This window comes from Lineus longissimus, chromosome 6, assembly GCF_910592395.1.
Source record: "Lineus longissimus chromosome 6, tnLinLong1.2, whole genome shotgun sequence".
Classification (NCBI taxonomy): Eukaryota; Metazoa; Nemertea; class Pilidiophora; order Heteronemertea; family Lineidae; genus Lineus; species Lineus longissimus.
Genome location: NC_088313.1, coordinates 3279308 through 3351396, shown reverse-complemented (window position 1 = coordinate 3351396; position 72089 = coordinate 3279308). Strand labels below are relative to the sequence as shown.

General features: G+C 39.3%; 1 protein-coding gene across 1 annotated transcript; it reads right to left on the bottom strand.

Annotated features, from left to right (window-relative positions):
• Window positions 1-38918: 38918 nt before the first annotated feature.
• Window positions 38919-60680, bottom strand: LOC135489752 (leucine-rich repeat-containing protein 24-like). The gene has a single exon (XM_064775249.1). The coding sequence runs from the start codon at window positions 60351-60353 to the stop codon at window positions 58902-58904; it is 1452 nt and encodes a 483-aa protein (XP_064631319.1). The 5' UTR covers window positions 60354-60680; the 3' UTR covers window positions 38919-58901.
• Window positions 60681-72089: the final 11409 nt, after the last annotated feature.

The window sequence follows — 72089 nt, the reverse complement described above, 5'->3', positions numbered from 1 at the left end:
GTCTGTTGACTTGATTTAACAAATTGGCTTGATGTAACATGTCACAGGGGCAGCGGTAGCGCAGTGGAAGAGAGTCGGCCTCATGATCAGGAGTTCGTGGGTTCGACTCCTGGCCGAGTCACTGCTTAGTTCCCCTACTGGTCGAGTTAAAGTGAGCGCCTTGTGGTTGCTCCTTGAAACCCCTGATTGATTTCTGTGGAGACCGGGGTAATAATATGATATCCCAAAGCGTTTTGAGCGAGAACTATAGTGTCACGGAATTGCGCTATATAAAAGACTCATTATTATTATTATTATTAACATCTGGAATCAACTCAGTCGTCGTTTTCTGCTACTTTTTCTTCGAAGTCAGTGAACTCATATCTAGTTACGAGAGCAAGTTTTTAGTAAAAGTTGTATCATGATCTATCTACTTCTCCCACTGATTGCCGAGAAAAAAGTAATACATGGTTTGAACCAAACACAACAGATTCTCCACACTAACCTCAAGTAAGTGTTTTATATGAATCATTGCAAATATTTGAATTGTTACCAGCTACAGACCCGAGAGATCTACAGGGTGTCGAACGTGAGGTAAAGTGTACGGAAGAACCATCTGCATGCTTACATAGTGCGCGTGCATGTCAAAGTCCCCTTTGACATGTTGGGATGCATGCTTCAGTGGTCTAGACACGATTTGTATTGGACAATATTGGAATGCTATCTTTCAAGGGTAGCCTCTCATTTTTCTATTTAGTTTTGCTTAGTGATGTCATCTTGAAGTCAAATGAAGACGCCAAGTAAGGTTTCATCCATGTAGTCATGAGCGGTGTATCATTTCTATCTGAACATGTTAGTATACGAAACATTTTCACAATCTTTCTGTAATAACGATATCCAACTACATTTCAAAAGCGTCAAATTTAATGTGTAACTCACTGGTATTAGTTTCATCAACAGTCTAATTGTGTTCAAGGTCGAATTAGGATTCATTTCATAACACCTCTTGGAAGTTCCTTGAAATAATCCCAAGATAATATCTTCATTCGAAATTCCTTGGCAAAATCCCCATGGAATCGGCCCAACATCAAGGTATATTAACACGTATAGTCTTCCCGCTAAAGAGATCAATAGTTAACTGTGATTACGCACCATCCCCGAGCCGACTTTAGTTATTACATTTAAATTAAGCTTAGATCATAACGATTTTTTCGTCATTATTGTGTCCCTTGATAATGTGTGTAAGGATATGAAGAGCGGGTTCAAAGGAGGTGCATCGCGGAGTTTGATTGAGATAAGGTTGGATGAGGTGTCGGATAGCATCGGTGGTGGAGGATAGGCAGATAGTGTTTCTTACCTTGACTCAAACTGGTGGTTTTATTGCACATAATCTCCTCTAAACTAAGGAAAAATCAACTCCTTTATGCTTTCGAGTGAGAATGATGATGCCTACGGGATCGGCTTATAAGGTGTATACGGAGTTGTGGCTCCGGTTGGAAGTAGGTGGATGATGCATCGTGCGCATCTCGGCTATGTTGTGACATTCGCAAGGCACTCAAAGATTATCATTAAGATCAGTACGCTACGTCTGCAAACCCCTCAATCGAAGAGAGCAGATTTGATATAATACTCTTGAGAAAGCGAGTTCTGGAAAGGAAAAAAGCTATGCGCTGGTACCGGTATGCAGGAACACTCCCAAAGAGGGAGAAAGGACACAATCAAACGCTCTAGATATCTGAATCTGGTCGATGAAACCAAGCTGTCAAAATCAAGATTAAAGACGCTTATAATCGAAACGTGAAACACGCTAAAACATGCTTAGACTATCACCACCGTACGTGACTTGCACGTTTTGTAGAGCACAGAAAGACTCCGGTCTAGCTTCTCAATACTCAACTATTTTGAGATCCATCACAATCAAAATGTACTCTCATAACTTCAATGCGCCAATGGCCTTGAAAGCAATATGTCTTCACCATTCTAATATCCATAACAAGTGATAAGTTAATTAAAAACCTTCTTTTGAGTTACAGCACATTTCCGCCTACATTATATGACGCGTATCTATGATGGATGCTCGCGTGGCGTGCTCCTGTAATGGAATACCAGTCCATTAAGCTTATATTGTGCAAGAACTGTTCAAAGTATGAAATATGTATGTATTTGAAAGAATTGAGAAAAAAGTTATATCTATTTAAAAACTGATGTTCTTACACTTTACATTCTCATATGTCTACATGGTACATGTATGAAAGAGGTCTTGTACAAAGTACATGTATGTAATACGTGTATACCTATTTCATTCGATTGGTTTTAAAAATCTGTGATCTTGTACTCTGTGTTCAACTTGATGAGATTAACGGTTTTTCAGGCATCTACATCATTTGTACAAATATGCACTTAATTGGACATTGTCTTATTTTCAGAGGGTTAATTTTAGTCAATGACAAGGTGAATTGACAGTACTCTTTTATTCAGTTAACCAACAGTTGTTCGTTAGTAAAATTGCTGTATGCTGTTGTTAAGAGCACAATTTATGCACATTATCATTAATAAAACATGATTTTCACAAGCACTAAATATTTTAACAGGTTTTTATATTAAACAGGTACCGGAACAATGAAATCATCTCGAATTAAACAATTATTACACCTGAAACTACCAAACGAAAAAATAACTGCGGTACGAATTCCTAGGCAGATTTACGTTGTTTATATATTCATTGCTATATTGTGTCAAAAACCGTCTTCATGATCAACAGACTAAACAACAAACACACCCTTTTGTAGTGTCGTCTGCTGATAATAAAGTAGACAATGGTATATGCCTTGGAGCAATTGATGCAAAAGAATGCTTGCTAAACGGCACTTACCATTGGACTTTTTTTTCAATCAAGTGATATATTCTTTATTCTTCAATAGGTTAGATTGAGAATAACTTCCTTTTTTCAAAAATGCTGAAAAATATCGAAAAGAAATCGCTTTATAACTCAAAGCACTTAACGCATTAATCTGTTACCCTTTCAACACTCCCTTTAAAACCCCGGAATCTGCTGATAATAGTTTTATACTCAGATTGTAGCTATTCAATCCCGGGGGTTTTGACGGTATTCTATTGTGTTCTTTGTTTGCATTTCACGCGAAATCGACTTGGATTTGCTCGTTTGAAAGCTGCAACATATATTCGATATTGACAACATTTTTCTTAATACTTATATGGATGTATCGGTATTTTAAATACTACGACAAGGATTCATAGCAGCATGCTGCCAATATTTTTAGCCATTAAATAAAGCTGCCCGAAGCCAAATCGTAAAAATGTCTGTTGTGTCATATGGAAATCCATTATAAGCACAAAGATAAAAAGCTTATTTCCTCCAAATTGTCACTACTCCGTAGCATAATGTAATGATTAACAGCTTACCATAAATAAGTATACATGTCATTTTTTAACTTTTTATCTAATCTTTCTCATGTGTATAAAGGCTGAATTGGAAGTTGGAAGAGTCTAATTGTTTTTTGTCTCATAGTTAAAAGATAAAAAGTGGACTTTAACTTTGAACGTTTTTTTAACGAATTAAGGCATAGCACTTACTTTACAAGGATATAACCGGGAATTCTGTCAGACAAGATTTTCTCTCATCATAACATTGCTTAACACTCTTTAAACAGTCTTTAATGACAAAACATCCATGATCCTCGGCGTGTATGACCTTCAGAATGTTCAAGGTCACACTTAACGAGTTCTAAATGAAATTCTATACACTCTACAAGAAAATGAAATTCCTCTCTTAGAGTCTGAATATAAGCAGGAGTGAAATTATTATTAGGTGATCAATCAATCAGGCTTCGGTCCCATGCTGACTGGATGTATTTCTTACGCACGCAAATATCCATTTTGCGCTATACATGTATGTCATGTGACGCTAACGGCTATACGGTTTGTATACAGAACTATATAACATCGCATCAAGGGAAATCTTCATGGTAACAATACGTTGTTTATTGTCGGAATAGAAGAGAACTACACTCATTGTCAGTTACAGCCACAGTGTTGACCCTTCCAATGAAGAATACATGTATTAGGGAGACAATGTGCACACGTCGAGGTATCATTTCCCCGTCAATCAAATATTCAAAAAGTCAATCTTGGGATGTGATAACAAATATTAACTCATTAGTTCCTATTTCATCAATAGCGTAGAGGGCCAACGAAACCCAAATCAGTTGCTTGGGGACAGAGTCACATTTAGAATGCCAGTGTGATATCGTGGGATTTCTCACTGGTTCCCCTCGATCATTTTTTTACGAATCGTTAGAAAACAAGAATAACACGATTTTCTTGTCTATTGTAAGAAACGTTTACAAATGAAGATATGGGGAACATTGAAAAAGCGTAACACTGGAAAACTTAATCTTTCTGGACCCTTCCTAGATATATTTTGCATTATTCAGTTGATATGACCAACGAGATAGGACTCGTCAAGGTATACAACATCGAATTACGAATACAGGTATGTAACTTCATCTTCTGACATCCATCCATAGCATGGTGACAATCTCTAGCCTTTAGCCTCAATCGGCCTAACCACCGCGTCAAAGTCGGTGTACGGTTCCAATCAAGCCTGGAATATACCACGGCAATTAATTGGGTCGTTTGATCAACCCGATTCTGTTCCCAAACAGGGAATATTACATATTGTGCAAATATTGATGGCTGGAGTAAATTAGCAATATGTGTTAGAGTTTGTTTGATCATCTTCCTTCAAGGGACCGATTTTGAAAACAACAATTTAATTTGTCCTGCACCGCATAGACATTTATAAACTGCTTAACAGAGGCGGGAAGGTCAGATTTAAAGACATATTCGAGTTTTTGAGCGTCTTTTGTGAACTCATTCTAAATTACATTTTGTTTGATTCCATGTGAAATATAATACGCTGAGTTTTGCTGCATCGATTCTGGTGTCGACAACATAACCGGTTTGGTTGGTAAAAAGGAAAGAATCGATTGGAAAAGCAATCAACAATACAGAATTATGTTTAGTTTGAGGTGCTTTAAAACAGAAATATATCACTATCGGTGTAATAATTGTTCACCAAGCATCACCACCGTGACACCCGCGATCGGATCCTGTCATTTTGCGCAGAACCGAGGTGCCAATACCTAAAACATGTAGCTGCTAGGTCGCGGTGTTTATGAGACAACAAACACCTCCTTGTCTAATTCCAACACAATGTCCTAAAGCAAATAGTTATTGGCCCTGCCCATTCGGTTAACTCTAAATTCATCCTTTTAGTAGTGTCACTGTAAGTTCGTTTGTCTTCATTACCCATAACAGTGGGTTAATAGCCAATCTCGTGGTGTCAGTCAAATACCATCATCCACTCCGACACAGACTTAATTAGAAGCTTGGTTGGACATTTCGAGATTCTCCTCGTGCAACAAGTATGTATTAGTCCGCCGTATTGACACTGGCTTTCAGACCCATTAGTCTGTTTACTCCGAATAATGAAAGCCTTTGTAGGATACTCTGGGAGGTGAAACCGGAATGCCACTCTCTTAAATTAATCTACGTGCTCCTTTGAAAGTTGCATCGCGCTGATAATTCTGCTTTGAATAAATGAAGCAATTTGCGGAATGGGGTGAGGTCTGTGTGCAGCATTAGCAGAAAATAAACATGCGCTGCATGAAATCACCAAGCGCCGAAAGTAAGCAAGTGCTCCTAGTAATTGTTATCTTTATAAAGGATTATTCTATATTTTTTATGCCATATAATGGCGATCAGATCAAAAGATAATAAAACCAAAAAAAGATACACGATTGGTCAATTTAACATCACGTGATCATTGTACATATACATTCAATTGGTCTGCCCGTCATGTGACTAACACTCGATATATTGCTTGCCGTTTCGACTGCAGCTAAAAACCAATTTGACAGAAAAGACAGTCAGTAGAGTGTATATGATGGTACTTTGTGTAATATTACTGGTTAAGAAAAGATACTGTATGTTAAACGTTGTAACAATATCAAAATGAATATCCAATATTACATGTAGGCTTATAGTGTATCACAATTCCAAGCCACGACTTAACCAAGCCACCTTTGAGTTGACAGAACTGATGCATCATATTGACCTTGGATGAAAAATTGACACCGGTAATTGCAGGATCAAAAGCTCCAAGATAATGACGAGCAATTTATCTAACCGGAGAAATTCATGGACTCTTTTATGACCGTCACGTGACTGCCACGACCTTAATAACAAACTGCGCAATGTCTTAATACCGTTCGTTGCTGGTCGCGTAAGACAATGTCGGAGAGGTACATGTGTATGTGGGTCGAATACTGCTAAGCTTCTCTCCGATAAATTGCTCATAACTGAGAGATGGTGTTACTGTGGAGACACGACAGAAAGAGCGGTTGAATTCCAGATACTTTCCCGACCATGTGCATGAGTATGCTACTAATTTACCCTCTAACCATCTGGACCACTCTGACCTTTTGAGCTAGAAAAAGAAAGTCATTCATCCCGTAATTCAAGACCTCCGGCCTTGTGTTTGTATCCAGATAGACATACCGTTCTGACCTAAATTTTGAAAGGGGCAGCTTATGTCGTGACACAGAGTGACGCAAAGGACCGCAGCCTGAATTCATCTGACATGTCTGATCGAGCTCAACCATCTTGGCGGGATTTCTTACTTCATAGTGCTAGCAACAGAACGCGATATTCACTGCACCCTGCACATGCTCCCGGCCTGGAGCTGTGACCAAGTGTCGGTACGAAAATACCTTTCCGTACTTAATTAGCGTTTCGTAGAAGGAATATTCAGTCTCTAAAGACACTGATGCAAACATGAACAGTACGGAACGGGCAAATTAATCGATTTTAACTCAATACTAGTATACTCGCCGGGAAAGGAACGCCAGGAACACCGCTCTCCTGTTGCCTTTCGTCGTTATCCAGATACCTTTGCGACCTCGATGTTGGCAACCTTTGAATTATTTAGCCGCTAACAATGGAGATAGCTGGCTAGGGAAATCTAGATGCTTTTCGAGTATTACCTACAACCTATTGGGTGGCTTTGTTTTCCGTGACAGATATGGGAATACTGCATTAGGAAGTCAGAAATGCGACAGCGCTCCAATGCCTTGACACGAAGATAACCAGAAATAGATGAAGAAATTGACCAGATTTAGCAGATATTGCTAAGAATTGCGGAGAATTGGGATGAGATCGGCTGAAAATATTGAACACTTGCCTCGAAAACCTTTATCTTTAGTCTGAGTTTGATTTTAAGTGTTGAGATCCTTTGTGAATTGCTTCTGAGCCTGGTCCAGCGACTGATACTAAAGTAATTCCAGTCTGTCGTGTTCCAGACAGGGTTACAAGGCACACGTTTGTAAATGTGATTTCGGATGAGATACCCACGTCAAACTGATCGGGGAGAAATGAAAATGTCTATCGAATGATTGATTACGTCGAAGGAAGGGATGCTTGTAGCGAGATGAATGGGTCCTGTCAAGTATGATGTATGAAGAGGAGACGGCGCCCACGTCATTCGCACACCACCTTCTGTGAGGCGGATTGAAATATTGTGTTACCGCGCTGTCCAAACAAGAACAGGGAGATTGCCTTGAGTGGATCTGTTGTTTGGAAACATCCTTTGATTTCACCCTGTCAGTCAGTGAGATACATACATGCTGAGATACTGCTGTTTGAGGGAATGGTTGGCCTTGGAGTTCGAACGAAAGCGCGACGGGGATCACGTCATTCGCACACAACCTTCTGCGAGGCGGATTGAAATATTGTGTTACTGCAGTGTCCAAAATGTCCAAACAAGAATGTTGGTGATTTTTTTTTGGGAGGGGGCACTTTTTACTGATATTGCTTATGTCGGTGTGATGAGAGATACAAACATGGCCGGAATAACGTGATGTGTTAGGATACATGTAGTGATGTTGTAATATAAAATGCCAAGAACAAAATCGTATCCACCCTTCAGTTACCTGCATCGTAAGTGAAAGGTGTGGGAGGGAGGAGCTTGTTTTTCTCACCAAATTGTTGTCTTTTGCTAGTGGGTTCGCGCGAACCACAAAACTATGTTCAGCCCACGTGGGTACATGTATTTAGCAATGCTACCCGCGAGCAACAACTGCAACGATGGGTAATAACCAACAACGACTTAAGTCAAGCAAAGGTTTGTCGCTGCGGAGACAGGAAACATCTATTCATACAAGTTTTTCAGAAAATGTGACCCGTTACAGCAAAACCAGGCGCATGTCGCTTTGAGCTTGGCAGGTTGAGACGGACTCTCTGTTCATTTCTCTATTGTCTGCCTTTTGTGAAATCTGAGGACATCAATTTCTTCCATTATCTCCTGGTGTCATTTAGGCTCTTCTTCTGTGCGACAAGCGCCTGGTTTTGCTGTGACGGGTCACAAATGTCTACCCTCCTTAATCTCCATTGAAATCATTTCGAGTGAAAGAAGTAGGCCTATGTTTTATTGACTGTCCAGACCTGACACCATCCAATTCGAGATACAAAAATACCTTACGGTTCTGTTCTGTACCTGTGTTAACTAGTTTGATTCGCTTCCGAGTTCAACGAGATGGTGTAACCATATGAAATCCCCTCTAGAATTTCACCTCATTATTTCAGTAATCCTTTAAAGCTAACGGAAATAGAGTTAGCTAAGCGCGCAGTGAAGAATGAGTCAAGCACACGGTTTGCTGAACGCTGAGCGAGATAGATTGCTAATCATTACCACCATTATTGTATTCTTGGTTCAAAGGGTTATCGCCATTCTTTCACCATATTTGTACAGCGTATATCAGAAAAAAAGACGAACAAGGTTAGATGATAACCCTCACCTTAGGTCATGCAAGCAAAATATGAGAATGCTCCATTCATGATTCCGATCTAGTGAGTTTTCCCGTTTTCGTTTTCGAAATTTGAAACAAGTCAAGCTTTCAACCAATGTTTCATCATGATGCAATCATCAGTTCATTCTTCTTGGATTTATCAATGCCTTTGAAGGATATAACGTTCTTAATTTTTGTATCACGTATTTTATGGCGTTCTGCTCAATGGCCTGAAGAAGGACACTGGACGACTAACCAAGCGAATAACTCGCTCTGCGATCAAACGAAATTCCGAAACAGCGGATGTATTTTCACGTTTCATGTGTCAAATGGTTCGTTTTTTGAGAAATGGAGACGTTGTCAGAAACCAAGGTATCGAGAAAAAAAAGATGCCCCTGACATCGACAATATACATGTAGCCTTCATCGTTAAGAAACGATACAAAAGATATCTGCATCGTTGAGAAAACGAACATTGAGGATAAAATTAATGGGAAACCAATGACAAATTCCTTTGCTCATGTTTATAACGTGTCTTAGTTAGTCTCTTACTTCAATTGCAAAAGCAGGTGTTCAGACATCACGTCAAAAGCGTGAATATGTGTCAATCTATTGTCAGCTATACATGCTTCCCGAAATTGGTGGCTTGCATTGGAACTAACTTTTTCCCCCTTGTCCGTCATTAAAGGCATTCAAGTGTGTTGGTCAACCATGACTATCTCCTTTGTCCCTCCACCTAAGGCCTAGTTTCCCCTTATGACATCACTATTTCGGACACTCAGCGCCCCATTTCTGGAAAGGTGTATATAGCGAAGACTCATATCTTCGACTTAATAGTTGAACTTAATCTGGCTTACCAGGCTGCTTCCAATAGTCTTCCTTTGACATAATCGGAAGGTAACATCTGTTATGCCAATCTAAAAACACTTCCTTCGTCCTTGAAGTAAAGTAACAGAAGGTAAAGATCTGACATTTGCTCTTGGGCTTGTAAGCTGATGGACGCAGCTGACACTCGTGTGTTTTATTGGAGTCTTAAAAGACATGATCGACTACAGTGTGGAAATTTAAGTAGCTTCAGGGCTTATGTTCTGTTTGCTTGAGTCAAACAATACCTTTAGTGCAACGTCCAGGGCTCCCAAACTATGAAAATGGAAACACTTATTAACGGAAACACTAAAAAAATGTTACACCAGCGTCACAAACACTAGCGTCGTTTTCTTTGTCACCAGATTCTCATCCATTTTTTTCAATTTTGTTTCACACTGACCTCCCAATTAAAATGATTAATGAATTCTTTTCTAGTTCTTTCTGCTTGTTTTTGTAATGCATTGGTAGTGTTTAATCTACCGCTACATGGGGCACTCTATCATTCGGGGTGTGCCTCTGATTACCCAATTCATTAAGAAAGATGCTTTGCCGTCAGAGTAATGTCCACTGCCCATTCGTAGCATTCTAACCGCGGCGACAAAAACTCGCAGTGGACCCATTCATCTTCCTGTTCTGTTGTGGTCAAAGCCGTCAGGAAGCAATACCGCTGTAAGCGACGTTGATAAAACATCACTGAATGAATGGCCTGTCCTCGCGGTCATCAGCTAATGGTACATGTAAATCCGCTGAAGGAATGTTGCTTTAACGAGATCCCCAATCGATAGTATTCTTACGGAGACAATTTACGAGGCCATCTCGTAAATGGGGACAGATAATGCCTTTTGCGCAAACTATATGTATTGGGCATACATCACTCGGGAAACCACTGCCTGCCGAAAATTATAAAGAAGCGACATGGTACATGTAAAACCGCTAAAGGAATGTTGCTTTAACGAGATCCCCAACCGATGTAGTATTCTTACGAAGACAATTTACGAGGCCATCTCGTAAATTGGAACAGATAATGCCTTTCGTGCATTATATGCGTTAGGCATACACAACCGTGGATACCACTGCCTGCCGTAAAGAAGCGACAATCAGAGATGTCTGATTACAGCAGTTGGCCTTACGATTTATCGACAGTTTCGTTCTTCTCATATCCTTCCCGCCTTCCTTCACATCTCGCTGTTGTTCCCTGACTCTAAAAATGCTTCCATTTACTGCAGACGACAGCTGTCTAAAACCAATCACTTGCATGACTCCAAGCAGTATATCCTGCCAATATCAATATAATTCACTCAGATAATATTTCCATATCACAGGATTGGAGGAAAAACTGATCAAGCTTTGATGATCTCGATATGTATCTACCTACTCAATAGCACCTGACGAAAAAACTCTCATCAAAAGAGTTCTTCTCACCGCCCTTCGCCGAGTGATGCTGTAATAGAATGCCGGTCACGTTGATTTTTCAACTGTATAGATACGCGTTATCGATTGATGTTACGATGATGACACCGAAACAGACATAGTCAGCATTTTTGTGGGAAGTGTTAGGAAAATACGACTGACCAATGTTTAAGGGTCAAGACGAAATATGTCTTACAGATCTTTTTAAAGCCAAGCTCGCCAAGCGGGATGGATTGACACTCTGGTCGGGCGACTAAGACACCCGGCCGCAGCAATATGCCTTTCGGCCGCAACATCAACCTCAAGTCTGTCGATTCGTGGAATATGGTATGAAAAAATGGATAGTAATTAGATTATTACAGAAGTAACGAGGGCGATGATGGATTAACTATGGGACACACTGTCGCAAATCACGTAAACACACCAATGTGCCGTTCCGTGGCACCATCAAAATCAAAATTGGCGCCCCTCTTCTTTCGAATGAATTCAATACCCGACCAACCTCCAGGTTGAAATGACACGACTGAAATTAAAACGCCCAAAGGAAACTGATCAATGGTATCGGGTTATGGTGATAGTAATGGTTAAATCGATTATTGGATGATGGATCACATGATGCAAGACATTTAACGGGAAAGATAAATGAAAATGACAAGAAATCAAAGGTGGATAGTGTTTTGTCGAAGAACTTTTCTGGGTTTGTGGTGATTTGAGATTTGATTTTCGAGGGCGCTGCGAAGATGACAGAAACAACAGTTAAAAGATGTCGGCAGAAAGATCTTAATGCCGTGGTGAAAAAAATTTGTGCTTCTAAAACGAGTCAATAAGTCCCAGCTTTTTCAACAGCAACACCCTCCTCATATGAACAATGAGAGCCTCGACCATAAACAAAGAATTGAATACGATTATTCTGGCAAAGAATCGAACCATTCCCTCGCTGAATACAATTCCATGCCAACAATGCGCCAATCACGTCACACTGACAGGACAACAAAACAAAGATGAGAAAAGAGGATATTTATGTTTTATCGCCGAGGTGATTCATCATCATTGACAGTAACAACGGTCAATAGATGACCCCAACGCACTTGGGTAATATTGTAACTATTCCTGCGCCTCATTAGCTCACTAAAACAAAGGCATTCGGTTCGATGACCGCCTATTATCTAAGCATATAGCTACATCGAATGTGTCATTGTCATCTTCTCATTACCCACATCGAAAATGACCATGAGGTTCAGGAAAGTCGCCTCATTAAGAGTCGAAAATAGCGACATATCGTTTCAGACTGTCAGAGCTCATTGTTTCTGATAATGAATAGATATTCCCGTTGTAATTGATTTAGACGTGATGATTAGTTGGGAAATGGGACAAGTCTTCAATGGTATCTGGTGACTAGTGAATGCACCGCCATGTTGCTCAGACATACTCTACAAAATTGATATTTCGTGTCTGATACTTTTTTCTAGTCGATACCAATGTTATGGTATCTCTCGATGGGAATTCGTCCAACCAAACCCAAAGTCAAGATGTGTACGTTTGCTATCAATTACATTGTAAAAACCAAAAAAGGAAAAAGTGGATCTACGAGGTCAAAACGAGAACATGAAGCAAATTGATCTTTCAATTCTGAATCAGTCGGTGTTTACTGCAGTTTCTCATGGAATGACTTTGACTCTTATATCTAAGTGAAAAATAATCCTGTATATTGAAAGCGATATGGTTCTACGCTTAAAATTCAAACATATCATTTAAAGTGAAGTCGATAGTAAATGTAAGATACCATATGGCATTCAGATAAAGATATAGAATGGTGGTTCATAGGCTCAGGTTCAACTATATCCTGTGACCTTCCAGTGTGTCTTCTTAAAATGTCCTTCGGGTGTCTGCTACCTTCTTCAAATGTTTACCATGGATCTTTTTCAAAGAAGTCTATTGTTCAATAAAAAGGCATGAGAATCCTGCCGTAGGCACATTAGTCTTATCAGTCTTATGTAAACAACATTTTCCTATTTCCCTAGTGTCTACCAACGAATCTCACATAGTAACATATTGTTTCTATCGAGTCGTCTACCGAACAAATAACACTCGAAACATCCTTCTCCACTGCCTAAGATGTTGCGCTGTTTACTCAGAAAATTATCTTCGACAAGATATGGTGTTTTCCATTGTGTTCTGCACTTGAATATTTGTTTCCGGGAAAAGTTTCTAGATGATGGCTTCTTTCACTTTGTTTACCATAGAGGATCATATTGGCATTGCGGAACCATATTTGCAAACCCCAGACTGATTTCCTCAGGATGATATTGATACTAAGTAAGCGACGTATTCAACTGTAGTTTCAGAGTTAACTCATATACACATAGAACGGACGAATTCAAGGTGGCATGAAATTCCTCTCACTGGGTTTTTTGGACGCCAAAGTTGTATCACATGTAAATTCTTGTATCACAGGCTACTGTGTTCAGAGAATAGCCACGTTTTCTACCCAATTAAGCAACCACTTGTGGACATCTAATTATATGAAACCTTCAAACAGACTCCCAGAGAATTCTCATTGCGGCGCAATGTCCCCGCATCCAGTGATGCCGTCTTAGCATAGTTTGAAACACGACCTTAATACTGGACATGCGCATAGATAATTACCTAGTAATTACCTCCTTTTGATAGGAGAGTGATAACTAATAATCGTGCCATTTTCCTCACTATCATGTATGAATGACTCTGACGACAATTAGGTATTTTTCTTCCGAACCCGTTATGATCAACTGTGTTCGTATTGGGAAAATGCTTTCATCACACGCTGTGAAAAACCTACTCGATTTACAGAATGAGCTCATAGCTTACTTATAAGGAAAATGCATTACCGATTGACAACATTCATAAGAAATCATCCATACGACGAAGTTATGTGAGCATTCTTGGACGATACATCAATATTGGAAACCTCTCTTGACCATATGCCTATCACGTCCACCTTAGCATCGCTTGTGGAAGAGATTTTATCTTCCTCTGTTGTATAAAGGTTCATCAAATTCAGATACTCTGGTTCATATCGCTATAGCCTTGCTATTAGACGCGAAGAAAATCTTCACCCTAACATAAAGACCTCTGTGGTTCAACGGTTAGAATGCTGGACTTTCGATCTGGTGGTCACGGGTTCGACTCCCCGTCTATTCCCAACATTTTTTTTCTCTTCAATTACTTTTTTTATTCATTCATGTACTGTTATTAGTATTATTGATATCATTATTATCAATATCATTTTTATCTTGAAAACCCCTGAACCTGAACTTTACAACTCAAATACACACTGATTTCAGACTGCAAAGAAGATCTCACCCAAACTGAATGCAACTGTAGACATGTCCAAAACCACCTCACAACACTTGCGGAAATCGTTATTAGTGATCAGCATTGAGTCTGTTACTAGATGTGGAGGTGCATGGAGGCGAATAGGCACATTATCCTCCTGGTCGAATAAATCCCACAACCAAGGTTTCCTCTAAATCACAGTGAGCTATATCAATACGATAAACAAAGTATGCAGACTTCACTCCAAGTGAATACTGTATACACGCACTTCACCCTTTACCCCGCCTTGCCTGAAAGCGTTCAAATCGGATGAACTGCTCAGTCGGCTCTAACCTGAGCACCTCTGACCGTTACGCCCATTATCACCAGGGTGGAGTTAAGCAAGTTAGGCAAATATGTCTTCTAACGGCCTTACGCCGACTGTGGGGTTAAACCGGGCACCCCTGGACCGTTAGCCGAGAGTCCCGGCGACATAGTCCACAAAGGCTCCTAATCGTCAGGGTAAGAACCTCTTTCAAACGGATGATATAAAGTAAGATCGCGGGGCTTGGCATTTTTAATTCATTGCCTCAATTTGCCACGGCAATTCTCAGCACATCTCCCCGCGCCAGCTTCAATTACGAGTTCTGCTTGTCCGTGTTGACCCTGACATAGTAAACATTAATTAATTCTACACAAGGTGAGAAGGTAAACCATCCTTCGTGTAGTTATTTATCAATTTGTTCCCCGGTGGACTGGAGACTGCTCCATCGGAAAACACGTCTAATTGTTACATACAAAGGTAACACGGAAGAGTAGTCGGGAACCATGGCTACATTGTTTCATATGAAAAATATAAAAAGATACATCCGCGTCGAATCCTTCCATTGTTCATTGTTGCACTCATTGAACGAGTATTGGTAAATATTTAGAGATTAAGTCAAAAAGTTCTACAAACTACATGCACCTAAAACTTTTGTCTGTAACCTGTCTGTACGCTGTCATTACAGTTCAAATGTACGTAATTTCTTTTTCTAATCAAAATGCACAAGGTTTCGCGAAATGATATGCCTGAACTGCAGGCGTTTTTTTAATGAAAATCAATATCAGTCATACAAGGTTTCATACATACGTTTGCTTGGAACCTTTATTAGCAACTCTATTTTATTCTGAAATATCAAATAGAATCCGTGTGACTCACTGTGTCCAGAAAAGTACATGTAAGTTCGGAGCCATCAAAGCCCAACGTCCTCCTGGCCCGAACAAACTACCAGTTGGTGTCAAACCTTTGACATTTGAGAAGTCGTATAGTTTCCTTTCACCCCTGCTCATGTTACGGACGCTGTTCCAATAACAACATCAGCCTCTTTGTACTGGCTTTGCTTCTTGTGCCAACGGTTTCTTAACTTACTAATGGATACTTTAAAGGAGGAAGTACGACTTTCAAAATAGCTTCGTTATAACCAATTGACAAGGCGATACCCGGTAAGCCGTGTCAGTAAGAGAAGCCTAGAAAAAAAGGTATATGATTATTTGATAGCTATTTTTAATTCTGCAGCTGATTGAAAGTTATGATGTGGACAGTTTATCGGCTATCACCATGTACATTTCTCTTTACAATGAAAATATCATCTCCAAAGAAAGTTTGTTTTGCTAACTGATAGAGTTCTGTCATTTGGTGATCAGAAGAAGGTATTCAAAGATATGATTAAATTGGTCATAAAGTTGAATTGCATCTCAAAAATTGCCGCCCGAGGTTTCATTTCAACCCAGAGATTCGGTGACAACTCATATTCAAGCGATAGCTGCCTCCTCGATCTACGGTCATAAAACCCATGACACTGAAAATACGCGCTAAGGATGGAACATGGCTCGCTTAAGCATTTATATCTGACATCTAATCCCTTTTCAACGCGTGAAATGATACACAAGAACACTGGGAATAGAGACGAATCACTTCCCTCGAGTTCGTCGCAGTTAGACCATTTGAACTAAGTTCACTTTGAACAACCCTAGCAGTGGGATTACGGTGCTCACTGTTGGGAATACTCTCTTTGCAAAAAGGGGGTTATCTGCCATCGATGCTGCATGATGATATAAGTTTTATTCTCCCTCAAGTTAGACCTGCTCAGATTTGAGCCAGTGATGACTGAATCTGTAATCTTAAACCGATAGTTTTGCTTTTGAGGAATGAGAGAAACCCTGTTTTAATCAATGCCTTACATGTATGCCTGCCCTGGACGAGCAACTGTCTCATTTTTCAAAGATAAGGGTTGTCAATAATGAAACTGTTAGTCTACAAGAATTGTTAGATAACAACATTTTCTCCATTCCATTTTACAATGTGAAGAAATTCGTTGAAGATCAGACTCGGTTAACATCAGTCGCTGCCAAATCACAAGACAACTAAGCAGAAAAAAGACAATATTTCATATTTTTAATCGTCTTCCTTTTCGCGTCATCAAAGGAACCCTTGGTCAAATGGTCGCCCTCACCAAGAATAGATTTCCATCAGATTTACCATTGGTTAGCGACGGCACGTCAGTATTTCTCAACGACTTTGTTTAAAGTTGATCCTTGACACGTTAGCAATCTACCTTGATCATAATGCATTCAGGCAATCACTCAGATTAATTGTTCTCAAGTCTTTGTTTTTGAACTCGGTATTTCTTCAAAGATAACGCTCTTCGGCATCGAATCTTGCGGTAACCTGGTAACGGCAATTTCATTTTAATTGGTTGACCTTTTTGTTCTTGCATAATGTAACGTTTTACGTTTTGATGTAAAAATGCTGTCTGGTGTTAAATGCGATGGTTTTGTGCTGTACCAGGGAGTTATCGCATTTAAGTTAAATTCATTTTCATGATATATATAATGAAGAAAATGCAGTATCTTTAAGTGATACTATGATGTGATTTACAACTTTGCGGAAATACGTCCGTTTTTAATTGTTGATCACAAATGTAAAGCTCAAATTTTCCATTTTTGATTAGATTTATTATAAAATCGCTGAATGTAAACCACCGCGACCGCGAAAATGTTCATGTTGTGACGTCATCAACGAAAACGTCGTCGAAGCGAGCCGTCCGGGCCGGATTAAACCATCAATTTCTAGAAAATGTGCATTTCGATTCGAAAACCTTACCGATTTATGAGAAAGTGACGTAGTCATTTGTCAAAAACAGCTAAAACATTATATGGTGAAATTTGACACGAGTTACCCTTTAAATTTCGGTATCAAAAGTACGATTGGGTTGATCAGGGCGTTAATTTTGTTATCAGCAAAGCTTGGTGTGCGACAATTTGGTATCTTTTACAACTGCAATACTTGAAAATCATAGCCGTTCTCTTGCTATCATCATCATCATCATCATCATCATGTCCCGCAGCTGTTAGGCCATTGGGGCGACACTGCATGCATGACTACTTGGCACCATAGGGATCGGTCCTCTGCAAGGCGGATCAGGTCCTCTGTTCTTGCTATCATACCCAGTTTATTACGTGACACACCAAAGTCATTGTCTAGCCAACGGACACGAGGTTTGAAACGCCTCGATAGATTGTTGAATGGAACAAGGAAATGCTTTATTTCCTAAGCTAGAAATCGGATGGTAGATTTCGTTTCTTAAGTTGGAAGGTCGCCTTAAATATATTCTCATCTCACTTCTAAGTCAACATCCAGTGCAAGTTTGAGCGGAACAGTCAACTATTTTCGCAGTGAAACACGCATAGATCATGCTGTTGGTAGAATAAAATTTCTCCACAAAATATATGCCTTTCCGTTCTCACTAAGAATATCGCAACTGACAAAGCATTATAAAGTCATACATCACACAGCTTACACAAAAAGAGAACAATCTGCATCCATTCATTTTACAATGCGAAGAAAACGCGTTTTCGTTTACCTGCCTCAAGAAATTCGTCTCGATCTATCAGCCGATTTTGATCTCTCACATCAAGAGACAATCAAAATAAAAGTCGTGGTGTATTGCGTATTCATTATGGGATTTAAAAAGCAGTATGAGAGCTATGATGACTTTTATCGTGTTCGTGTAAGCAAGGCGTCAGACCAGGCGTTATGAATAAGAAATTGATATTTAGACATCCATCTCTCGGAAACCACAAAGTTTCATTTCTTAACAATGGCGTATTTACCAAGTGGATTATCATCTTTATGGAGATGGTGAAGAAATGATTGAAGGATCCCCTGGGGCTGATTAAGATCGCTGCACACCTAGCTCTGATTTCTTGTTGAATTATACTAGAAACAATAGAGCTAGACTGCTTAGCCAGCGGTGATGATGCAGAGGTGAATGGCGAGGATTAAAATGACGGTGACGAAAGTTGTCAGGATTGTAACAATGGGGAAGTATTAAAAGTTGCTTTCTAAGGCAACCAACCGGTATTTCACACTGGATTAATTGAGAGTCATTCCTCGGTTTGCACAGAACAAAAGGACATTCAGTTATATGTACATGTACATGTACATATAACACAAATACCAATCCGTGAGCGTATAGTGTTCAAGACAATGCTCCTCATATACAAAGCAAGAAACGGACTTGCCCCTGCTTACATATCTGAGGTCCTCCCATCCTGTGACTCCGGGCGATCCCTGAGGTCCGAAGACAAATGTCTCCTGAGGATCCCCAGGTATCGCCTGGAGACGTACGGTGGCAGGAGCTTCCTTGTACAGGCGGCCAGACTTTGGAATCAGCATTGAGATTAAAAAGGTTAAGATTGTTGCTATTTTCAGGTGCGGGCTAAAAACCCATCTGTTCAGACGATATTTTGGAACACCGCATTAGAGCAAAATTTGGATTTTGCGGTATATAAAGGTAAATATCATTCATTCATTCATACATCTATTATGACAGCAGCGCCATATTGATGTTTTGAATTGTGTTTCAAACTTCCATTAAGTCCCTTCTACAAGTATACAAATAAGTGTTTGGTTGGTTTAGAATGATGCTCCTAGCTGCAACACCATTCAAAGGAAATGAAATGTATGTATATGTTACTAAAATGGTAGCAAAGGGTATTTACCAATCAAAGTGATAACAAAGGGTATAACTGCCGTTGAAGTGGATGAGGATGAGGATTATTATTGTTCTGTCGTTTTTGATAATTTCTCTCTTTCAGGCAAAATCTGAAGTGACGTGACATCACTGAAGGTCACAATGTACATTATAAACAAGAACAAAAACCGACAATGGAAATTTAATAGCATGGATCTTTCTGTCACGTGATCTCTTTGATCAATCACGTGGTATTGCTTGTGGTATTCGGAAATGGATGGAATTCTAAGACGAAGCACTTATTGTAAATCACTGAATTTTCTGACTTTAAATTTAGGGCTTTACGTTATACCATTACCGAAGCTAATTCTGTACAAACAGCTTGAGATCAGGAAACAGTCTGAGAATGAATAAAGCCTGCATCTTCAACTAATGCTTGTTTTCTATTAAGATAATTGGCTTCGATTTCCACATTCTACCTTTCCCTACGGGCGTCTCTAAAGCAAGAAACGAATGACACGAACGAAGTAGAAACAAATCGATTTTTGATTCTCTATAACCCAAACGAATTCATAGACTCTAGAGTAAGTTGTCGGTAATGATATTAGAAGATTTGACCTGACTTTTCTTTGTCTTCTTGACCTGCCATCCTAAATTCCGAATTTAACTGTACATGTATTTAGCCAGAAGTTGTCGAAATTGTTAATTTGCACGTGTCAACATAAACTGCCGGTCGAAATTCTCTGTCCCGCTCTTCAGACCAGAATCGTTCGCTGGACTCGTTTTTGTTTCATTTCGGTTTCGATTCGTTTCTTGTTTTACAGACACCATTTTTCACCTGCTTTCGTGGGCAATAAATCAGCATGTAGTATAGGCGCTGAAAATAACAAACATGCTTGAATTGAGTCAGGTAGAATCAACAGTCTCAACTTCTGATTTAGAGAACGTTTATTTCCCACTGCCAGTTAGTCCAGACTTATCAGACTTCAGAATATTTTCAAAGGTCAAAAGGATACAGTCAGTTGTTATCGGAATTTTTTTAACTCGAAAAGTTCTAACTGCAAATTACAAAACGGTGTTACCTTTATCCAACGAAGTCTTACAAGACTTAATATGCTCGCTTCAACATGTTACTAGGAGTAGGCGTATGTAGAATTATATAGCAATATACTTTATTTCAATCACTGCCAATACTAGGGACGTCTAAAATTATTGACATGACAGAACTTCGGTGACATTATATCAACACGTATATATAAACATATAATAAGAAGTCATTTAGCACGTTGAATAGTGAATATTGAGGGATCGTCATACCATTTTTGCATTGTTTCTCAGTGTTGCATTGTTTCGTTTTTCCTGTCAATGCTGGTACAGTATTGCATCCTGATCTCAAAGTTAGCTGCATACTCATCCTAATTTAGCAATCACACGGCAAAATATCTCTCTTACAAGCGGATCCAGCAACTGACGGCAGGTGGAATTGCAGTGTCAATGCAGAAGGTTTATTGTCGCTAATTAATCACGATGGCGTAGTACGTGATCCACTGGCAACCAATAGATGTGGGTGTTAGCCGACGCACAGGTGCACACAGCGGGGGAACACACCAGAGAATTACCATTTTAGACGTATTTACGCCAGGGATGTACAAGTGATTTGTCAGCCAATGCAATTTGCATATTCAACGGAAAAAACATTCAAGTTGGCGTGTGTTTAAATGTTCAGCGTGTTTCAGAGCATTGTACGAGAAATATTTGAGATTATGGGTTGACGATTGGCACCACCATTTGGGCTACATGTATGTAGTACTTGAAATCCTAAAGCAAATAGACCTCTCTCAAAGCGAAGTGAAAGCCAAATTCAAAGGTGGGAGTCTGTTCTTCATTTTCCAATGTTTTAAATGGGGATGCGGGACAGCATTTTGAAAGATTTCTACTTACTTTAAGAATTCAAGCTCTAGCCAAAATGGTGGAACCTTTGGTCAACCCGTAAAGAACGATGAATGTTTTGCCGACCCGATATTAGATTTAGCAATAGACATAGTAGGAAACCCAATGTAGGGTTCAGAGAAATCGCGAAAAAAAAGTTTCAGCTGAAGTATAATTTGAATGGCAGTATCCATGCCATTTACACTGTCATCATGCGTAAGAACATTGAATGTAGAGACCGTACTCGTGTACAATGTAATCTAAAATTAACTTTTAGAAAGACATAATTGCATATAATTAAACATCTTGTCATTTTGAACTCGAAAACCCACATGCGGCGGCGAATATAGAAAAATAATGAGTCACTTGTTAGGCTGCAGACAATTTCATGAAAGAACAGAATCCTTTGAGTGCGTTTTGTGGTCTCTAATTTAGGTATTATTAGGCAAAGGAGGTTCTTCCGTGCCTTTGTTTCATGAAATTATGTTAAAATCGGTCAATTTAGAATCAGCATACGCGCGATTTACTAACGTGAGTAGCCTTTAATTCATTCACCTGAACAAGAGATAGCTTTGTTTAGCATCGATTTTGGAAAGTGAAATGCCAAAGATGATAATATTGATTTCTTTATAAAAGGACGGTTTTTTTCAAAAGATACGTGGCTAAGATTTGTGTGAGTCTTTTGCAATGCCAGACACAGTGGTCGAAGGTTGCCCCAAGCGGTTTGTTTGTGTGATGAATTAAGATGAAACTACAAAGGCGTTGAACTTTATAAGAAGTATCATGATCAATATAAACGTGTGCTAAATATTGCAAAAGGTGCATGATTTCAACGCCAAACTCATGTTGAATGTACTATACTATGAATATTTGACAGGTACAAACAACATCACTTATACCTTTGCACACAATTCCCAACACATTTGAATTCGGCGGTTTAAGGATTTCCGAAAGCACACGATTGAGTTAGATCCGCTGGATTGTGGCAAATATTCTGTTTCTCTGGTTTGGTCAATTGGCGGAAATGAGCCAACTGAGAGGTTACATTTTAGGTCTAATTCTGCTTCTCGAAATGTCAATAAATGAGCGAAGACTGTACACACATCAAATTGGACAATTTAGCTAAAAGAACAACATTTTATTGGGCACATTGACGGACTTTTCAATCGAATATTGTTAAAGATTTCGAAACATTTGTGTTTCGAGTATTGCCAAACATTCAGAAATAGAAAAGCTTTTAACTCAAGTCAGCGGAAATTAGACGTGTTAAGTGATCAATCGAATCCGGCATAGCTAAATTAAAACACTCTGTTCTTCCAATAAACTGTTAAACGTCTACTTTTCGCCAGCAAAGCTTTGTTAGTCATGCAAAGCAGTTATCTCAAAAAGTTCTGTTACTCAGTATACGTTCGATGACTTAACAGAAAAATACCTGTCCGCATTTGAACCGATTGGCAAAGGAGGGATGAGTGGCTTTTTCAAACATTTGCGAGCACTTTTCACTAGCTATTCAGATATAACAAAGTTTCGTGTTTGTTGAGAATTCTTTCACACATTTCTTGACAAATAGAATTAAGTAACGCAATTTTGGTGGAATTCACTTTGTTACTATTTTACTAAAGTGTCGGACTGGCGTACTGTATTAAATAGCAGACATGGAAGACTTAGCTATACATAGAAATGCGCTTGATCGCCAAGAATACTAGTATCATTAAATACTGCAAGTATGAACACGCCATGTGGTTGTTCGCTTCATCTTGGCAGAGGAAAGCTTCAATCACTCCTTCACGTCCGTCAGTCCAATTTAATCAATACTCTGCTAGAGTGCCATTCGGTTCTCACAGTCATTTAAGTTGATAATTTTGCAGCATCATTCATTATTAGAGAGGGAACTTTCATTTTCCTTCTGTTGAGGCAATTAGTACGAATCATCAAGAGAATGGCGTCACCATTCATCATCCCTGATGGTGATACACCGGTGTCTGACAGCCTTGGAGGTGTCTTGCCGTAGGGAGGTGTGCGCGCGTGATTCACAAGTCAAGATACGAAATTACCCGACTGCAATTTGGCATCAAGGAATTGAACCCTAGGCAGAGGGTCTGTGTGGAGATGCTGACTGTTCAATATAATTCTAAAATGCTTTCTGAGCAGTTAAATAATCATATATTCAACATAGCCCCGAGTGTCTTGGTTGAGTTAGATCTGCACTCAGAACGAGACTGATGGATTTCCTTTTTGAAATAATTTGATATATCCAAGGTATTGTAGAACTATGAGAGGACGTCGTTTAGCAAGTCACGTGCTCTGATTAAGTGGAGTATGTTGAATAAAATGTGAATAGGCACTGGATTTGATTGTCAGGAGGGCAAGTGTAAGCCTGTTCTATATATAGCGCAGGACGCATCCAACAAAGCCGTCATTCAGATTGAACCAATTATAAAAGAAGCAGTTAGCATTGTATTTCTTTCGTTACAAATGATAAGCATACATAAAAAGAATGACAAACTTCGCCAGAATCCTCATCCACTCTCAAGCACGGCAAAATATGGTACATAATCTTCATATAAAAAAGGGCATTTCGATATATTTGCGAAATGACCTTTCCCACCATAGTAAAAAGGAATGAAAATAGCCTCAACTAAGTATCACCAAACTGTCCTCATGCGCCTACTTTAACCAAGGAGGATACCGCGGTGACGTCACATCACGTGATCCCGACCCATATTAGTGATCGCTATGGCCAATCAAATTCAGTCTACTGACAGCACCAGCACTGAACACATCTCCACGTCTCGCTGTCTGGTGCGCTCCTGTACACAAAAACACCAATAGACATGAAATATTGCAATACCTAGTATGGATTCTTCCTGTGTAAAATAAAATTTACAGAGCAGATTAACTTCCACGAATAAAAAAGACGTTTGGCGTGGCCAAAGTGCGGAAATAATGTCTCCGCTAAAATACACTACGAAATACACTAGGCAATGCACTACGCAATATACAGTAGAGATGCAGTTGAGTTTGTTATTGTTTTGACTTAGAAGCCCGCCCATATCATAATATATTCATGTATTCATGAAGTATGAACTCATTTCTGTCCCATACAACTCTAAGAACAGTCAATTTCTCCTTAAATCATCACCAAAACCGCGATATCCGCAGGAAGATTTCGTTCTAGTGTCCGAAAATGCATGATCTTACAGGGGCGCTAACTCGACAAATAGAGGGGATCTATGGGGATCTATGCGAGTTTTAGGTATTACAGGTCTCGAACTTGTAAAATCTGTAAACATGCCTCCAAATCCCATTATGATAATGAAGAGATTGCCCCATATCTGGGAGACTGTTTTGAAACCATCGCTAATTTTGGAAGATCGGTGCCGGCTATTTGGTTTAAAAAACCCTATTTTTCCCCATCAAAACAGCACTTTTCATTATTCAAATGATAGCTTATTGTCTGAAGACTTATATCATAGCAGAAAAGTACTAATAACTCTGACTTGATGCGAAAAATCTAACTTTTTTGATGACTTGATTTTCCCTTGGCCGTGGATCGAGTTTGTTTACAATATGCAGCGCCATCTTGGAAAAGCCGTGACGTCACCGCGGTATCCTCCTTGTACTTTAACAACGGTAGAAGAGAATTGCCTCTGCCTACACCTAGCTACATAAAAATCAATCTTAGTGTCAGTGGTTACTTTCGACGAGGACGCCATTCATACCAAAGAGAAGAGGCCAAAGGGCTGATCTCACCTGTTCATTCGCATGGTACATGTACGCGCTTGATCTAACTGCAGGTGTGGAAACCACTGCGCATCTAACACGGTACCATCTTACAGCCAGAAAGGACGAAATGGTTTCCCGATGCCAAGAATACCACGTTTTCGTCTTTTAGGGGGAGGGAGGAGGTCTGGAGTGAGATGAAATTAGTTAATATTTGGTTGCTTTATTGTATTTTGACATAGACTGTGAGGTAAGCTGTCATTCGATACACCCTCAATCGATCTGAATACATTCATGAATTCATGGATTCCAGTAGTTTCAACTATGTTTATATAATTGATTACAGCTCCACTGAGTGCCTGAGGCTGCGTTCTCAGTATCTGTGCATTCTGTCGATGAAATAGACGCAGATTATCTTCCAAAGCACCACTTTTCTGTTATCGTATAAAGGTTGTGTATAGTGTGAACTTATAAATCGATTCTTGAAGAAATAATTCATATCGCAATATGTTGCATGAATGGATCAGGAGTGAATACAAAGGATGGGATTCTTTTTCAGAATTCAAAAGATAAAAACGGGCAAATTCCTTTTGAAATCAGTTTCAAAGCATATTAAATTTATTTAAAGTTGTCAATATTTAGAAATTGATGCAAAAAGAAAACCTCTTGTAAAGCCGAAAGGTATTGTAGATATAGTCATAAATTCTAAAATGTATCACATGGGTATCGCATCGTATCTTATCGTATTGGCTCCAAGTCTCAAAAGCACGACATTTCGGCATTGGCCGTAATTTTTCCCTTTTGCATCGATGTAAAAAAGCGAGGGAATTGAATAATTTGCCGTTAGTAGTCATTTTATTAAGGAGCTTTTCACATGCCTTAGGTTCAGAAATCTCGAAGTTATTTCTCTTGAAATTTGTGATACTTGTATGTACTCAAAAAACGGAAATGGAACATGTCTAGTAGTCAAGAAACGTCCCGAAATACATTTTGTACATGTCACATTACACATGTCAGGATAATCTCATATATATGCATAAAGTGAGAGACTATGTCCCCCTATGCTTACTAATGGTATTTTCATCGGTTTCTGTTACGAAACACAGAAAAACCATCTCTCCAGCAACAGAATATTGGTTTGAGATACTTGTCAAGCTTACATGTACAACATGTTCTTGTATAGTACATGTACTAGTATATTATACAGATGTACGCAAGCGTTTTTATTGATGAGAAAGTTCTGAGTTCATGCTTTGAATTGGTACATCGATAATGTACGTAATACAGCGGCAATCATTTGCCATTGGAAACCAGTGAAGCTACCAGGTGTCATAAAAAATATCATCTACTTCTTCTATGAATGTCAATCATAGACCCATTTCTGATTATTGCCTAGGAATTTTCGGCACTGCTGCAACCAAGCAGGTTTTGATATGACGGTGTCACTGGCCAAAAGTCAAGATCCCGGAGCTTAAGTTTGGAACTACCGTAAATGACTAATACATGTACGTATTAATCACAAGTAATGAAAAACTACCAAAGGTATGATTATCAGCTGCTTGTGGCAGAGATTGGTTACATTGTGAGTTATTCAGAACCAAAACTAAGCAAGCTTCTGTCGTCACTCAGTACATCATGCAAAATGCTAAGCACGAACATCATATCAAGTTCAAATGGATAGGCTAATCGTTTTGCCCGACAGAAATAGGCGGTGGGAGTTGTACAAAACACAATATTTTAGCGCCGCGGGCATTATGATGTATCTGATTGTGTTGTTCTAGAGCAATTTGACAGATAAATTTGACACCTCATCGAATATCAGTACTACTAATTAAAAGGACGAGTGAAACTAAATCAAAGAAAATTCATGTTTTGTTGTGGTTGACATTAAACCAACCCTTGAGGTTTTACATTCTTTGTTTCTGGAGCGTCAAAGTTTAAAAAGATTATTGTGGGAATTGATCGAAATAAGTAGGTTTTAATAGATAGGTGAAGTAGACCTGTGGGGATGTTATCATTAATTCAAAGAGGTTGTCTGGTTATTGACAATGATTTTAACGATTTAAATGTCTGAAAGGATTTTATCTAACTTGTTGCCTGGAGCTGCCATTTCGTTTCAATTTCTATCAGAATACAGTGGATCATTATATTTTCGCAGTCATATGATTAACTTTATACAAGAGGTAAATTCAATTTCATCATTTTCTAAAGGACAAACAGGAAATTAAAAAACAATAGATGATGAAGAAGAGAATACAAAAAGGGGAAAGACTTATATCGATGTTTTACTTCAAATTCAATTTCATCATTTTCTAAAGGACAAACAGGAAATTAAAAAACAATAGATGATGAAGAAGAGAATACAAAAAGGGGAAATACTTATATCGATGTTTTACTTCAAATTCAATTTCATCATTTTCTAAAGGACAAACAGGAAATTAAAAAACAATAGATGATGAAGAAGAGAATACAAAAAGGGGAAAGACTTATATCGATGTTTTACTTCCAATGTCACTGATATAGTGAATACGGTGGCATGTCACTGCGATTTGTTGTGTATCACTTTTGGGGGCGTTTGATAAAGTCATGGCCGACGGTCGTTCTAAATATGGCGGTGCCTTTTCCCAGCATGCACCAGAGCAACCACCTCCGGCACTTTTTAGACTTCATGAGTTAACGACAACTTGTTATTCAACGCCGGGATACTTGATCTCGTCGTAGCAATCATCCTTGCATTTTTATCAACACGAACCTCACTGTCTGGGCAACGATTCATTTCTGACCTCCGTAGCCTTTGGTCGCTACATTAGCAAGCCATTAACGCGAATCCATTAGCAATAGACAATCGACTATACGTGTCACATAATGGTGTGACAGTCGAGTTTATACCATCTACAAGTCTGCAGGGCCTAGCAACGAGCTGCAAAAAGGTTTTACACCTTCGCAGAAAAAGTTATTGTCGTGTCGAAAATGCTATTACATGAGGTGCAATGACCCAACTTCGTAGGTTGGTAATTTGTGAAAAGTAAAGCACTTACAAGCGTTGTAAATGGCACCTTGCACTGGATGAGGACTGCTGCGATTCGTTTTTTTCTGGTTTTACCAAGCTCTGAGATTATCGTATTTTCCTAAAATAAATTTCGGAATATGTTTGTGGCCGTTTTAAATGTGATGTACACCTTACGAGGTGCACATGGTAAATATTAGTCGGATCTAAAAACATTACATGACATAAAGCGACATGATAAAAACAAATCATTGGCCAGAGGCTAACTTGCCAGGTCAATTAACTAATGGCAGGAATATTGCGCTACAGGCTGGATAGATGCTTCCACGAACCTCGTCCTTGGGGAAAGCAAGTCACATGAAACCGAAAACTACCAAATATCCGCGAGCGTTTTATTTTCGCGAATTTCTCGAAAATAAAATCGCGAAGTTTAACCATAAACCTTACAGAATATATAAATAAATATAAATAGATAAATAAATTAAATAGAACCTAAGGACTAGAACAAAACATACAGATTAACTTGATTAAAGCTGGTATCTCCTCCGGCTCGAAGCGAATTTTTATATGCCGTACTTAAAAAAGATATTTTTCATGTAGAAACATCGAGATCATTATTGTTTTTAGCTTCCCAGCTAACCTGGCCTGGAGCGAGATACGTCCATAACACTTCCCAAGAAAAAAGATTTTTAAAAATAAATAATTGCCGTAGGTTCAGACTTAAAAAATATGGAACACTGAATGGAACAAAGGCCTAATATCGAGTAAAAAACACTAAATCAAATTAAAATCGACATTTATTGTGAGGATTCTATCAGTTCTAAAGTATGTTCACATTTAGTAACAAACTATTGTTGATATAATTCACCTGTCTTGTTTATCATGATCGAAGTATCGGGAAATTACGGACTTAGCAACAATACTTTATACATGAATGTATGCTTCTTGCAGTTTCAAATGCGAATATTGACAAAGTTTAGGAATAAATCCAAATAATTGATAATAATTTGTCAGATAAATTTGATAAATGTTGATTCAAGCATCATCGAATCGAAAGATAAACACCTCAGCATTATTTGATGTCGGTAAATCGACGTTCAACTTTTAAAGTTCACCTTTGGCAAATGGTTTCGATAAATAAGTCATTTGAATTTCACAATGGCAACGTGTGCTTTGATATCAAAATAAGCATAACTAACATATCAGAATAATCAAATAAACGAGTTCAAACAACGCAAATAATAATGTCGCTATATTAGCCACCTTACTAATATCAGGGAATCGAATATTTAATTTACTCTCCGAATAATGTTCAAACTCATTTTTACTTTGATAAACTTAGAAATGCTAAACTTTTGATTAAAAATTTTTATTTAGCAATGTTGATTTTATGTTACTTGCTTAACCAGAGTCCTTCTCACTGAGAATACATCATAATGGTCGTTGTTGCAGTTATTGATGTCAGTCATGGCGGATTTGCACTAAAGTTCGAGTGGATTCTCTTGGAATCAAGTCTGCATACTTATTTTTTCGTATTGATAGCTTATTCGTACTGATTTTTTTGTGGTTGCCACTTTTATGGAGGACCTGCGAGCAATAAATTATACTTGTTTTTGAAAAAACGTTGCCTTGGCTGGTTCCCACTCTTTTTTGTGGGACTACATGTTTTAATTACATTGTGCCACCTTATAAAGGTGAGGAATGTGTAAGCACTTCTGCCAAGAAATTTGAAGGGAAAATCATCAATATGATATTGTTGGGCAGTTATGGATTGACAGGGAGGACCGGGGATGGGTCACTTTTTCTGTCCTGTCCTGTAGTAGATTGGCTGGGAGATTTCGGCACATTCTTGTATTCATTAAGATAACGTTTTTGGCACCAACATCATGTGGTAATACCATACTTCATGGTGATACTTAACTACAATGTAGTAACAAGTATGGATTAAAGATACTAATCTATATCTGCATGTAATCATAATTATTGCATCCTATTGCGACATTCCGATCTTTGCAGGATGTCCAAGTTAATCACATTCAACTATGGTCCCACTATGCCGATTTGCAGTCAGAATATGATGTCCAGCATTGTTTAAGCAATGTCCTCTTTTTCCTTCAAATGGCTCGCTAAAACAAAGCATGACTAAGGGGATATGGCATATTAGGTATTGACGCAAAACGTATCAATTATTCGGGCAACCTTTGGCGTTATTTTCTGACTCGGGGTTAACTTGATGTCATGCTGCTTAATTATACACGGCAAGGGAGCTTGATTACAAGCTACAAAAAATCATCGCGGGCATCATAATTATCCTCGCAAGCTGGAAGGGTATAAATGAGATATTTCAATTAGTGTGATGTGCCAGCAGGGACAGAGTCTGGCCACTTAATGTGCGCATGGAGTCACGAGCTGGGGGATAACGCTATTGCTGGTAAACAGTGCAGTGGGCTAAGTTAGGTTGCTACATCCGCCAAATTACATTTTCCTGGAGTAATTCTAATATCATGTGTTATGGCGCCAAGAGTGCAATTTAAGCAAAATTTATGATTATGACGTATTTTGTGGATGATAGTAGTGTACATTGTTTGTACGGTGAAGAAATATTCCCTTGGGGGACTGTAAATGTTGAAAAATACTGTGATATGCAGCTACATGTAAGACGCTGTTGTAATTCATGATAGCAGACTCTATTCCAGTCTAGGTGTCGCTTTAAAATCGCGTCCTTCAACTAAATTCCATACAAAGGGCTCCACTGCTAATCTTAAAGGTAAAACAGAAGCAAATCTCCAGAGACATACCTAAGATTTATCCCTCTCGTCCACGTAGTGAAACCTTGGGAACTTCAAAGCCACCGAAAGTAGCCTTAACAATGTCCGATGACAAATTGAATCTCAAGGTCGCGGGGATGCCCCTCATGGGAATATACACGAGACGAACCGCCGACAGATTCAGCTTGATATGAAATCAATTTTGTATTTGATTTGGCGTGTACACCATATTTTATTTGGTGAATATGGCTTTGACAAGATTTTCTAAAGTAAAGTCACGTGGTACAGTTATACAGCCCCAGTACAATTATAGCTCCACACGGTGTAGAACACATCTGACAGTACACGGTGATGCACAAAGAGGCTTTGATTGTATCGGTGCTTTAACTGTACGAACTGACCGTACAGACCTAGATGTAAGATATTACTTTGTGTATTACAGATGCCCTATGTTTTCAATTTATGTTATGTTTCAAAATGATGTTTTGTGTGATGTAATTTGCTGCATCGACTAAAAATACCTCCCATCACATTGCCGAAAGGAGAGGTTCGGGCTGAGAATTAGTTATGGCTAGCATAAAGACTTGTCTTTTTGAATTTCTGGTTATACCGCTTGAGCACACAAGCCACACTGCTTCTTGAGTTCATGACACCTGACCTGACCTTGACCAGAGGTCTTGCCATATCCTGCCTCTAAAAGCGAATCGACCAATATCACCCAGCATAACTGTTGCATCTTATGCACGTATCAATGAGGTAAACACTAGCCTCATAAAAATTGACAACTAACGCAATTCGATGTTCTATCCTTATTGTTAACCTCTTATATATCATCTAAACTATGTCACTAATACCCCAACCTCGTCAATTTCCACTTGCTACTGATCCAATATGAACAACACTCTGACTCTTGACATTTCAGGTCAAGCTGTCAAAAAGTTAAATGATAATTGTATTTGATAAGGCAATTAAAGAAATTAAATTTGATCGAATTTCAGCCAAAGGCACGCATGTACAATGTCAGTGGTATTTATTCCAAGGACCAATTCAGAGCACTGGGACTGCTAGGCAATGTTTCAAGAGCTTCCCCATTCTCACAGGTACCCGAGAGGAAGGGTCAGCACATAATGCCCAACGAATTGTTTTGATTAATGACCTTATTTAAAGCTATAATCAAAAGTATCAAAATGAATTATTTATACAACATCACTTCGAATTTCAGGCAAGTCAGTACATTTTCCAAAAAACGTATTTGTTGACAGTTGCTAGCTGATTTGTTTTCCTGATTTGACATATTGTAAGGTTATTAAAAATATCCTCAAAAACCATGATTGCAGCCACTTGAAGCTGTAGAAACATTTGATTATAAGATAAGTTATTCCTCATTCAACATATGATATTTCAGTATAACATCAATTTAATTCTGCCTTTCATCTTTTATTAAAATCATATATATTGGCAATATATTGCACTTTGTATAGTTTCATGAATATCCCAGCGCAGGTGAACATTATCAAAACTATTTTTAGCCTAGTATTCAGAACGTTCCAGAGCCTCGCACAATCATATGATCGGTATAGATCGCCAAGTTAATTAAGTAATAGAATATTCTTATATGCCATGGGTCATCGACACAGGATGAAGCCTTCAAATTATAGCTGGATCAAAGTGATATAATATTTTAAATGAAGATGAGTAATTTGGACCCAAGCACAATATACTAGTATTTGTCTTGCACTGAAGGCCAACATATTTGGGGAAAACTTTGTATGGCAGGACATTTAAAAAGATAACAGAGGAAAATATACAGTAAAATGTCTATATTGATGACACCTTTGGAATTGACAAATGTTCTTAATTCAGTTGTGACCTGACTACAGAGGCAACACAATCAATGGCGACAACAAAGAATGGCATCAGAGGCATCAACAATGTATGGCATGATCAGCGAATGAATCTGTGGTGGTGACCACTTAATAAAGTCAATCATAGAATATTCCTACCGACCTCTGGGCTAAAACTTCTAACAATATCTTTATGGTAGATCAACCAGATGCAATGACAGTACGACCTATACCCAAGAATAGTATATCTAAAAACCTTAACCAACAATACTGCATAGACCTTGAACGACATGACCACAAGTAACCTAGCTTTGCCAAAGCCAATCCAACAGCTCTAAGTATTGACACAGCACGACTGTTCAAACGGATAATTTAGCCCTTATATCCTGTGTCTGTGCCAAACCTCCGGCCAGCTTCATCATCACTGACCATCGTTTCCGAGATGCTCAAAGCCAGCCTTTGACGCCATGAGCGAGAAGGAAATTATACGACCATAACAAACAGTCAGAATCGATCGTAGATGCTATACCAGCTCAATCTCCCTGGGCAAGAATTCAGACGTCGGCGAGACAAGCCAACACCGAGGAGTTACTTGAGAGTGAGTCGATCAGTTAAAGAAGCCAATGGGCGTCGAATCATGTACACTTCTGTTACTTTTCGAATATAGTGGAACAGAGACATTTTTGGAGGAGGGGTGGGGGATGGGTCGTCCGTGTTGTTCGTCGTTGGAATAAACATGGATAAAGAAAATCCTTTTCGAGAATTTGGAGTTGCTGAACAGTTGATACTGAGGGGTGACCGAATGGTACGATGATTAGGGTTGTTCGCACAGCCAAGACCTTTTTTTTATTTTGAGCTTAACAACTAGATCATTTTAGAGTGTGCTATTACAGGCCATAGAAGTTAAGATACAGCTAACCCTCATGCATTCATTTCCTGAAAGTGAACGAGTGGTTTTGAAATATTTGAATTTTTCTTACCTTCGTCTAAAATACACCAATCTGTTTTGACCAGCTTGATCCTTCTGATGAGATTGAAGACCAGTGCCTTAAATCAGAAGAACTAGACATAATACAGCGATGAACCAAGGCAAATTATATTGATGACCAATGGCGAAGAAATTGGTTATAGTTTCACTCGCGGGTAATTCAATAAGAATGGTGTGAATGATCTCTGAGAAGAAGCAAGGGGTTGGGGCAAATATAACACCTTCTGGCCTCCTATCTCTGATGAGTCACTCACCAAGGCGCTCTTATAGATTCCAGGTTTTATACCATTATTGTCATGTATTGAATTTATAAGTAAGACATCTTCTTAACTGGACCCATCCTACCTGTGTAAGCTGCTTCACAGACACTATAGTATCATAGTATTTCGGTTGCTTAGTATGGATTTTCAGTCTCAGGTTACTAGAGTCGTAGTATTAGAAAGATATCACGTTACATCGTTTTCTTTAGCGCAGTTTCGTAGGCATGAGGTCATCGTAAGGATTGGACGAGATCAAAGGACAGAAAGGATACACAGGTCCCTGATGGAATCTTACCGATACAACAAGTCGTATTCTTCTCCTTCTTCTTCGTCTTCTTATAAACAGGTAATATGTGGATATATAAGGATTACATATAATATAAGGATTACCTCACTCAAATTCACCGGAATTCTTATCGTTGGGCCTCAAAATATGCGCATTGTCAATGCTGTTCAACGTGCTTAATTAGGTAAGACAACGAGTCGGCAAAATATTTCGTACTGGTCTAAGTTTGATTTCAACATGCTCAATTAGGACAGACAATTAGCTGACGACAATAATTTTTCCCGATGGTCATGTTGTCATATTACGTGCTGGCTTTTGTGTGATTGTCCTATCAACTAACTAAGCGGACTAATATCTATAGCATAATCGCAATGTTCTTCCCAGGCTACTAACGATGCAGACAGAAATAAATATATGAATTGATGACTTGAACAACATACCTGCCGCATATGATTATCTACTTCACAATGACATTGTTGTAAAATATCTGTAATCGAACATTCCTCTACAAGGCTGAGATATGCATCTAGACATGTTAACAGTGTCCGGCATGCTTCATTGATCCTTGGATGGAAACAGACACTCCGAATCGATTGTTGATGCCCGTCGAGTATAATACGTGACCGTTGTCACCGGCGTGGTGATTCACGTGCAAGGATACGCATTGTAAGAGCATCCCTGATTTCGTTTCGATGGGACAACGCGATGACGGTGATTAAAATCCCAGCATTACAGACTTTTCAGTTTGAAATGTTAAATACCTTCCTCTAAAAGCCCTTGAGCACGGTGCCAACAACGAAGTACGATGTACGAAGGTCAACATTCATAACTGTATAACTGTATAATTGTATCTAAAAGGGTTTTTACGAAAACCCCAATAACTGATATGATTAGGCGTGTCAATTCATTCTACAGGAATGGACGACAGCACAGCAATTTGTACTTTATCGCTAACTAAGCGCTCGACCTCTTGTGAACTATACCTACGTCTTCAGACCACGTCCATCCATATTGACGCAATCCAATTTCCTTCCAGCTTCTCAGGATAATGTTAGTCGAGCAAAAGAGGTAAAGAAGCAATTCGACCATTTCTTGCTGCTGGATACGTCTTCTAACCACGTCAAACCATACAAGTCCGCATGTATTCATTTAACTGCACCCAGGAAGATGTTCGTTGAGCAACGGGTGGAGCAGTTCGCCCATTTCTTGCAGCTGCGAACACGTCTATGGCTTCTGACCGCGACCAACTACACAAAGCTATTCAATTCATCTAACAGCCTCTCAGGATGTAATACCAACCTTTTATCGGCCGAGTTGAGAAGCGGCCAGCCATTGATCGGACTAACTCACCGTCCTTTCCAGCTTCTAAAGTAGTCTTATCGGCCTCGCTACAAACACTCGGAACACTATGAGAGGATACTCTAACAAGGTGATCAGGTTTGCCGTACTTAAGCCTCTCTTTGCTCTGGGCGCTGAAAACTAGGTTTATCATTTGACTGTTGGCGTCGTGTCGCTTATTGACAGGGGTATATCCTGTTATAAGGTCACGTTTAGGTGTGACGTTAGCTGAACTAGCTGATATACACGGAAGAGAAGAAATGAGAGCTCCATGTACGTCCAGTTGTAGCTTGAGAGTGGGGTGTTTTCGGCGCAATATGTCTTAAGCGATGCGCTAGTGTGTATCAACCAGATCAGCTTTATGGACTGATTCATCTCAAAGTATTATTCTTACATATTATATTCTGGCCAGAATCAGTTGAGATTACGGATCATCAGAACATGACAATCTGAAAGTCTGAACAGCATTTTCATTGACTATAGCTTATACTGTCCTTTGCCAGCCTCTAAAATAGTCTTCGTCCTCACTACAAACATTCATAACACTATGCGAGGATACATGGACTAAAACAACGTGTCTGATTAGGTTCTGCCTTCACCTTGCCTTGGGTGCTGGAAGGTCGTATTATTGGCCGTTGGCGTCGCGTCGCTTACATGTATATCCTCACGGGCAGGCGTATCCTGTTATAAGGTCACATATGACAGGCTTTAATGGTGTCATCTGCCAATATTTCAGCGGATTAGATTTCCACTCAGATCCACTTGAGAACTGGTAGACATTCCTGACAACTTACCCTGGATGATGCTAGATTACAGTGTTGTTCAACCAAAAAAAAGTTTGAATCATCAATCACATCGTAATCAGAAAGCAGAAACGTGTATAGCTTCTTGACAAGGCTGATATTCTGGGTAATAGATTTTGCGTTTTACCGTTTGATTTCATGATCAACGAGTCCCAGCAAATTGAGAAAATAACGCTCCGGCATAATACCAATACCGCTAGCAATTCATGTCCGTTGCGCCATAACATGTAACAGCCTTTCGTTGTTCGTGAAAATATCAAAAATAACTATCCATCCAACACTCCTTGTAATATTGACCTAACTAAGCGATTAACGTCCGGCGTGGTTCCCTGTCCAACAGTCTCTGTACTCGCTTGACGTTATGCTACAAGAAATCATTAGTGACCATGATACGGGTCTTAATAGAAAGCGCGAATGTTTCCTCCAATTACTTTCTCTAGAGATCGATCACTTCTGACACCAATATCAATGTAGTCTATAGTGCAGTGGCTGGTTGTACACGGAATGCTATGTATACACAGATGACAGGGCTGAGATGAGATATTTGAGATACTGGAAGGGAACTATGGTAGCGGCTCGGGCTCAAGAGGATTAGTCGTGGGGAGAAACTTTCGAGTGGGCTCCTCGGCACCTGTTGACTGGTGTGCTCATGAATCTTGTCAGACAGTATGAAAATTCAAGTTGAGGAACTTAACAGGTTCTTTTTATATAGATGCGTCTGATCTAACACTGATTGCTTTTGATTCTAAATCTTGACGATACATTTTAATTTGTGCTTTGGGAAGTACACACTTTTGGCGATATCCATTGCTCACGGTAATATTATTATCTCAGAAAATGATTTATTGAGTAGATTCAGCAAGGACAGGTTGTCCCCTTTACGGAATGCTAACGCCATTTTATTCACCTTTTTGTAACTTGCAAAAAGGACCTCGACCTCTCCAGTGTCCTGCAATAGGAAAAATCGTGTCGAGCGGGGTCATGACCATACAAATGTGTTTACGTTGCTTTACTGAATTTTGATCTCTCTTTTTCTTGCTAAAAAAAGAACTATCCACAGCCAGAATACGAAATTAATCAAGTGAATCAAACTGATATAGCGTCACAACCTCATCGGCAGGAAACACCAGAAATAGTGTCATCATCTCCTCTGTCGTATGTTTCCTCTCGCACAGAATCATTCCTCTTGGGCTGGCTCTCGGATCTAGAAGAAATTGGCTTTATTTTCATTTGTGCTCATCGGTAAATAGCGTGAAATTGCCATGGGGGATATTCAGGGAAGCCATCGCCTCATGATTACCAGACCGAATTGCGGTGTTATTTTTCATCACTATCTTCTCAAATGCGATGCCTTTAATCATCTGTGCTGGGATATGTATGGAAGTATCAGCCAGTATCTCCACGAAAGCAATGAGTGAGGCTAAAGGCTGACGGAGTGGTGCTAGACTTATGGGCAAGAGGCTTATAAGTAGGTGATGAGAGGGGTATTGGACGTAATTTGAGGTCTACTGGAGTGGTCATAGACCCGAAAGGGCTTATAGTGAAGATATGCCATCAAATTTCATGCTGATCTCCCGGCGTGGTGTGTCATTATCTCTCAAAACAGAGACCAAGGTTGTCGCACCCCGCACTAGTCAAAGTTGAACCGAGTTGTCATTGGTTGTGAAACCGAGGATTGCTGCAATTATTTACCACTTGATCGGAATTTTCCATATGGGGGATCAATGCTGTCTGCTTTTCCCAACTAAGGTACTATATTGCTTTTCGTTATTCATGAAGCAGCACCATGCCCGGTGTTATGTACATGTATAGTTTCTAGTTGTTTCGACATGCTACCCTGGATAATGGGCATATCAATCAAACATCGATAACAAATAAAAGGGGAAAAACGTCACATTTTCTACAGCCGATATTAGCGCATAGATGAGAGCCCGCGGGGTTTTCTGGGCAAAATATCCACCTTGCTGACGCGTTATAAATGATACCTTTTTCGTGATTATCAAATTTTGATCGCGACACCAAACATTTATGATGACAACACCAAGTTGTCTGGTGGTCATAACGTCCTGTCCCAGTTTGGCAATTATTTTCACGATTTCATATGATTAATCGAATGGACTCAGACAGGTAAAACAAGAGTATTAAGTAAATGAAATGGATTCAATTGAGTATCCAAAAAGGTACCAGAGTTTCGAAAACATCCCAACAAAACTATGAGAATGGTTTGGCGGCTCCAAAATGATTGCTCCAATCAGCTTCATCAAGAAGCTGTAACACCGTTAAAGGTCCGATTCCACTACAGTTATCGCGGTTTCGTCAATTGCGCAGGTCTTGTTGTCAGAACCATTGTCTAGCCAATGATAACACGTGGAAATTCTTCCAACGTCGAGCTCTGAAACTCACGAGGTTTCCCGCTACCGCTAGAAAATAAGCATAATATTGGATTGCACATGTTAAAGATATATGTACCACCAAGATTTGGGTCTTTATCTTGCTACTACTAATAACACGATAAAGAAAAAAAAACAAGGAGAAAACTTAAATTTTGTATTTCTTTTATTCACAGTGTCGTATTGTACTTGAAGTACCATTTTACATACAGTTTTTTGACACAATTGTACGGGTAGAAAAAAAGTTCTGGAATTCTTAAGACCCATAAAATCAGTGTGGCCAACGAGAAGTAAATGCATTGTGTTCCACTATTTACATAGAAAGATTTTCATATTTACACTATCTTACAATACAGTGGATCTTAAAAATATATACACACTTGTCGATTTCATTTCTGGTGAATTCAGCACAAATCTTCTAGAGTAGTGAACTAGTGCACTCGCACACTCAACTGGTTACCTCTTAAATATGGTCCGGCGATCTTTAATATAAAACAAACCCCAAAACAAAACAAAAACCCGCTGATACGGAATAATATCAAGATATTTAGCCCGCGGATCGAGAGATCCTTGCTACGGTATTCCCTGTGGAAACTTGATGTGTTTTGTTTCGCTGAAATTCTGTGCTGAATACACCTTTATTATGCCACATATTATTTCCCTCCAAGAAGAAGACCATCACAACGTATTACTCCAGTATTGACTATAAAGTGTTGTGAACATTCATCACATTGTTTCACCAAAAACATGTTTTTACGAAGAGAAACATAATATCTGGGTTCAGAGAGCAAGCGGCGGAAAACTATGTGAAACTTTTAAAACTACAAACAATATTGCAAAAAAAATTTCGACTGTCTGCATTCAACAATATGACTTCAATACCTATAAAAACATTCAATTTGTTATAGTTAGTCGTCATGTACATTTCGATGGATGTATATAATGTAGTATATTGAAGCTATTTTCCATACGAGGAAGGTGGTTCATGGGCTGTATATGAATAGCTTTCGTTCAACATCCTTGATTCACACAATGACTTAAACCATAATTAATTGTACAGTTTCCAAATTATGCCGAAGACACGAACGATTTTCTGTATTCCAGAATATCATTTATCCACATGACTTTGCCAAAAAGTAACGAGAGAAAAAACCTTAAGGCAATCTGAATCGCGGTCTTAGGTGTTCATTGCAAAACCAGGAAAATCCTTTTTTCATCTCATCTCATTGTATGCAGACTTAACAAAATGAATATTAGGGGCACGTACATGTAGCAAGACGTGTACTACAATACGGATTCGTATTCCATTCTGCTACTGAAAGAATAACAGATGACCTTTGTCAAATTCATGAAGAAATTGTTTTAATTGTTATAATGCAAAAATAACGACGTTTCAGCCAGTAACTGAATAATTTCCATACGCCTTGCATATACTGTTTGCTGTAAGCCGACAGATTTTTGCGCCTTCTTGTCAGACATCATTGTCTATAAAGAGCCATAGCATTTATTCGGGAACACCATGCACGTGTACATGTACACTGGAACCAAGAACATCATTTTACACACAAAAACAAAGGATGTATACCTTCGTCAATAACTTCCCTTCTTCAACGTACTCAATAAATGCTTTGAAATCTTGGCAAGAACAGAACGGCTTCAGTCAACACATATGTAGGTAAGTGTAAAGTTGATTATTTTTCTAAAATTTAAATATGATGTACCAAGGGGCGATTGAGATTAACAATACATCACCAACAATTGGTTTATATCGATTTGTAGAGCGATATAGTTATGTAGACATTACAGATACATCAGTGGATAATGGACAAAGTTGCTAATAATATTCACAAGGTTATTGGCAGCATTAGGATCACCATATAGAAAGTCAACATGTTCGAGCACTTCTCTTTGGGAAAGGAAAACATCTACATCAAAACTTAAATTTGCAAAGGGCAAAAATACGCACACTAAAGACAGTGAACTGCTGCGAGGATGTAGCATATCTTCGGTGTACTATGAAAACCTTGCACCTGCCATTTCGGCCAAATCCCGGGGGCAAGAATTTCATTCTCAAGCTAACTGGCAAGTACTTTAGAATCCACCGACCAAAAGCCTTTCAGCACCACTATGTTACTTGAAAACCACGTACTGCATATTTATTGCATTGCAGTTCAAATAAATTTTTCGGCGCTTTTCTTTAGAATTGAAAAAAATCAATGCATCAATGTACGAGGTTTTCAAAGTAGACCGACGATATGTTTTAGTCTTAGGGACTGTTAGTTAAGTTACACCAGTTTCAGACATCACTAGAGACAAACAATGAACTAATCAGATAGACAAGTATCAAGTGTTTGGGCGTTACTCTTACCGCCACGACCACATTTATTCAAGTAAACAAGTATGTTCAATCGGCCCAAGAACTGTATACGTCCACCAAGATTAATCGATGTTTAAAGTTGCACCCACGTAATTTCCCAGCGCTTTGTCCAAAGCTCTGCTGAAATCTCATCCATTAACCTTTAATAAACGTATACCTCTGAGTGAAGTAATACTAAACCTGGTGATTTACTAAACGAAGACATAGCGTAAGGATATTTCATGGATAAAGGAATGCTTACAAACTACACTTTAGGAATCTGTAATATTGTTCACAATACGTGTTACCTTTTACTCTAAAGATCTCAGAGAATAACGAATAAACCTGCATATATTCTTGATAGCACATACACAAAGATCCCTAATTGGATCCCTAATCAGCTCCTGCTAGTCCCCTTATCATATTTCCGACGAAGTAGATTTAAGTTACATGTAAAGGAAAACTTGATCATTTGACGACTTCTAATATGTGCACTTCAGAGGTCGATAACACAGTTACAGGGATGACTGTGCTACTGTTCACCGCCAAATATTCGCAGATTTCGCGAAAAACTTAGATTTGGGAAAGCCAACATCGAAAAAATAATTTTTGGATTGAAAATGCTGAACAAAAATTCTGAATTCCGCAGAACGAAAATAGTTGAAACTTTGCTTTTTTTCAAAATTTTCTGCGAATCGCAAACATAACCAGGCACGAATATGTGGCGGCTTAGAGTAAAAAGTAAAATGATTAGTTTAATTGTAGCATCTTAAAGAGTATAAATTCTCTTCAAGGACCGTATATCATGTAGCAAACGGATAATCTGAGTTCTAAATATTTTCCAACTGGACCAATCAGGCAAAATGCCACATGGTTGTCGTAGGAAGAAACTGCCAAAATGACAGTGAAATGGGGTTGAAAAATAAACATCATCGTCACAAGCGGATAATACAAAAAAGGGCGTGCAGAAAACATGTGAACATTTGTATCAGCTGTGTCGATTATTCTTTTTAGACCGATCAAGTAAAAGTAACATTACCAAGCCATGCCAAGCTAACATTAATACTAAAGGTTTTAATATCCGTGCAGTCAAACAGCGGTTCGGATGAGTAAAATGGTACAAGTTTCCACTGGAAGTTTCGATAGATTAGAAAAGTTAGGATATTTCGGGAGTGGGTTGTTAGGGTTTTCAAGACATCAAAAGAATAGCCTATATTGCAGGTATTCGCGATGCATTCATTCTGCTGTAGCCATGGGTTACCACGGACTGAGCTAAAATGAAGCCATGCACTCGACCTGGAGGAACCAAACGCACTTCCCCGCAGAGATGAGGGCCGATTCAAGCAGTCCCTTTGATACTGAATCAAGCGCCCGGGCCGGACCAGTGCTTCAACGCTTGAGCGTATGATAAAATGAACGGTTTGTTAATCCTGGACATAAATGATCAGGTTCATATTATAGTGTATATATTTTGAATGTCGGAACGGTGGAAGCCAGCCCAAAGCCACTTTTGCGGAAAAAGGCCACCAGTAAAAAAAAACAGTGAAACAACAACTTGACATGTCGTATAAGGACTTTGGCGTGACTGCGTAAAACTATCAAACCGAATTCCTGAATGTCATTTCTGCACATGGCATCGGAAGCTATCAGGGTTATATTAATTTTTACTGGGCGTACAGTCTTACTTCGATAAATTGAAAACATATTTACACTTAATTTGATTATATCAATATTACCCTGGTATTGCATCAATTTGGAGCATCACACGACAGTAACACGTCAAACCCATAAGCATAGAGAAATAAAAAAACAATTTTGATTTTCAATTCGACTCTTAATGGCTCTTAAAACGCTCCACTTGTCTTTGATAAGAAAGCGCAGGCGACTTCTCCTTTTCATGACCATTATCATGTCATCAAAAAGTGCTGACGAGGCAAAAACAGGAAACTCCCATCCCGACTAAACGCGCCATCACCAATGATGATGATGCCGATATTTACAAACCGTCCTTAAGAGCTAATGTTGAGGTTCACATGTGCATCGAATTGTTCACTACAAGAGTACCGAACACATAAAATAAGCGATATATACTTTGTTGATATCTTCCTCTGATATACACATCTTCTTTACTGGATAACCAAAAGCAATTTGGCAAGGTGATGCAAATATATTTCATTATTTGCTAATGAATTGAGAATACACTACATTCAACTCTTAACTTTATATCTATCTTTTAAAACAAAAACATCTTTTGAGCCCCGAGGAAATTCACAGCGAATAAATTCTGACATCGTTTTAAGAATCTGAGGTGAATTCATAGGTTTGCGCGAACCTTGTAATTGGCGAACAATCACTTCAGGAAGATTTACTCTAAGAAAATAAAGGGATCAACAAAACATTACCGCAAGTAAGCAGGCTTATCATGTTACTAATATGCTCTTTAAATTGTCTACCTATTGTAATTATACATAAAATCTATGTGACAGGACTATGGTGAAGTGCGCTTTTTGTTAGACTGTTAGCTTTAAATCATTTTACGAAATTTCATTTGTTTATCTCATAACCAACGCATCTTATAACCTGTTAATAAATAAACTCAACGCAAGCTTCATGTTAAAGGTTCACACTGACATTTATCCCACCTTGACTTGGTACCATGCTACACTAATGGGAAAGCTTAGGGCGAAAAGTAGCACACTGTAGTCTTGTTGCTTTTCCCTATAAATGGTTATTAAGAAAAGCAAGCCACATCAGACAAAATGGTCTAAATGTTTTCATCAGCTTTTTGCAACACTAGCCTTCTCGGAGTACACCCGATTATTAGAAAATGCACCATTAAGGATAACATCTTTGCGCCAATGCGCGCTGAATCATTCAACTGTCATTTTATGATCACCCTCAGGCTATTCCTTTCATCGTGTATTGTTCGGTAAATAAAAATAGGAAGAATAATCTGAAAATCTTTGAGGAATTAGCAAAACACTTTTGATGACAACCCTCTTTCACAAATAGGCCTAAATTCGTAGTGATCACTTCGTTTTGTTTTTAGCAATATTTATCAGATACCTGATATCGACTATATAATATTATCGACTATAAGGCATTGTGCTGTTCACAAAATCTAAATATATAGCTGGATAACACACGCCAAAAATAAAAACTGAATTCTCTGGAGAACTCTGGGCAAATTAGGTAAGTCTATGCTAGAAAACTGAACAATCAGAATACAATCGTTTAAATTTTGTAGATTCCCAAGAAAATTATTTGGAATTACTTGAGAAATTTGTAAATTTACCTAATAATCTGTAACAAAATTTCTTTTTACATTGCACATTGACTGAACATGCACAAATGGAAGATAACGCAATCATATTTGGTGACAATTTCAGACATACCAGAAGAAGAAATATCCAGGAGGCCATAAACATTTTCGAATTCGTGAGAATATAAGAAAACCATTGTTTATAAGTTTGCTGTATTCCTTTATACGGTGAAGTTCAATAGCACAACAGATTCGTAATGAGAAAGCATTTTTGCGCTTTTTCGGATCTATTCTCTTCCAAATATATGTTTTTTCGTGGCTCTGTTTTGAAAAATAAATTTTAAAAAATCGAGGAAAGGTTCATGCACACTTCGTATTGGAAACTCTTGGGCTAGTACTGGTAGCCGCCGCAAGATACAGTTTAGTAGTCAAAGAGAGGTTTTAAGTGCTGAGTCAAATGTCACATTGCATTAGATGAAATATTCGACTTACACTGACATCACTAAAGAATAAAAAGAAAGGGCACACTCCAATTATATTCACAAGGTATACTGATATCCTGCTTTCAGACATCCCATCTTCTCTGTAAAGGTAACCCACGTCTAGACGAATCACATCTCCGCACGAATTTTAATAAGGCTTCAAAGGGTTCCAATGACAAAAAGAAAATTTAATCATGGACTATTAACATACGTTGCAGTTAGAAAATCGACGAGGAAAGGTCGTCACCCTCCACCTTTTTTACCCTGACATTTACTGGAGGATTTTAGAGCTGTGACTAATGGTTACAAAACGAACAAAATTTCGTATTTGACCATTTGACATTTATATGTCCAATAAGTCAAATTTCCTTTGCGAAAAAGGAATTCTGCAAACCTGGATGACTTATTTGAACGTAGGCGTATCATAGCGGCGTAATGGCGGAGTGGATAGGCCCTGACAAGACCGACCTTAGAAATTGGACCAAAAAAGATATGCTATTACTAAATCCGATTTTCAAGTAAAACCAGGGAGATGATTCCAACATTGCTTGCTTCAATACAGTAGAACGTCTCAACATATGCTGTCCTTGATAGGGAGGTGGCCTGATTAGAGAGGTCCAAATGAATGATGAAACTCAATGTTGAACCAAATCAGTGCCCTTGATATGGAGGGTATCCTTAATAGAGAGATGTCTACAAAGGGAGGTTCACTTTAGTGGAATACTGCATTGAAATCTCATCTTCGAAAATCCAGAGTCAGTCGTATTCTCCTCCGCCCGCACACGTTACTGCTCGATCGATAGTGCCGAGTGTGTTGGCCTGAGCTTCAGTATGTTTGGTGGTATTGTTCGATTACATTCAAATGTGAGTAACTTATTAACTTAAACAAGTGAGAGGATGCCGATGATTCCAACAGCGCAAGGTCCTTCATACATCACTGATACATGTGTGGTTGACTATTTTTATTAAGAGCAAAACTAATGTCCTAGTCGGCTGACGCTACTGATTTATATTCCCAACTTAATATAAATATCAAATATAATCGGCGCAGGTGCAGATGACAGATGGTTGGAATTGTCAGTTTAAATGTGAATAATAAGTTTATATATCGCAGTGAAATTAATTTCAGACACACAGGCGTTCTCGTACATTATCTAAGGAAGACAACAGGTAAAGACAGGGGCCAAGTATAGGTGTGATCAAGTTACACGAAATTGCTGACAGGTGTCTTCTCCATCTTTCTATCTCGCAGGTCACCAAAACTCTTCGTGCGTGTATTGGTATACATATTCATCGCAGAATCAAACACTCCCTAACTGAGCATCATATTCGGCGGCCGAAGACCACCAATTCGACCCCCAAGTTACTGCCTAAAGTCGCCCTTTAACATCAAGACCAGCCACATGAACAGTTACGTCGAGCCTTCAATCAAGCATCAAATTAAACATTAAACCGAGTGTACTTCAAGGTCACAGATAGACAGAAGGCAGGCTCGTTCCAAATTGCGTAGAACCATTCCGGAAAGACGTGCATGTATTCATCAATAAAGTCTGCCCGGTCTCCATACTCTGCCAAGCCGATTTAGCCGCAATAGCTACACAGAGTTGCGTATATTTCTTATACTACTAGTACATAGACCAGCAATAACGTATCCACAATGACTGATGTCAATAAAGGTTTTTTTCTATTGCAATTAACCGCACACAGAGATGCATTGGCAACCTCAACTAGTGCTTGATTGAAGAAAATTTAATAAGGAACGTCAAGGAAGCAAGAAGCCTTTGAGTTTGGAAGGTAAGTGGTTTACACAACTTAGATGAACAAAACTGTGCATAGGCCAACTACTTACATTTGTAATGTACGCCCCAATTTTTTCAGGTTACGATGGAATGGATCTCACTTAGAGCATCATTGGCTGTACAAGACGGTGCATCCCAGAAGATTCTTAAGTTGAGCGAGCTCGAGAATTATGAGTGCTGTTTCAGACAAAATTGAATTTCCCCTGGCAGGGTGAAATATCGGGCAGGGAAGAACAGACACCTGAGCCGAAGAGGCTGCGCTGTGTCAACAGTGCACTTTGCGTAGACAAAATATAGAGTACCTTAGAACTGTGAAACGATATGCCAAATGTCAAGTTCACATACTCTAGTTTCACGGCTCTCAGACTGATTCGTTGATCTGGATTAAGATTGCCCCCATGATGAGACCACTGGGACGTCATGAACGTCGGGTAGCTTGGCGTTGCCTACTCTCGAGCATGTGATTGGCATCGAGCGATCATATGCATAACATCTAGTGTGGCTGGGCTTGAATGTTCGGGAACAGTTCGTCAAACTAGTAAGTACCGCCTATCTTTCAGACATATGACGGCTCTTTTTGAGTTTGTACCGCCATCAAGGCGACAACACAGCAGTTTCGCCTACATACGATACACTTCCCCATTTCGTGAATGTATTTATTAGATCAAGTCGAACATATATATGAAACATGAAATATGAAATACATATTTCCCCAGGTATGTCCGCTTTTTTATGGTGATGGATAAAGGCGTCATGTTATAGTTCTATAATCCTACAGTAATATATCTTGTATGATGACGATAGGCTCATGTTTCTGTGTGTTTTTTATCTTTTTTACGAAGTTCTTTCCGCTTTTTGTATGAAAAGAAAAACTTTCTGGAGTTTTATTGATCGCGAAATCCGCGAACAAAAACACCCGCGAAAAATTGACGGTTTACAGTACATTTTCCGGCATATCGATTTCTGGGATTAACCACGTTGTTATAGCCTTTGTTGGGCATTGCATGTCTAAGCATCTACAAGTAGACAATCCTAATAAACCGCGAACATCTATTGCCAGCATTGTACACTCCCCTTTGTTTTTAAATTGGCTGTGGTTTTCCTCGATATTTCAAACAATGGATATGTGCATGACATGCTTGGTTCACTATACCACTCCGTCATACGGATATTGCCACGCCGGATGCAAACGACAGACCTCACTTCATACAGTTATGATATAGCGTATCAAAATACCAATGTATAGTCTATACGAGTCAATATCATAAAGTACGCCGAACGCAATTTCATTTAAATAATGCGTCAGGGCGCAATTTCGTTGTTTTCTTGGTATCAGTATCACTGTATGATGTGATTCAATAGAAGTGAATGATAGTTTTTTCAAGTTTGTTCTTTGTGCTGTTCATTTTTTGATGGCCAATAAATATTGCTTGAAAAAAGGTCTTGACTACCAGTGATGTATATTACAATCTCAATAAAGACATTTCCTTGTCTTATATTCATGTTTACTTATAACAACAAAAGCCCACTGTAAAGTCCACTCTCGACGCTATTGTTTCCGTAAGTAACATCGTGTCAACTTTCAATATCTGAAGCATTTTAAAAATTCATGAAGTAGAATGTTAGCTCCGGTTCCGCGATTGATTGGATTATACGACCTTCAAAGCTTTCAGATAATACTCTGTCACAACACCAAGTTGATACCTTGCGATACATGTCCTCAAGGGAGGTAGTCTGTATGAGGGAGGTGATATCTGACCTTTACTGAAGAAGCCTTTCTCTAACGTTTTAACCATGATGATGTGACCGCAGTTGGTTTCTCATGAGGTTGTTATTTTGCTGAAAAGAATCACGGCTATATCCACTGTGCCACGCCAATGAAAACTAAAATTATAACCGTAGATGTTTATTTCGAGAAGTTTACTGAGATTTGTGTGCTTGAAATATTGCCTTGATCTTATAACCTGCCCCGAGAACATCACTACAAATGCAGTTGAACCTCTCTATTACGGACACCCCCGGGATCGACAAGTGTTGTCCTTGATAGAGAGGTGTCCTGATTAGAGATGTCAAATTGAATGGAAACAACCAATTTGGGACCAAAACTAGTGTCCCTGTTAGAGAGGTTGTCCTTTATAGAGAGGTATCTGCTAAGGGAGGTTCCACTGTAGTTTCCATCAAAGTGTGCAATCACGCTTTCTCAAATACGAACAACAAAAGAACACAATATCGAAATGAATACAATCAGCTACTTCAGCTTTTAAAAGCTAATTAAATCAAGTATGGTTGTGCAGTATTTCATATCCGGAAGGGCCGCACAAAGCGTCTTTGTCCGAAGACAAAATATTAGTTCCAAAAGTGACGTGTACTGCGAGTAGAGCCAAGTAGATTTCACAATATTTGGAAATTAATTTGAAATTGCCAGCGAGCTGCGGGGCATCGTTGAAATGGTTTGTCATAAATAAAATCATTTAAAAAGTGAATACGAGTCCATGGTGCGTGCTGTGTCATTCATATAACAGTGGTAGGGTTGAACACGTTTTAAGTGCCATAGTGGGATATGGGCGAAGTAGGCCTCCCTCCGTTTTAATTTATAGAATTTTTAGGATTTGAAATCATGCCTAATGTCAGATATTTCTTCTTCTGGGATGCCTAATGGTACATCAGCTTCAGTATCAAAGTACATTTTGCATATTATTGTGCTGTCGTAATAAGAAAACAATCAATTGCAGTTGGTGCACCCTGTAAATAAGTTGGCGTCATGGGTTGCGACTTAATGGGTATCATGTCAATTTATCGCTACTAAAATGTCAGCGAATAATTATCTCGAAACTAGAATGATCTACTCAGCGAAGTAGTAATCAGTACAAAGTTGATCAAATAATCGGGAGACGTCTCAAATGTCTGTACATGTACTTGCAAATTCTATTCCAGCCTACAGATTCGTAAAACTGTCAATGTTATCAGGAGACTACGATTTTATAGTTCATGTACTATTTTCACAGATCATCTCTGAAAAAAACATCGATAGTCAATAACTTCAAAGCTTGATTTGCTGTATGTAGCCTTTAGGTAAAGAAAAAAAACAGTAATTGCCGTGATGAAACCAAGATGGACATTGTCATGGCGTCCACTACAAAGCATTATCGATCGATACGTGACAACTGACATCAAACAAAATTCCAAATTATACCTTTGGCATAGAATGCAAATAAGGATATCTGAGGCGAGAAAAATATAATCATACCGACGGATGAGCGAGGCTTTTAACTCGATACCCACGTAGGCGTATCAATCATAAATTTTCGCTATCTCTTTTCGAGAACGATCCAAAGGATCGAGGCATCAACAATGACATATTTGCTGGGGAGCAATCATTCTGAAGTACAATTACATAATAATCAAAACACTGTACATGTACATAATCGCTTGTGATTATCTTAAAACCCCATTACAGTCTATTCAAAGTTGATGTCTGTTCTTAAAGTGCATCATTCTCGTATGACATCAATTCGTCTTTAAATCTTCGATTACGAAATGTCACTATACGGAGTTTTTTAAAACATGTTTCAACTTTGGCAAAATGGTAAATGTCTGAAATATTACTCATCATGTAAAAGCAATGCCAAATCTAAAAGGCAGTATCGCGTGACAGACGAGAACAGGATAGTCAGATTCTGCGTATGACATACATGTAAAACACCCTTAATTCGCGCCGTCATTGGTTAAGAAATTATTTGGAAGAATAAACTAAAAGTATCAATGGTAAAGCAAATACTTCCTCCCGCTGTACCTCTATCAGCTGGAGAAAAAAAGTAAAACAGATAACTGCTGATCATTTAAATCCAGATTTGACTAACTAACCTGGTTTAGCTGTGTATTGATCATGACACCTCATACAAATTGCTTAAAGTGATATACAGTTGACCCGGTTTAGTTGATTTCAAATCAAATATAATTACAAAATGACACTCATAATGTTCATGTAGGCTACTTACAAACAGACTTGCACTCGAGGCTAAATTTCCCACACGGCTGTTGTCGTGCAAGCTATGACACGGGAGTATTCCTGGCGGAGACTTAAGATACTCCATTCTTGAACATCTCTCTCTACTCGACCAAGAGGTCACAACCTGTAATGAATGTTCACTTCACGTAGAAGAAAACTTTCGGGATTTATCTTGATCAGAACTCACAGCCAAAAGAAGTTTATAAAAACCACAATGTCCCAAAGGTCCCCTCGATATCACGAAGATCAAAATATCATGATAAGTCGCGATGATATCCAAACAGTGTTACCGAGAAACCTGGCGTCAAATTTCTTTGTCATGCTATGCAGTGCCAATAACAATTAGTGACAGAACACAGTCCCAAGGGTAATTGCAATTGGCGTGTTCCCCCGCACCGGTGTAACCCGGCTGAGCCACAAAACGAGGTTATCTTTCCCATGGTGTCTTAGTTTGTTATCGAGTTGCATTTTAAACCTCAGCATCCCCGTGCATTACAAACTGCTTTATCATGTTGATGTTTATGCCACGGCGAAGCAAAAACAGGCCATCAAAATAAGCTGATTTACAGTCTAGGTAAATTCACTTATATCTGCCTCCGATGACAGATTTGCCTACCAGATACGCAGCGTTCCCTACGAGAGTCGCTTCAGAACGCCCACAAGCTTAAAGTCCTCGTATATTTTTAAATGGCTTTATATTGGTTTAATGTATCAGTTTCAAGCGTTTACTTAAATGATTGATGTCTTCGCGATCGGTTTAATAGCTTTAAGGTAAATGAGGACATTTCGATGCCATTACAATAAAGCTTCCATTTGCACTAATGTGATATTTCATCAATTTTATACGTCAATTTTTACCTAGTAAAATGTCAACTGTCATTTTTCTTGATACGATTACTTTCATTACCACTTATTATTTTATTTGCTTACTTTACAAGCTACATCCATCTATGCTTAGATGCTCTTAGATATTGATATTTTTCGCTTACTGTATGTGACTTACATACTCGCCTACACACACGCAAGTGCCCATTATCCTCCAAATTCACTCTCGACGACGCGTTACTTCAATATCCCCATTATCATGATTATGATCAGGATCGAACAGTTTCCAATCATTCAAATCGATAACGTATTGTTAGATTCTATTATACCGCAGTTTCACAGCACGAGTTCAAATCTCGCGTGACTAGCTGAGAATCCACAAGATTCTCGGATGCGAAACTGCGGCTACTATTGATCAGTGCTCTATATCCATTGTCTTGGTTATTCACACGGTTCATCAACATCGCTTCCACTGCGTTAAACCCGGGCGCTTTCTGCTCAGCAGGAGATATCACCATTATCGCTTTTATATGGACTTGGAGAGAACGATCCAACTTGGTCTATGTTGGGCTTATCACCACACACAGCCTAGCGAATTGGCTCATATTGGTTTATCACCACCAGCAGTAAATGAATTATTCAAAATCCAAGCGATAGTCTCATGGTATCGAGACATGACATGGTAACTCGTGCATTTCATCTGGTTTGCTAATGACATCTACCATGTGAGACATAATTGCACAGCCTCATTTATAACTGGGCACCTGAATGTCTTTAGTGTCTTTGAGTTCTGCACGTGAATTGAGGCGAGTAATTACGACAAATGCGGCAATTTCAGCAAAATAGTGGCACTGGCAAAACTTCACCGAGGAGCTTGACATATGAATGCATGCAGAAACACATTGGCTTTGACTGTGCTTGGCAGATTGGCACATCTTGCAATCTGCGAAGTATTCATGGAAACACAGAATATTTTCATTTGCATCTTTCCTACTACCATCCATTTCGTACATTACGACGCTTCCGATTCTCGCACTTGCAATTTCGTTAAGATAATTATACACATTTGCCTTCATCTCAAAATGAATGTGAAATGTTGATTACGTATTCTAAATAGTAACCAAGCGACCTGCTTCCGTGCGAAGCGTAATTGCTAATTACACGTTTCTATCAGAGTGATATGACTCTCGCCTGTCAATTAGTCCATCCTGGATCCAGCGCAGTGTAGGGTAGGTTGAGAATTGGGTGCCTCTTTTAATTTATCACGAGTCAGTCAAATATAAGACGGTATAGTGCCACTTGTCACCAATCACAATAACCCTTTCTTTACATTGCCTATCAGCGGATTCGTGAAGCAGTGAAACTGTAACGATTTTGTCTATAAAGTGACAGACTGTCATGACCGTTAGCCGCAAATATGATGGCATAGTGCTGTACTTGTCATCACTCTGCCTGCAACACTATAAAGGCTTGTGTTCAGTATAGAAGAGAAATCGAAATGTGTTGTTCAATTGACTAGGGCCGATTTCAAGATGCGGTTTTGCCCGAATTTCCGTTTTTAACCTTTTTTACTGCTTTTTTGTTTCAAATCACGGGAAACCTCAGCGGGGTCAAATCGGATGATATATTGTTATATCTTTTCATAAAGAGACAAAAAGTTCATTTTGGTGTTGGACGCAACGATCCAACCAACATTCGCCACAAATATATCAGCTTCATGAACTCCCAACAGTGTGTTCAATCAGCCTTACCATCCCATTGCTACACGGCGGGGTAATTTGGAGCAGTTCGCCTGGCAGACTCGGACGGCCGTGACTGAGAAATGGGGAAATAGTCACGACGGAATCCCTAATATAACACTATTACCATGTCGTTATTCACAACACGGACATTCCTCTGCCGTAGTAAGTAAACGACCTGCTCTCGGGGATGTATTTTTTATTTGTTAATCCGTTTGAGTACTCACAGATGTTTGGTCGTGTGGGCTACTGTAGCATATCAACATACTGTGTTCTAGTATTGATATATGTCAGATTGTAAATACGGGTGTATTGGGCATTTGAGTTGACGTTTCTTACGTATCATACCAATGAAAGAGGCCCAGAGAGGTAAGGTGGCTCAGCTTCTCGAGTATTTCTGAAAATGACTTAGGCATCGGCAATACATTGTAAGCTTATATATTGAAAACGCGACGGATCATTCTTTCACGCCATGTATGTAGGGGTTAAAGTTATTGACTTATAATATTTTTGAACAAAGCCAAGCAAATCTGAACGAAAGTCGTAGCTACATGAATGCCAATATATGGATCAGTATAGTCACGTCCGCAGAGTTATTGGCTTGTAAATTACGCTCACTGGCATCAGAAATGTCAATACAGAGCTCATCCACCGATTCTTCATTTCTCAAGATCCTATCTCCTGGTCTCACGAGATCAGATCTCAGTGAACATCAGGATTTCCTCTTTTGACTGACGACAAGCCAAGCGAGTGTGGATTCGCCATCCATCTATAAATCAACACGGACAAGAAACCTAACAGGGGGAATTTACAAAGCTGTCCGGAGAGTGTAAATAAAATTCCGAGACGTGCCTGCCGTTGAAGCCGTGTCGTTTTATCCACAGAGAGTCCCCTGGTCGATATTCAAAATGTACCGTTGCATTGATCGGGGTACGCTCTGCATCTTAAACCTGGATTTCTTCATATTGCGACCTGTTCCGAGTCGAGACGATGTGGGGACTAATCCTGCGAGTTAAGACCACGGTGGCCGGTGCCCGCCCGTGCTCTATCGGTAATTTTTCATGTAAAAACCAATACTGCCCCAGGCGATACAGGAATGGATTAGTGTAGTCGGGTTTCCTAAGATGACGAAGCTGTTTGCAATTTAACTGCGGATTGTTCTTGGTTTTTCGACACGCCCAGCTGCCAGCGGCATAAGCGACTCATCACACTACATGCAAGCACATCGTTTTTGCCAGTGACGTTTTGCCAGTAAGAAGGTAAAGTCTGTTTTTACCTTCACGCTGTTGTTGGCTTTGTTTCTGAGATCGTGTGACAAAGTTATCACGCTGTTATACGATCATTTCTTTATCCTACATCAGCCGAGGAGCAACATAATAAGTCAAGTTCAGTGGTCGCCAAATACTTATAAATTCAGAAGGTAAAAACTTTGTAGCATTCGAAGCGTCATGACTGTTAAAGCCAAAAGTAAATTCAGCAGTTTGAGAGTTTCAGTTGAACTAAAACTTAACAGAATATGCCATTTGTTGATTTAAAGTTGAACGTAGTCGTCGTTGACGGTTCATAAAGATTATGCCTTGTGGGTACCTTGGAAGCACGAGTGCAATTTTGAATCATTAACTTCAGTTAATATGCAGTCAGGCCTTTAGCGGTGTACAGCAATCATTTCTCAAATGTCTCATCTCAATTCAAAGCGATTTTCGTACCACAACAATACAATAAGACGGTGACTAAAATTCACTGGTGGTGGAAGCATGAAAGCGCAACGACGAATAACAGCAGTCCAAAGAAAGAGTTCTTTGACAATACGATAGATGGCGCTGTGGTACAATATGTCCAGGACCTGGACTTGTCTGGTTGCGACAGGAGACAGTCTCAGTATGACGGTAATCACAAGTACATTACTCTGTTTTGTCTGTCGTGTTACAACTCATTACGCGCGCACCTGTTTACTCCAACGCCTGCACAAATGATTCCATTTTGCGCGGCGGCGGATTTTTGATTCTAACCTGCATTTCACATACGATACACTTGAATACATACATATTATTCTCCATTTGATGTTTGATCCAACTATGTGAAGTATTAAATCGATGCTTTTTTAAATGAGGTTGTCTCCAATTCATATAAAGGCGACGATTTCAAATATCCCACTTCAAGTTACTCAACATCACTGTGGCTTTACAATGCACTGTTAGCAGCTGTGTTAGGATAAGTACAAAAGTCGGTCGAGGGTGAAATGATTTTGAAGGTTAAACCTTTCTGTTTTGAAGTCTGTATCGAATTTATGCCTTTCAGTGCAGCTCTAGGTGATTTTTCTCTAGTTGTTGACCTTTGAATTTTAAAGTGTTCATTGTTGAATTCTGATACTGAACATTCGTTCTTTTCGTTGTTCTGAAACCCATCTCAGTGAAATGTTGCTTTGCTACGACTCATGTTTGCCTCCTGGAAATTTACTATAATACGATAGTTGGCAATGTTTGTACCTTGTCAGCCAAATATTACAAGAAGTGACTCAGCGTTGCAATGTTTATGACTGCTCCAAAACAGAAAGCTGAGAGTTGTGAAAAAGATCCCAACCTATTGTCAAAAAGCCAAAACAACCTAATTAACTGGATATAAAATGATCCTTTATGAATTAGTAAAGAGATATTAATGGCATGGGTTTTTTGAGTAGTCATTACAGTGCAAACTCGGGGCACATTAGCATTCCATGTGCACGTTTAACACACTGGTGTCCCCGTGGAAGTATTGCGCTGGTTCACAACAGCATGGGTTTAATGTCTCTGCGGGTTGCCTTTGGCAGGGGGGAAGTAATTGTCTGAGTTGATCGCATGTTTTAGCGCCGAGCATGAATAATGAGCTGCCTTTCTGTGGTATCAAGCATCAGTGATAGTTGTGCAGCCAAATTGTGAATACACAGCATGTATAATCAATGCATGAAAGAGTTTCCCTCCTTTTCTCTTGTGTAGACACATAGAAAGTGCGGTCATCACCATTATACTCTTTTGCAGCATGTTTCAAGGTTGGGAAACTTGAATTTAACAATGTTGGTTTATTTTGTTTTGTAGTAGTAGCAAATATAAGTATATAATCATTGGACTCGCTCGTGTATTATTGGTTAGCAGCAATCGAGCGAACCTTCAGCGTGTTTTTTTTCTCGAAAAATCTCTACATTTCTACGTATATAGCACATTATTAGCACATTGGGTATCAGCTAGATGTTTTTCTCCACCGGCCGTCCGGCATGTCTGTTGTAGCCTTCAAATGAGGTTTTTCCAACAACTAGGCAGGTGCAGTCATTCAAACTAGTCAGGATGAGTGAAAGCGGCTTTTTCAGTAGCTTCGCCAATACAATTTCGGATTCCTTCGACGTGCCAGGATGTTTTTTTACAGCTTTTGGTACATGTGGTACAATGAATTCCTCATCCCCTAAGGCATGCTACAGCTCCTAAACATCACACAATACAGTTACAAGTTCATACCTTCAAGACAAGTGTATATACAGGAGCGATAGGTACATTTTACACTAAGAGTACTTTCAGAAAACGTGAGTGGTTTCAGCAGTTTGAAGATGAATCTGGGTGTCTTGTTTTCTCGGGTGTACAACACTTCTTCCAACGGAATGCCATCAAAAGTCCCTCCATCAGGGGTATTGGTATAGCCATTTGACAATTGCAAGACAATACCTTCAACATCTACCCATAATCCGGTCTCACACTCTAAGGGCAAGGTGAGATAATCTCACAATACCATCAAGTGTCTTTGAGCTTTCGTGTGGCAATCAAAATACCCTTTTAGGTTTTGCTAATCTAGGAATTAATTCATCCATGATAAGCCCCAAGATATTAGCTCTTGCGACAGTTTTGGTTTTGGATGACAATCACTAAACGCTGCACTGCAACGCAGTTTTTTCTCAAGGGTCCTTTCGACGCCATTAAACTGAAAATGAAGTAATTCTGCGTCTGGTTGTGAGTCACTCGTTTAGCACGTCTTTGAAACTACCCCACTGATTGCTTGACGGTGTTCACAGGTCTATAATGATGGAGCCCTAATTGGCTGATGAAAAATCCCTTTGTGACTTATTAATATGGAGTCTTTACACCAGATTCCACGTTCGGATAGTTGCATCGAGGCTTAAAATTACCAATAAAAAAAGTTTCAGACATACCCTTTCTAGTCAGGAACGTTAATCCAATAAAGAATATCCTTGTCGTTATTTACACTTCGTACTCATCCCGTCTTTATGTACTTCACTTCGAGTCCAGCTACATGTGCTACACACTACATGTATATTATGCCGGTTCCCGTGCACTCCAACTCCTTGAGCCATATTCTAGTGCTACCCTAAGAGATAATCTACATTAAGCTGTACAATATTTCGTATAAATTGATCCACTTTGTCAAACTGTTGAGATCTATCTGCCATCCAGATTGTGTACGATCTGGAATTCGTGTCTTCGAGTAGGATAAAAACATCCTGCACGACCTTCTATCTTTTTAGCAATGGGAACTATTCCTATGACTTCAAACAGGTTCAACGAGAGTATTTTACAAGATGGCACAGTTAAGAGTTGCATACGACATGTACGAAACCAGTCATGTGTTTTCCCTGCCAAAGAACACTATTGGCTTGGCCTATTTCTACTCCGACTCATCGAGATTACTTTAAAATGTTCCCTCCTTCACGTTCTTTACGTGGATGATCGTGTTGCAATCTAGACTCAAGAAAAGAAATCTAGATCGGAAATGTTCAGTCTTCAATGAACACTCTGATGTCCCAGTGATGAAAGTGTTCTTAATGATGCCAATCCTAATGTTCAACGGGTGCGATTTCGAAAAGTTTAGTTAACTTCAAACTTTATCCTTAGCAGGGTCTCATTTACTTTGCCTCATATTGGAAATCGTTCCTTTTATCAACATATAGCCTGAGGAAATCCGCGTTTAATAATCTGCCAATGCATACTTCATTGGTTTCATATTCAGCGCACTTCGCCATCGCCGATCAGAGGACATTTACATCCATCTACAAAATTCGATCTCGAGTTTTCCTGGGGGCAGTGTGACAACTGAACCGTCCTCCAATCGACTCTGTATGATATTGCATTGATACTGGCGAATGGAACTGTGTCGAGCTGCGGGAGGTTGAATCAAGTAGTCTGATAGATGATCGATCACTGTCCTTAAAGGGCAACAGACCGTACCGAGAGTGGACCAAATGCTCTCCACCACGTACGAGGCCTCAAGCAACAATGCTGGCACCTCTTGACCCGCTTCGTGCGTGCGTTTCCGCTTGTCTTAACCCAATAAACTCAGCCATAATAAGTCTTGACAAACCGCAATGAAATGTATAATACACCGTCAGCCTTGCAACTGTTCCTCCCGAGAATTTAAATCGTCAAGTTTTAATTTTGTGCAGCAGTTTTATAGAAACCACGGCAGGGCCCGCGTGGTGTAGCGCTTCGTGACTTCGTGTTCGACTGCAAAGTTCTAACCGTACGCTGCGGCTAGCCCATGGCAATGTGATGAAGCCAGCTGGTAATGAAATAACGAACGGATCTAGCATACGAATTTGCAGCAATCAGATCGAATTACAGTCACGTCGAAGCACTGTTCATTCATGCCAGAAACATATCACAGAACAAGTTTAAGGTATGCATCATCTCCGAGAGTAATTTTCTTTGTACATGTATGCTTCTTCGTCGGCTACCCTGTCCAGATATACATTCTCTTTCGGCTTGAAGCCATTCTCCAGTCTATTTCTCGGCACTTTTCCTGCCCGTAATCTATACATTAAATGAAAGACTATGACACAGACAATCAACGTTAAGACAAACGTTCCAAGCACAGCACCTACTAGTTCTATCATAGAAAATGTCTTATTTTCTATTGAGATATCATTATTATTATTATGCGTGAGTATGACTCCAGGAGTCTCTTTCGCAACTGTCCGTGAATCTTCATCCCCAAAACCATCCTCTGTCGTTACTGGCTTTTCAGTTTTGGGTGGCGGTGGTTGTATGTATTTTATCACTGTTTGTTTCTCTATTCTCGGCCAAGATACGTTAAGTGTCAATGTGACGTTGCCGCCAGCGTTTGTTGCTAAACACTCGTAACTCCCCGTATAAATCCCTTCCACGTGTGCAATTTTCATAACTCCGTCCGTTCTCACAGCATTCTCATCCTGGGGCGGTGGGTACGCGTTGCGCTCACCGCTGGGTTTGATCCAGTAGAGCGTTGGTGCGGGGTCTCCACTAGCACTGCAGCTAAGGATGCCGTTTTCGTTAGCAAACAGGAGATCCACGTCGTTGAATATTGGGGGTTGGCAACGGAAATCTCTCGGAGACAGACTGTTAAATCCACGGTTATGGGTATGCGAGGGAGAGGCACAGCTGGGTGCTGGGGCACCCTCAAAAACCCCAAGGTGGGTGTCGTAGTACTGTTTCAGCCACGAGGTTCTACAATTGCAGTGTAAAGGGTTCGTGTGTAATCTCAAGTGAGAGAGTGACGTAAATATGTATTGCATCTCGCGGCCTATCCGTCTGATATTGTTATCATTCAGCCATAGGTTCTTCAAAGAGTCATTAATGGGCCGGAAAACCTGCAGGGAAATCTCCTTGATACCGCACTGGTGAAGGTAAAGGCCTTGTGCCTTCAGTCCGTTGAACGTGTCCCTGTGCATGACAAGACCATCATTACCGTTAAGGAAGAGCTGTTCTAAACTCAGCCCCCGAAAGGTAAAATCCTGAATGTCCTTGATCTTGTTTTTACTCAAGTCCAACCATTTGAGATTTAACAAGTCAATGAACGTACCAACTTCGATGGCACGGATACCACAATCACTCAAATACAAGTGCTCCAAATGCCCAAAACTTGAAAAATTTGTTCGTGTTAGTGTTACCACTTCGAAATTGTTATTGTTCAAATTGAGCTGCCTTGCATCCCGGGGGATGCCCAATGGTATTGCCCGTAAATCCTTCCGTGAGCAGTAAACTATCTTACTGAGCATATTACAAAAGCAAGTTTTTGGACAGCCTAACGCCGACGCGGAGAGCTGGACCAGTAACAGCAATATAAAAGTAAACACCCTCACCTCGATTCCCCCGAACATGATGAATTGTTAGTATCCTCGATTAAAAACAGTAAATCCCTTCTGTCACATTTTTACGTTAAATCCAGAGAGAATGTATCCATCAATTGCCTTAAGGTCGCATATTACACGTTAGTCCCACTTCGTATGGTCTCTCTAACCGTTCTCTGTCATTGCTGACACTACACTGGCGTGCGAGCAACTGATTCTCGCGTATATTGTGAGACCGGTCGCGGTGGATTGGCTACGCTCGTGGCGGCGACTGCATATCGCGGTGGAACTATAAAGGCGCACGCGGTGTTACCGCGCCTTCTGCCGATATCGTTTGGAATTCCAAATATCAAAATCACTGATCTGTCAATATTCCTTGACGCAGGTTTTTAACGTTTGACTGAAGTTTGATCAACAAGAAGGTAAATGCGTGTCTTGAATGTTAAACAATTACAGACCACTTTATTTACCGACAAGTGCAAGTCCACGGTTTCTCTTCGGTAACTAGTCGGGGAGCAATTTAATCGTTCCTGTGTCGTTTGTACAGCTTTTCTGCTTGTTTTTCTTGCTATATAAATGTTTACTGAGGTAATCTTCCAGTCGGTTTAGCAGGGGGCTTATCCTTACTTTTCAAGCAGTGGTCTAATCTAAATACTAACGGCGTCGTTGAGGAAACCACTGAAGGGGGTTTCTTGTGTTGGCCCTCGACGATTCCCTGGAGTCAATGGTCTGCAAAGAAAGAAAAGGAAACATATGAATATCAACAACAACTGCACAACATGCAGTCCATTGAATTAGGTCCGCATAGAAATTCCATGTATGTTCGCCACTGTTTGTCAAATAGAAAACACCATGCTGCAATGCCTGAGAAATGATCTTACATTCATGCAAACAAAATAGGCTAGATGTAGCTAGAACATTTGCTACACATGAAAAAAAACCTAAGGTATATTTTCCTTGGGTGGTAAGAGCGTGTTGATCAACATCTTCATCCATTTTGCATCAACGTACACGTACATTTGTATTTGTAGACGAAAAGGCTTTTTGACGTATGGCGGGCCTGCGGCCAAAGGAGTAATATAACCAACTCGGTACCTTATTCTGCTGCAGAATGAGATATAAAGTATAGTTCTTGCCGGAGGATTTCCGGGTTGTCGACTTTAGTTAGTGATTATTGCAGTACAAAATTCAATTTTATCATGTATTCACCGTTATGCACAGTTGGCAATGTTGATGGATACCTAATTCTAATTCGTATTATCGCTTTGACTTTGACGGCGCAACTTTCTGTTTGTTGTTTTTTTTCTCGATTGATTGACATGTTTGATGTTTAGCATAGCTTCGAAAGGTTGCAACCATGGTTAGTTGTACTCACATTTATATTGTATTTCAGCTAATGTTCAGGATTTAAACATAGCAAACGGGCAAAATAGGATAAGGTTGAATCAGGTTTAAGGATTACATTTAAAATACAAGTTTTTTTCCCTTATCTCGAGGTCTTAACACATGTTCTTTATATATTGTACCTCGTATGAGGGAGTTTAGTTCGACATTAAGGATTATACGATTATTTACGTTAGACATGTGTCAAATTCATTGACAACCGCTTCGTATACTCAAAAAAGGAGAACTCATAATCTATGTTGTTTTCTTTTTAGAAAAAAACTGAAAAATCATTCTATTGGGCCAACAGGTATATACAGCACTCTTCAGCGTTTAACCTGCCTAAGTAATTAAAACTATAACCTACACAGCACTAGAAAACATACATGCATCACTGTTCGCAGTCTATCGTACGACTATTTTATTCAATATTTCGAGACCAACCAAAACAAACTTCATGTAGCGGCATGTAGATAACTGAATGTAAATGTAGTGTACATGCATGTATATACGCATTCTATATGAAAGCAGTGAAAGAATTGATAGAATCTAATTTACCGGTGCATTTGTGGTTCATCAAACGTCCATAATCTTTTTGACATACCAATCATCGTTGACCTAGTTCACATTGTCACACGTTTTTACTGTAACCTCTTTACCATGAATTGATTTCAATAAGGCTGTTTTACCCATACACCGATACGACAGCAAAATGACAGATGATAATGAAAACAAACTGGCATTCACCTAGTGCTTTATTGTACTGGAAATAATAAAGAGAACAGTCGTACAAAGCACACGTTTATAAAGTGTGTATAATATTTTGATATGATATTCTGTGCAGTTCAGACAACAAATGCATGTTGAGTGTTTTCGGCTTCAGTCATCAGAACGGACGGCAAAGTATGAAAACATTAGCAGGAACAGAAAACAAACATATCGAAACATATATTCATGTTTTACCTCCATAAATTATTGAATATATCGATGTAACTTTGAATTTTGTGAATTCGAGCCTATAAAGACATTAAGTAATTCGTGTCTTTTCTCTAGAAATAAGCTTGACCATAATAGAAGTAAATCAACCTTACGAGTTTGTTTCGGTGATAACATGAGTTGCAGTTGACTTGGAAATAAACGATAGCTGGTATAATGTAACATAAACAAGTACAGAACCACTTCTTTTCTATTTAAAAGGCTTAATATAGACAGTGTATTTACTCCAGTGTAATAAGTACATTCGATATATAAAACCCTTCCTTAAGGCGTGTTTGTTATTACTAACGATGACGCCGCAGGACCGAGTCTAGACCTAATAAAATCGTATGCTTTTGTTCATTTTATTGAACATGTAGGCATATGCAATTTGTATGAATCAGTGATGAGCATTTCAACGTGTTCATTCATGCTTCCACAACGCAGTTATCATACATACGTCAAGCAAATTTAATGAAAAATGTCGAGTGAGCGACGAAACGTAGTACAGGGGTACAAGTAGTTCATGCAAGTGTACATGCTGTAATTGCTTAAGGAGGCTTCTCCTTCCTGATAGTTCATCCGCAAACGTGCGGAGTGAGCGGCGAAAAGTATACACAGGTACGCGAGTGCGCGAGCAGCGATCGTCGTGCAGCGGAGCAACACACAATGCGCATTCACCTTCCAAGATGCTGGCAAGACCCGATATTTCTCCCGCAGGTTCCTACTGTCAATCCAATTATACCTGACTGCGGTTTATTCATACTGAGATGGCTCATCACCCAAACAGAATGACTGCAAGCAAGTCTTGATTACTAGTGCGAATTTTAGGGATATTAAAGAAGTGAACCCAGAAATTTGCATTATTTGCCGGTGGCGGCCAGGCGTGCTGCGGGAATGATTGATGGTACCAAGGCATTGTCTTTGGGACAGCTCGATAGCGACCATTAGCTTGCGTTTCTGCACAAGCGGATACAAAATTCACGTGGTGAAATTAACTTGGCAGGTAGATTGGCTGAGGTCTGTCGTGTCTGTGGATGCCGTGGCGTTTCTGATGCAGAAAATGAAAAGAATAAGGAGACGTCCTAGTGGCGCCGTGGAGGTCTCATTGCAGAAGACGGAAAATCCTCTCGGCGACATTTGGCTTATCATCAGTCATGGCAGTGAGGCCTGGGCTTGAAACAGTCCAGGGAATGATATGTTAGATATCACCGAACCAGTCATTTGCCAGTATAAGATGCATGTACATGAAAAAGTTCTTGCACTGGAACTGTTAAAGATAATTAATGCATTTTGTCATGTGGGTCATTTTACCATTAAAAAAGTAAAAAGGTCGAAAAAATATTTCTGTTCCCCTTTATTTCACCGAGTTGCTAAACCCGGTATCTTAAAGGATTTTCAAAACCGATTGGTTACAAACTTTGGTCGACCTTCTTGAAAAGTTCCGAAAATATCCAACTAAAGAACAAAGTTTGCTCTCATGCATATGCATGGCACGTGACTTTTATCATCCGGATCTCTTGCAAAAAAAGATATAAAGGTAAAAAGCGCCACTTTTATGGTATTGGAAAGAGACACCAAGTGCACTGAACAAACACATCAATATTCATGTATGCTAATATATGCAAATGAAGCCAGGAGTGTATATCATCGCAAGTGATTGTTTTCATATTCAAGATAATTAATCTTTGGAACATCACGTCTCAGACACTTATCAAAACCTTTACGTGCGGATATATCTCCTTGACATCTCATTTCTTTTTTACTTGAGAGGAATTTTCGGAGAAGATTATTGTCCAGGGTTTGCGATTTATTGACATTATGCCACACTTAGAATTTGAAGTGCATGTCATCTTTACAACGCAAAATTTCTGAGGCAACATTTCCATGCAGATTGTACGGTGGCCCATTAGGGACATCATGTTTTTTTTTAGATTCAAATACGATTTTTTTTTCTCGAATTTTCTCCACGGAATTAAGTATTTTCTCCACGGAATTAAGTATTTTCTCCACGGAAATAAATACTTTTCTCCACGGAAATAACATTTATCTCCACGGAAATAACATTTATCTCCACGGAAATAAATACTTTTCTCCACGGAAATAAATACTTTTCTCCACGGAAATAACATTTATCTCCACGGAAATAACATTTATCTCCACGGAAATAAATACTTTTCTCCACGGAAATAAATATTTTTCTCCACGGAAATAACATTTATCTCCACGGAAATAAATACTTTTCTCCACGGAAATAAATACTTTTCTCCACGGAAATAACATTTATCTCCACGGAAATAACATTTATCTCCACGGAAATAAATACTTTTCTCCACGGAAATAAATATTTTTCTCCACGGAAATAACATTTATCTCCACGGAAATAAATACTTTTCTCCACGGAAATAAATACTTTTCTCCACGGAAATAACATTTATCTCCACGGAAATAAATACTTTTCTCCACGGAAATAAATACTTTTCTCCACGGAATTAAGTATTTTCTCCGCGGAAATAACATTTATCTCCACGGAAATAAATACTTTTCTCCACGGAAATAAATACTTTTCTCCACGGAATTAAGTATTTTCTCCGCGGAAATAAATAATTGATTCCGCTGATATGATTGGTCCTGCATTTTAGAGGACGAGGTCAAGGTGAAACTATTAACCCTTAAACCCCAACCTTGCGGTAGGCTCGGGAACCAAGCTGTACAGGCGCTGCCCGCTGGAACACGAGGCCGCTTGTCAATCCCGTTTGACATTGTCAGATCTGACTATACGTGTATAGTGTTGGCATGAAGACTGTGGAAGATGTAAGTAACACGATGATTGTCAGATTTGATACGTTTTGAATCATAAAAATGCAGTTGGTAGCATCTTTGTAGAGTGGCCTAGTATCAGTGAAGAAAACGGTACGTGGAGACCCACTGCCGATGTTATGTATAGCTAGCTACTGCGCGCGATAGCTAGCTATACATAACATCGGCAGTGGGTCTCCACGTACCGTTTTCTTCACTGATACTAGGCCACTCTACAAAGATGCTACCAACTGCATTTTTATGATTCAAAACGTATCAAATCTGACAATCATCGTGTTACTTACATCTTCCACAGTCTTCATGCCAACACTATACACGTATAGTCAGATCTGACAATGTCAAACGGGATTGACAAGCGGCCTCGTGTTCCAGCGGGCAGCGCCTGTACAGCTTGGTTCCCGAGCCTACCGCAAGGTTGGGGTTTAAGGGTTAATAGTTTCACCTTGACCTCGTCCTCTAAAATGCAGGACCAATCATATCAGCGGAATCAATTATTTATTTCCGCGGAGAAAATACTTAATTCCGTGGAGAAAAGTATTTATTTCCGTGGAGAAAAGTATTTATTTCCGTGGAGATAAATGTTATTTCCGCGGAGAAAATACTTAATTCCGTGGAGAAAAGTATTTATTTCCGTGGAGAAAAGTATTTATTTCCGTGGAGATAAATGTTATTTCCGCGGAGAAAATACTTAATTCCGTGGAGAAAAGTATTTATTTCCATGGAGAAAAGTATTTATTTCCGTGGAGATAAATGTTATTTCCGCGGAGAAAATACTTAATTCCGTGGAGAAAAGTATTTATTTCCGTGGAGAAAAGTATTTATTTCCGTGGAGAAAAGTATTTATTTCCGTGGAGATAAATGTTATTTCCGTGGAGATAAATGTTATTTCCGTGGAGAAAAAGTATTTATTTCCGTGGAGAAAAGTATTTATTTCCGTGGAGATAAATGTTATTTCCGTGGAGAAAAGTATTTATTTCCGTGGAGAAAAGTATTTATTTCCGTGGAGATAAATGTTATTTCCGTGGAGAAAAATATTTATTTCCGTGGAGAAAAGTATTTATTTCCGTGGAGATAAATGTTATTTCCGTGGAGATAAATGTTATTTCCGTGGAGAAAAGTATTTATTTCCGTGGAGAAAAGTATTTATTTCCGTGGAGATAAATGTTATTTCCGTGGAGATAAATGTTATTTCCGTGGAGAAAAGTATTTATTTCCGTGGAGAAAATACTTAATTCCGTGGAGAAAATACTTAATTCCGTGGAGAAAATTCGAGAAAAAAAAATCGTATTTGAATCTAAAAAAAAACATGATGTCCCTAATGGGCCACCGTAAGATTGCCATGACTCGCCTATTTTTTGTCTATTCATTTCATTTCCTTGTGATTTACAGAATGTACGAATGTATGAAGTATCTTGTTCCATGAAAGATCCTGATCTATTTCATTTTGTCCGGTGCCCAATCCCGATACATCTTTAGAATGAGAGTTAGCCACGTACTGAACTGCATGTTCAAGTGTTAACGCCAAACTGCATGCTAGTTTCTGAGTAACAGCTAGACCGACCATCTCGCATTCTAAATGTCTGCAAGAAAGTCTTGCTAAGATTGGATTACTAGTTAATAAATCATCTGTTAATATTCACCACTGCAATAGTGATGCATTCCGTGCATTAGCAGGATATTCAAACAGAATTTCATTTCCAGAGTCTTTTGTTCGCTTCATTCTCAAAACATGCAAAGGAGTAATGAGTCGTCCAGAATTGGCAATAGTAAAATTTATTATGCTAGTTCTATTATGAAAAGTACAATGCTAAGACTTAGAACATGTAGACTACCGTGCACACAATATGCTGCTTTTCGGAATTTCCATTGATTTTGCATGGGACTTCAATAAATCACACAGGCTGACTCAGATCCACTCCCCACTCTATTGTGCTAGCAATAACAATACCAATACTACACATATTCATGATGGTTGTGCTAGCCATCGCCGTCGGATTCTACAAGTACCATTCGGTGGATTTTCAGAATAGCATGGGTTCTTGCATTTGTGCATTTCAGACATCAAGAAATAAGACAGGTATAATTCAATTCTTGGTAAACATTCGAATGCAAATGGTATCAAGTTTTAATCATCGGAGCAGCCCATGTTTTTGATTGAGTGTGACTGCGATCACGAACTGTTTTTCTCACTATGAATGCACACATACGGCCAATCCGGCTAGCCGAGTTTTAAATCAATGTTATGTAAAGAGTAAAATAACAGATGCAAATGTGGTACGATTGGTTCTGTTTAGATAAACTAATATTTTACAAACCGTGTGTACATAACAACAATGTTGCCTGCAGCTGTGCATTTTCTAATATGGAATGAAATTAAAAATACATGTTTTTCCAGCCAAAACATTGATTTCAGCCACGTTTTGTTTGAAACGCATCACAAATGCTCCTCAACTACGAAATGTGATTAATGAGACCTTGATATGAGATAAAACGACAAGGCCAAATGGCTTATAAGGTCATGTCATTTTAAAATCTTGGTTTAATCTTTCATCACCAAATATTCACTTCAGACCAATGGCTGTCGTGGGATTCTCTGACTCAGATTTTATTCCAGATAATATATGAAGTCGTTTATCAATACGGAGTGTTCAATAGACCATCTATCTTGTCGACGATCTCTGAACTTGGGATGTTTACGGGTAATAGTCGGGTGATTTGTGGGATGTAAATCAGCCAAGTCAAGATGGTGTGGAGGCGAATATAAAGTAGATGCCGATGCTATATTGAGAGTATTAAGAAATTGGACGACTTAGTTTTTAGAAGTGTTTCTGATAAGTTAGTTTTATACTGATACATGTAATTCTATTCTGCCAATCAGGGCAGTTTCACTCGATACCTACATCTTTTATAGGAGCACAAGAGTTGAGAAGTATTTTGTAAAACGCTATTTGCACGAAAATGGGACTGCCACGTTTGATGCTGACCCTGCCACGGCCCTTCAGTTTCATGCCAACAAATTTTGACATACACCATACTGCAGCTATCGGTGGCCTAACGGGACAAGCTGCGAAGAAAATAATGCTGTCTGTGATGCTCTAACCCATCACAGGGAGCAAATTAGTGTCTACTTTGGTGTAATCAAAGTTGCTGATAACTCCAGAAAGTTTGCCAACTCATAACTCTAGAAGTCTTGCCAACACATCAGTCTTGAAGGTTTGCCAACTCATGACACACTACATACAGTAGCTTTATCACCAGATCGACAACCCCAATCTTGACAAACAAGTAATGGATCGAAGTAACTAAGAAAAAAATACCATGTGTGATGATGTAACCCTGATCAGTACATCGAGCAGGCTAGAGCCCCTTCAAGCAAAATCAAAATTGTTCATAACTAGACAGAAGGTTTGCCAACTCATGACACACACCATACGGTAGCTATCTTCGGATCGATAACCCAAGCCGGGCAGCCTGGCGATAGAAGTTACTGAGAAAACAAATGACGCGTGCCCGCCAAGATAAGTCAGTTGCAGAGATTTACAGACAAAACACGACATTTAGATTCGGCTCATGATCATCCTTAGCATTCGAAATCAGGCTCCTGCCAAAACTCATCATCAGTTTCCAAATGCCACGCGAGAAGCAAAAACCTAGTAACAACAGAAAGACCGTGTGATGAAATCACTCACAGCAGAGCTTTTTTCAGAATCACGCAATCTTTGTCTGTGAGAAGTCTGAATGTTGCTTTTCTTTCTGACGATACCTGTATTTTCTTGGTCTGTCTTATCATTCTGGTAATCTTATGTTGATGTTTGCACTGTCGGCCATAGTGTGTTCGCCAGTGTGGCTTTCCTTTGGGTTTTTTCTCAGTTGCTATGTTTATTTTTGTGACTGGATATGTGGCGATGCAGATAAGTTGTCATAACTTACCTTTTTTGAAAGTGATTTGTAATGCATGGAGCTTATGACTACCAGCGCAAAGAGGGAACCTTGAAGACCATAACTTATTCCTAAACATAATGAGACAATAGCAACTCGTACCTTTTCGGTAGCCAGCTTTCGACTTGATAAATGCCACTAGGATTCCCCGGGGGTGCCACCCAAGGACTCAGTATGCAACCAACTACCTTTGGGACACAGAATACAAAAACACAATTCACGAAACAGCACGAAAGAGTTACATGTACCGCATCAAAATTTTGAAATCCATTTCAAGTTGACATTTTGAATGAACTATTAAGGGGATATCAATGCAGCAAAAGGCACGAAGAGCTTATCTTCATCACATCCATAATTCGGATATTTCATTCCCAAAAGTCATTATTCAAACTTGGCATTTTAAATCAGTTTAGGGAGATAAAACACGGAAGAGGGGACAAAATCTCTGACCTTTTCACCCACATTTATCTTCATTTGTGGCGTCTATCGTTCAAATCATATGCAGAGGCACGCCATTGTCATTTCACACATTTGAACCCTTGCGAAAACACAATACGATTTAAATTTACAGTTTGAACCATTAAACGCAATCTCTGTTTGATTTTAACTGAATGATCTTTAACGGCATACCTCAGTTAAAAATATCTAATAGTGGAATGTAGCCCTTTTGTAATCTCAGAGATAACAATTTCACGATGTGGAGCTCGACAAATGAAGGACCCATATCGAAGATGCAGAGCATCATACGGATTATGCATTGTGTTTGCTGTAGTTAGTACAGGTTGTTCCAAAATACCAGAGCAACGATGCTGGGCAAGAAACAGGACAACGACAGAGGAGACACTGTGAGACATCAGGCAATGAGGTTTTGTCGGACTTTTCGTGGGAAACAGTACACTACCTTGGCCCGTGCATGCTGTCATGACTGTGGTATGGTCTATGAGATAAACGTTACGAAAACCGTATTAAGGAGTCAAAGAAAAGACGCACAAACAACGTATTTCATATAATTCAGGGTAAACCTCTCAACCGATAAGCCACATGATGACAAGCAATTGTCTTGAGATAATTGGAGTTCTGGTATTGCTTCAACGCTTATAGTCCAGAAGACGACGTATGCCAATTGGCGCACTTCCCTTCTGAAACTCGCTTTCTGCATCACTATACCATTAATAAACGATGATATAGTTAACCTGTGAATTGCTAAGAATGTGGCAACGATACGGCTAGAAAAAGCACAAACGATTTATCTCTTTTCTTCATCTTTGTATATCTGCTTGTTTTGTGAAATTGGAACCTTGGCAGGTAACAGCCTTGTTAGATGGCCGAACTCCAGTGCAAAACAGTAGGAGCGTCGACAATAGCGTTATCAGATACTTCCCCGAGACATCGTCATTTAGTGAGCTCATACAATGAAACGAGGTTATGCATTTGAGACGCAGACACCATGACAAATAGCGACAACTATAAAGTCTAAGTATCGGTTTGAACCTTAATCGATTCATTAACGCTTTGCAGTGTTAAAGAATCTGCTGGAAAATTTTGATTTCGTTCATCGTCTGTGGCAAACAAAATCGACCACGCGTTTTCCATTTATATGTCTGAAGTCATAATCATGATTATTGAAAAGGCCAGTGCATCGCATCGCACTGAGAGTACACGGAACTTCCTGTACTACCTGACTATCATTTGCACTTTGAAAGCGGACACCAATGCTTATTTCTTCCTCATAGATAGCACAAACATTGATTGCTAACCGCAGCTTTTCTTCCCCGATCCATGAATGTTCAAATAATCATCCTCAACAGGGGCGGCGTTCATTATTGTAAGAATCACTTGCAAGACCAGGGTGTCTAGTGCACCAGGAGGAAGCAGTTCATTATACGGCGTGAACACAATACTGATGGAATTATCACCGAGTGATTTCCAAGGCTGCTCGTGTGGTTCTTCTTTACCTAGCTAACAGTAGGGGCATCACAGCGAATGCACAGGTGCAAAAGTGTTTTCAGCTCTGCTATTCCACCATCATGACTTTATCTTCGTGCGATGAGTGAGTTTTTCATCCTTTTAAAGGTGATATTGTGTATTTTCTGTGCATTCGTATACACTCCTCTTATAAGCAACAGGCATGAGCTTCCCGGCAGGAAAAGTTCTTTCACCATTTCCAGCTGGGCCTCAATCAGTGCTTTACCAGTTCACTTAAAGTTCGTGAAGCGGTTTTTTCGGAAAATGAAGTTCAAATTTCTAATCAACTTGTATCATTTCGAACAGGCCCAGGTTTTTCAAAATGAGTTGAGTCACTATAACGCTGGTGTTAAAATAACTTGGCGTTATCTTCTTCAGTCGTTCAATAAGACTTAATGCTACATGTAGGTTACGGTTAATGTCAAGTTTGTGGCTAACCTTATTGAACAGGCCCAGATAACTTAAGTGGACACGAGCTACGATTTGTACATACATGTACACACGTTCAATGTACTCAGTGTAAATAAACTGTCTTTTTTCAGTTGATTCATGAGTTTTGGATACAGGTCAACTGCTGTAATTCACTGATTCGCGATAGCCATTTCAATTTCACATCAATGCGGCGCCTAATTCAAATATTCAACTCAACCCATCTGCAGGGAAATGAAATGTCATCTATCTCAG

What these genes read in the sequence shown, in the direction of transcription:
- LOC135489752 (XM_064775249.1), bottom strand. Translation starts at nt 60,353, where the DNA reads ATGTTCGGGGGAATCGAGGTGAGGGTGTTTACTTTTATATTGCTGTTA.